This window comes from Myotis daubentonii, chromosome 13 (genome assembly GCF_963259705.1).
Source record: "Myotis daubentonii chromosome 13, mMyoDau2.1, whole genome shotgun sequence".
Lineage (NCBI taxonomy): Eukaryota > Metazoa > Chordata > Mammalia > Chiroptera > Vespertilionidae > Myotis > Myotis daubentonii.
In genome coordinates this window covers 1,634,697-1,706,785 of record NC_081852.1, presented here as the reverse complement: position 1 = coordinate 1,706,785, position 72,089 = coordinate 1,634,697, and positions in this window count along the sequence as shown.

Sequence of the window (72,089 nt, the reverse complement as noted above, 5' to 3'; positions counted from 1 at the left end):
GTTAAAATGGTGACGGTTCTAGTAAATACTTCTCAGCAAACTGCCTAATTTTGGTAAAACTGTTAAAATACACAATGAGAGTTCCCAGAAATGATTAAGAACGTGTAATAAACACCTCAAGTACACGTAAATAGATTCTTACTACATTTACTGTCGAATTCAATCACGGAGGTTTCCAGGGGAAAGCTGTGGAATGACGAAAATACTCTTAATGTTTACAAGTCCGGGTACTTCCGGTGGCGTTTTCATGGTTCTGTGCTTTCAATTATTAAGAGTTCATGTTTACAGAGCTCAGAATTGGTGTCTAAAGCCTTGGAATGACGAGAATAGTGTTTATGTTTACAATTAAGGAGGATTGGGTTCGGTGTTTTTTTTTTTTTTTTTAGTCAGTTAAAATGTTGACGGTTCTAGTAAATACTTCTAAGCAAACTGCCTAATTTTGGTAAAACTGTTAAAATACACAATGAGAGTTCCCAGAAATGATTAAGAACGTGTAATAAACACCTCAAGTACACGTAAATAGATTCTTACTACATATACTGTCGAATTCAATTACAGAGGTTTCCCGTGTAAAGCTGTGAAATGACGAAAATACTCTTAATGTTTACAAGTCCGGGTACTTCCGGTGGCGTTTTCACGGTTCTGTGCTTTCAATTATTAAGAGTTCATGTTTACAGAGCTCAGAATTGGTGTCTAAAGCCTTGGAATGGCGAGAATAGTGTTTATGTTTACAATTTAGGAGGTTTGGCTTTGGCGTGTTTTGTGTGAATCAGTTGAAATGGTGACGGTTCCGGTAAATATTTCTATGCAAAATGTCTAATTTTGCTAAAACTGTTAAAATACACAATGACAGTGCCCAGAAATGATTAAGAACGTGTAATAAACACCTCAAGTACACGAAAACAGATTTTAACTACATTTACTGTCGAATTCAATCACGGAGGTTTCCAGTGGAAAGCTGTGAAATGACGAAAATACTGGTAATGTTTACAAATACGGGTACTTCGGGTGGCGTTTTCACGGGACTGTGCTTTCAATTATTAAGAGTTCATGTTTACAGAGCTCAGAATTGGTGTGTAAAGCCTTGGAATGACGAGAATAGTGTTTATGTTTACAATTAAGGAGGATTGGGTTCGGCGTTTTTGTGTGTGAATCAGTTAAAATGGTGACGGTTCTTGTAAATACTTCTCAGCAAACTGCCTAATTTTGGTAAAACTGTTAAAATACACAATGAGAGTTCCCAGAAATGATTAAGAACGTGTAATAAACACCTCAAGTACACGTAAATAGATTCTTACTACATTTACTGTCGAATTCAATCACAGAGGTTTCCCGTGGAAAGCTGTGGAATGACGAAAATACTGGTAATGTTTACAAGTCCGGGTACTTCCGGTGGCGTTTTCATGGTTCTGTGCTTTCAATTATTAAGAGTTCATGTTTACAGAGCTCAGAATTGGTGTCTAAAGCCTTGGAATGACGAGAATAGTGTTTATGTTTACAATTAAGGAGGATTGGGTTCGGCGTTTTTTTTTTTTTTTTAGTCAGTTAAAATGGTGACGGTTCTAGTAAATACTTCTAAGCAAACTTCCTAATTTTGGTAAAACTGTTAAAATACAAAATGAGAGTTCCCAGAAATGATTAAGAACGTGTAATAAACACCTCAAGTACACGTAAATAGATTCTTACTACATATACTGTCGAATTCAATTACAGAGGTTTCCCGTGTAAAGCTGTGAAATGACGAAAATACTGGTAATGTTTACAAATACGGGTACTTCGGGTGGCGTTTTCACGGGACTTGCTTTCAATTATTAAGAGTTCATGTTTACAGAGCTCAGAATTGGTGTGTAAATCCTTGGAATGGCGAGAATAGTGTTTATGTTTACAATTTAGGAGGTTTGGCTTTGGCGTGTTTTGTGTGAATCAGTTGAAATGGTGACGGTTCTGGTAAATATTTCTATGCAAAATGTCTAATTTTGCTAAAACTGTTAAAATACACAATGACAGTGCCCAGAAATGATTAAGAACGTGTAATAAACACCTCAAGTACACGAAAACAGATTTTAACTACATTTACTGTCGAATTCAATCACGGAGGTTTACAGTGGAAAGCTGTGAAATGACGAAAATAATGGTAATGTTTACAAATACGGGTACTCTGGGTGGCGTTTTCACGGGACTGTGCTTTCAATTATTAAGAGTTCATCTTTACAGAGCTCAGAATTGGTGTGTAAAGCCTTGGAATGACGAGAATAGTGTTTATGTTTACAATTAAGGAGGATTGGGTTCGGTGTTTTTTTTTTTTTTTTTAGTCAGTTAAAATGTTGACGGTTCTAGTAAATACTTCTAAGCAAACTGCCTAATTTTGGTAAAACTGTTAAAATACACAATGAGAGTTCCCAGAAATGATTAAGAACGTGTAATAAACACCTCAAGTACACGTAAATAGATTCTTACTACATATACTGTCGAATTCAATTACAGAGGTTTCCCGTGTAAAGCTGTGAAATGACGAAAATACTCTTAATGTTTACAAGTCCGGGTACTTCCGGTGGCGTTTTCACGGTTCTGTGCTTTCAATTATTAAGAGTTCATGTTTACAGAGCTCAGAATTGGTGTCTAAAGCCTTGGAATGACGAGAATAGTGTTTATGTTTACAATTTAGGAGGTTTGGCTTTGGCGTGTTTTGTGTGAATCAGTTGAAATGGTGACGGTTCCGGTAAATATTTCTATGCAAAATGTCTAATTTTGCTAAAACTGTTAAAATACACAATGACAGTGCCCAGAAATGATTAAGAACGTGTAATAAACACCTCAAGTACACGAAAACAGATTTTAACTACATTTACTGTCGAATTCAATCACGGAGGTTTCCAGTGGAAAGCTGTGAAATGACGAAAATACTGGTAATGTTTACAAATACGGGTACTTCGGGTGGCGTTTTCACGGGACTGTGCTTTCAATTATTAAGAGTTCATGTTTACAGAGCTCAGAATTGGTGTGTAAAGCCTTGGAATGACGAGAATAGTGTTTATGTTTACAATTAAGGAGGATTGGGTTCGGCGTTTTTTGTTTTTTTTTTAGTCAGTTAAAATGGTGAAGGTTCTAGTAAATACTTCTAAGCAAACTGCCTAATTTTGGTAAAACTGTTAAAATACACAATGAGAGTTCCCAGAAATGATTAAGAACGTGGAAGAAACACCTCAAGTACACGTAAATAGATTCTTATTACATTTACTGTCGAATTCAATTACAGAGGTTTCCCGTGTAAAGCTGTGAAATGACGAAAATACTGGTAGTGTTTACAAATACGGGTACTTCGGGTGGCGTTTTCACGGGACTGTGCTTTCAATTATTAAGAGTTCATGTTTACAGAGCTCAGAATTGGTGTGTAAAGCCTTGGAATGGCGAGAATAGTGTTTATGTTTACAATTTAGGAGGTTTGGCTTTGGCGTGTTTTGTGTGAATCAGTTGAAATGGTGACGGTTCTGGTAAATATTTCTATGCAAAATGTCTAATTTTGCTAAAACTGTTAAAATACACAATGACAGTGCCCAGAAATGATTAAGAACGTGTAATAAACACCTCAAGTACACGAAAACAGATTTTAACTACATTTACTGTCGAATTCAATCACGGAGGTTTCCAGTGGAAAGCTGTGAAATGACGAAAATAATGGTAATGTTTACAAATACGGGTACTCTGGGTGGCGTTTTCACGGGACTGTGCTTTCAATTATTAAGAGTTCATGTTTACAGAGCTCAGAATTGGTGTGTAAAGCCTTGGAATGACGAGAATAGTGTTTATGTTTACAATTAAGGAGGATTGGGTTCGGCGTTTTTCTGTGTGAATCAGTTAAAATGGTGACGGTTCTAGTAAATACTTCTCAGCAAACTGCCTAATTTTGGTAAAACTGTTAAAATACACAATGAGAGTTCCCAGAAATGATTAAGAACGTGTAATAAACACCTCAAGTACACGTAAATAGATTCTTACTACATTTACTGTCGAATTCAATCACGGAGGTTTCCAGGGGAAAGCTGTGAAATGACGAAAATACTGGTAATGTTTACAAATACGGGTACTTCGGGTGGCGTTTTCACGGGACTGTGCTTTCAATTATTAAGAGTTCATGTTTACAGAGCTCAGAATTGGTGTCTAAAGCCTTGGGAATGACGAGAATAGTGTTTATGTTTACAATTAAGGAGGATTGGGTTCGGCGTTTTTTGTTTTTTTTTTAGTCAGTTAAAATGGTGACGGTTCTAGTAAATACTTCTAAGCAAACTGCCTAATTTTGGTAAAACTGTTAAAATACACAATGAGAGTTCCCAGAAATGAATAAGAACGTGGAAGAAACACCTCAAGTACACGTAAATAGATTCTTACTACATTTACTGTCGAATTCAATTACAGAAGTTTCCCGTGTAAAGCTGTGGAATGACGAAAAATACTCTTAATGTTTACAAGTCCGGGTACTTCCGGTGGCGTTTTCATGGTTCTGTGCTTTCAATTATTAAGAGTTCATGTTTACAGAGCTCAGAATTGGTGTCTAAAGCCTTGGAATGACGAGAATAGTGTTTATGTTTACAATTAAGGAGGATTGGGTTCGGCGTTTTTTTTTTTTTTTTTAGTCAGTTAAAATGGTGACGGTTCTAGTAAATACTTCTAAGCAAACTTCCTAATTTTGGTAAAACTGTTAAAATACACAATGAGAGTTCCCAGAAATGATTAAGAACGTGTAATAAACACCTCAAGTACACGTAAATAGATTCTTACTACATATACTGTCGAATTAAATTACAGAGGTTTCCCGTGTAAAGCTGTGAAATGACGAAAATACTGGGAATGTTTACAAATACGGGTACTTCGGGTGGCGTTTTCACGGGACTTGCTTTCAATTATTAAGAGTTCATGTTTACAGAGCTCAGAATTGGTGTGTAAATCCTTGGAATGGCGAGAATAGTGTTTATGTTTACAATTTAGGAGGTTTGGCTTTGGCGTGTTTTGTGTGAATCAGTTGAAATGGTGACGGTTCTGGTAAATATTTCTATGCAAAATGTCTAATTTTGCTAAAACTGTTAAAATACACAATGACAGTGCCCAGAAATGATTAAGAACGTGTAATAAACACCTCAAGTACACGAAAACAGATTTTAACTACATTTACTGTCGAATTCAATCACGGAGGTTTCCAGTGGAAAGCTGTGAAATGACGAAAATAATGGTAATGTTTACAAATACGGGTACTCTGGGTGGCGTTTTCACGGGACTGTGCTTTCAATTATTAAGAGTTCATGTTTACAGAGCTCAGAATTGGTGTGTAAAGCCTTGGAATGACGAGAATAGTGTTTATGTTTACAATTAAGGAGGATTGGGTTCGGCGTTTTTCTGTGTGAATCAGTTAAAATGGTGACGGTTCTAGTAAATACTTCTCAGCAAACTGCCTAATTTTGGTAAAACTGTTAAAATACACAATGAGAGTTCCCAGAAATGATTAAGAACGTGTAATAAACACCTCAAGTACACGTAAATAGATTCTTACTACATTTACTGTCGAATTCAATCACGGAGGTTTCCAGGGGAAAGCTGTGGAATGACGAAAATACTCTTAATGTTTACAAGTCCGGGTACTTCCGGTGGCGTTTTCATGGTTCTGTGCTTTCAATTATTAAGAGTTCATGTTTACAGAGCTCAGAATTGGTGTCTAAAGCCTTGGAATGACGAGAATAGTGTTTATGTTTACAATTAAGGAGGATTGGGTTCGGTGTTTTTTTTTTTTTTTTTAGTCAGTTAAAATGTTGACGGTTCTAGTAAATACTTCTAAGCAAACTGCCTAATTTTGGTAAAACTGTTAAAATACACAATGAGAGTTCCCAGAAATGATTAAGAACGTGTAATAAACACCTCAAGTACACGTAAATAGATTCTTACTACATATACTGTCGAATTCAATTACAGAGGTTTCCCGTGTAAAGCTGTGAAATGACGAAAATACTCTTAATGTTTACAAGTCCGGGTACTTCCGGTGGCGTTTTCACGGTTCTGTGCTTTCAATTATTAAGAGTTCATGTTTACAGAGCTCAGAATTGGTGTCTAAAGCCTTGGAATGGCGAGAATAGTGTTTATGTTTACAATTTAGGAGGTTTGGCTTTGGCGTGTTTTGTGTGAATCAGTTGAAATGGTGACGGTTCCGGTAAATATTTCTATGCAAAATGTCTAATTTTGCTAAAACTGTTAAAATACACAATGACAGTGCCCAGAAATGATTAAGAACGTGTAATAAACACCTCAAGTACACGAAAACAGATTTTAACTACATTTACTGTCGAATTCAATCACGGAGGTTTCCAGTGGAAAGCTGTGAAATGACGAAAATACTGGTAATGTTTACAAATACGGGTACTTCGGGTGGCGTTTTCACGGGACTGTGCTTTCAATTATTAAGAGTTCATGTTTACAGAGCTCAGAATTGGTGTGTAAAGCCTTGGAATGACGAGAATAGTGTTTATGTTTACAATTAAGGAGGATTGGGTTCGGCGTTTTTGTGTGTGAATCAGTTAAAATGGTGACGGTTCTTGTAAATACTTCTCAGCAAACTGCCTAATTTTGGTAAAACTGTTAAAATACACAATGAGAGTTCCCAGAAATGATTAAGAACGTGTAATAAACACCTCAAGTACACGTAAATAGATTCTTACTACATTTACTGTCGAATTCAATCACAGAGGTTTCCCGTGGAAAGCTGTGGAATGACGAAAATACTGGTAATGTTTACAAGTCCGGGTACTTCCGGTGGCGTTTTCATGGTTCTGTGCTTTCAATTATTAAGAGTTCATGTTTACAGAGCTCAGAATTGGTGTCTAAAGCCTTGGAATGACGAGAATAGTGTTTATGTTTACAATTAAGGAGGATTGGGTTCGGCGTTTTTTTTTTTTTTTTAGTCAGTTAAAATGGTGACGGTTCTAGTAAATACTTCTAAGCAAACTTCCTAATTTTGGTAAAACTGTTAAAATACAAAATGAGAGTTCCCAGAAATGATTAAGAACGTGTAATAAACACCTCAAGTACACGTAAATAGATTCTTACTACATATACTGTCGAATTCAATTACAGAGGTTTCCCGTGTAAAGCTGTGAAATGACGAAAATACTGGTAATGTTTACAAATACGGGTACTTCGGGTGGCGTTTTCACGGGACTTGCTTTCAATTATTAAGAGTTCATGTTTACAGAGCTCAGAATTGGTGTGTAAATCCTTGGAATGGCGAGAATAGTGTTTATGTTTACAATTTAGGAGGTTTGGCTTTGGCGTGTTTTGTGTGAATCAGTTGAAATGGTGACGGTTCTGGTAAATATTTCTATGCAAAATGTCTAATTTTGCTAAAACTGTTAAAATACACAATGACAGTGCCCAGAAATGATTAAGAACGTGTAATAAACACCTCAAGTACACGAAAACAGATTTTAACTACATTTACTGTCGAATTCAATCACGGAGGTTTACAGTGGAAAGCTGTGAAATGACGAAAATAATGGTAATGTTTACAAATACGGGTACTCTGGGTGGCGTTTTCACGGGACTGTGCTTTCAATTATTAAGAGTTCATGTTTACAGAGCTCAGAATTGGTGTGTAAAGCCTTGGAATGACGAGAATAGTGTTTATGTTTACAATTAAGGAGGATTGGGTTCGGTGTTTTTTTTTTTTTTTTTAGTCAGTTAAAATGTTGACGGTTCTAGTAAATACTTCTAAGCAAACTGCCTAATTTTGGTAAAACTGTTAAAATACACAATGAGAGTTCCCAGAAATGATTAAGAACGTGTAATAAACACCTCAAGTACACGTAAATAGATTCTTACTACATATACTGTCGAATTCAATTACAGAGGTTTCCCGTGTAAAGCTGTGAAATGACGAAAATACTCTTAATGTTTACAAGTCCGGGTACTTCCGGTGGCGTTTTCACGGTTCTGTGCTTTCAATTATTAAGAGTTCATGTTTACAGAGCTCAGAATTGGTGTCTAAAGCCTTGGAATGACGAGAATAGTGTTTATGTTTACAATTTAGGAGGTTTGGCTTTGGCGTGTTTTGTGTGAATCAGTTGAAATGGTGACGGTTCCGGTAAATATTTCTATGCAAAATGTCTAATTTTGCTAAAACTGTTAAAATACACAATGACAGTGCCCAGAAATGATTAAGAACGTGTAATAAACACCTCAAGTACACGAAAACAGATTTTAACTACATTTACTGTCGAATTCAATCACGGAGGTTTCCAGTGGAAAGCTGTGAAATGACGAAAATACTGGTAATGTTTACAAATACGGGTACTTCGGGTGGCGTTTTCACGGGACTGTGCTTTCAATTATTAAGAGTTCATGTTTACAGAGCTCAGAATTGGTGTGTAAAGCCTTGGAATGACGAGAATAGTGTTTATGTTTACAATTAAGGAGGATTGGGTTCGGCGTTTTTTGTTTTTTTTTTAGTCAGTTAAAATGGTGAAGGTTCTAGTAAATACTTCTAAGCAAACTGCCTAATTTTGGTAAAACTGTTAAAATACACAATGAGAGTTCCCAGAAATGATTAAGAACGTGGAAGAAACACCTCAAGTACACGTAAATAGATTCTTATTACATTTACTGTCGAATTCAATTACAGAGGTTTCCCGTGTAAAGCTGTGAAATGACGAAAATACTGGTAATGTTCACAAATACGGGTACTTCGGGTCGCGTTTTCACGGGACTGTGCTTTCAATTATTAAGAGTTCATGTTTACAGAGCTCAGAATTGGTGTGTAAAGCCTTGGAATGGCGAGAATAGTGTTTATGTTTACAATTTAGGAGGTTTGGCTTTGGCGTGTTTTGTGTGAATCAGTTGAAATGGTGACGGTTCTGGTAAATATTTCTATGCAAAATGTCTAATTTTGCTAAAACTGTTAAAATACACAATGACAGTGCCCAGAAATGATTAAGAACGTGTAATAAACACCTCAAGTACACGAAAACAGATTTTAACTACATTTACTGTCGAATTCAATCACGGAGGTTTCCAGTGTAAAGCTGTGAAATGACGAAAATAATGGTAATGTTTACAAATACGGGTACTCTGGGTGGCGTTTTCACGGGACTGTGCTTTCAATTATTAAGAGTTCATGTTTACAGAGCTCAGAATTGGTGTGTAAAGCCTTGGAATGACGAGAATAGTGTTTATGTTTACAATTAAGGAGGATTGGGTTCGGCGTTTTTGTGTGTGAATCAGTTAAAATGGTGACGGTTCTAGTAAATACTTCTCAGCAAACTGCCTAATTTTGGTAAAACTGTTAAAATACACAATGAGAGTTCCCAGAAATGATTAAGAACGTGTAATAAACACCTCAAGTACACGTAAATAGATTCTTACTACATTTACTGTCGAATTCAATCACGGAGGTTTCCAGGGGAAAGCTGTGAAATGACGAAAATACTGGTAATGTTTACAAATACGGGTACTTCGGGTGGCGTTTTCACGGGACTGTGCTTTCAATTATTAAGAGTTCATGTTTACAGAGCTCAGAATTGGTGTCTAAAGCCTTGGGAATGACGAGAATAGTGTTTATGTTTACAATTAAGGAGGATTGGGTTCGGCGTTTTTTGTTTTTTTTTTAGTCAGTTAAAATGGTGACGGTTCTAGTAAATACTTCTAAGCAAACTGCCTAATTTTGGTAAAACTGTTAAAATACACAATGAGAGTTCCCAGAAATGAATAAGAACGTGGAAGAAACACCTCAAGTACACGTAAATAGATTCTTACTACATTTACTGTCGAATTCAATTACAGAAGTTTCCCGTGTAAAGCTGTGGAATGACGAAAAATACTCTTAATGTTTACAAGTCCGGGTACTTCCGGTGGCGTTTTCATGGTTCTGTGCTTTCAATTATTAAGAGTTCATGTTTACAGAGCTCAGAATTGGTGTCTAAAGCCTTGGAATGACGAGAATAGTGTTTATGTTTACAATTAAGGAGGATTGGGTTCGGCGTTTTTTTTTTTTTTTTAGTCAGTTAAAATGGTGACGGTTCTAGTAAATACTTCTAAGCAAACTTCCTAATTTTGGTAAAACTGTTAAAATACACAATGAGAGTTCCCAGAAATGATTAAGAACGTGTAATAAACACCTCAAGTACACGTAAATAGATTCTTACTACATATACTGTCGAATTCAATTACAGAGGTTTCCCGTGTAAAGCTGTGAAATGACGAAAATACTGGGAATGTTTACAAATACGGGTACTTCGGGTGGCGTTTTCACGGGACTTGCTTTCAATTATTAAGAGTTCATGTTTACAGAGCTCAGAATTGGTGTGTAAATCCTTGGAATGGCGAGAATAGTGTTTATGTTTACAATTTAGGAGGTTTGGCTTTGGCGTGTTTTGTGTGAATCAGTTGAAATGGTGACGGTTCTGGTAAATATTTCTATGCAAAATGTCTAATTTTGCTAAAACTGTTAAAATACACAATGACAGTGCCCAGAAATGATTAAGAACGTGTAATAAACACCTCAAGTACACGAAAACAGATTTTAACTACATTTACTGTCGAATTCAATCACGGAGGTTTCCAGTGTAAAGCTGTGAAATGACGAAAATAATGGTAATGTTTACAAATACGGGTACTCTGGGTGGCGTTTTCACGGGACTGTGCTTTCAATTATTAAGAGTTCATGTTTACAGAGCTCAGAATTGGTGTGTAAAGCCTTGGAATGACGAGAATAGTGTTTATGTTTACAATTAAGGAGGATTGGGTTCGGCGTTTTTCTGTGTGAATCAGTTAAAATGGTGACGGTTCTAGTAAATACTTCTCAGCAAACTGCCTAATTTTGGTAAAACTGTTAAAATACACAATGAGAGTTCCCAGAAATGATTAAGAACGTGTAATAAACACCTCAAGTACACGTAAATAGATTCTTACTACATTTACTGTCGAATTCAATCACGGAGGTTTCCAGGGGAAAGCTGTGGAATGACGAAAATACTCTTAATGTTTACAAGTCCGGGTACTTCCGGTGGCGTTTTCATGGTTCTGTGCTTTCAATTATTAAGAGTTCATGTTTACAGAGCTCAGAATTGGTGTCTAAAGCCTTGGAATGACGAGAATAGTGTTTATGTTTACAATTAAGGAGGATTGGGTTCGGTGTTTTTTTTTTTTTTTTTAGTCAGTTAAAATGTTGACGGTTCTAGTAAATACTTCTAAGCAAACTGCCTAATTTTGGTAAAACTGTTAAAATACACAATGAGAGTTCCCAGAAATGATTAAGAACGTGTAATAAACACCTCAAGTACACGTAAATAGATTCTTACTACATTTACTGTCGAATTCAATCACAGAGGTTTCCCGTGTAAAGCTGTGAAATGACGAAAATACTCTTAATGTTTACAAGTCCGGGTACTTCCGGTGGCGTTTTCACGGTTCTGTGCTTTCAATTATTAAGAGTTCATGTTTACAGAGCTCAGAATTGGTGTCTAAAGCCTTGGAATGGCGAGAATAGTGTTTATGTTTACAATTTAGGAGGTTTGGCTTTGGCGTGTTTTGTGTGAATCAGTTGAAATGGTGACGGTTCCGGTAAATATTTCTATGCAAAATGTCTAATTTTGCTAAAACTGTTAAAATACACAATGACAGTGCCCAGAAATGATTAAGAACGTGTAATAAACACCTCAAGTACACGAAAACAGATTTTAACTACATTTACTGTCGAATTCAATCACGGAGGTTTCCAGTGGAAAGCTGTGAAATGACGAAAATACTGGTAATGTTTACAAATACGGGTACTTCGGGTGGCGTTTTCACGGGACTGTGCTTTCAATTATTAAGAGTTCATGTTTACAGAGCTCAGAATTGGTGTGTAAAGCCTTGGAATGACGAGAATAGTGTTTATGTTTACAATTAAGGAGGATTGGGTTCGGCGTTTTTTGTTTTTTTTTTAGTCAGTTAAAATGGTGAAGGTTCTAGTAAATACTTCTAAGCAAACTGCCTAATTTTGGTAAAACTGTTAAAATACACAATGAGAGTTCCCAGAAATGATTAAGAACGTGGAAGAAACACCTCAAGTATACGTAAATAGATTCTTATTACATTTACTGTCGAATTCAATTACAGAGGTTTCCCGTGTAAAGCTGTGAAATGACGAAAATACTGGTAATGTTTACAAATACGGGTACTTCGGGTGGCGTTTTCACGGGACTGTGCTTTCAATTATTAAGAGTTCATGTTTACAGAGCTCAGAATTGGTGTGTAAAGCCTTGGAATGGCGAGAATAGTGTTTATGTTTACAATTTAGGAGGTTTGGCTTTGGCGTGTTTTGTGTGAATCAGTTGAAATGGTGACGGTTCTGGTAAATATTTCTATGCAAAATGTCTAATTTTGCTAAAACTGTTAAAATACACAATGACAGTGCCCAGAAATGATTAAGAACGTGTAATAAACACCTCAAGTACACGAAAACAGATTTTAACTACATTTACTGTCGAATTCAATCACGGAGGTTTCCAGTGGAAAGCTGTGAAATGACGAAAATAATGGTAATGTTTACAAATACGGGTACTCTGGGTGGCGTTTTCACGGGACTGTGCTTTCAATTATTAAGAGTTCATGTTTACAGAGCTCAGAATTGGTGTGTAAAGCCTTGGAATGACGAGAATAGTGTTTATGTTTACAATTAAGGAGGATTGGGTTCGGCGTTTTTCTGTGTGAATCAGTTAAAATGGTGACGGTTCTAGTAAATACTTCTCAGCAAACTGCCTAATTTTGGTAAAACTGTTAAAATACACAATGAGAGTTCCCAGAAATGATTAAGAACGTGTAATAAACACCTCAAGTACACGTAAATAGATTCTTACTACATTTACTGTCGAATTCAATCACGGAGGTTTCCAGGGGAAAGCTGTGAAATGACGAAAATACTGGTAATGTTTACAAATACGGGTACTTCGGGTGGCGTTTTCACGGGACTGTGCTTTCAATTATTAAGAGTTCATGTTTACAGAGCTCAGAATTGGTGTCTAAAGCCTTGGGAATGACGAGAATAGTGTTTATGTTTACAATTAAGGAGGATTGGGTTCGGCGTTTTTTGTTTTTTTTTTAGTCAGTTAAAATGGTGACGGTTCTAGTAAATACTTCTAAGCAAACTGCCTAATTTTGGTAAAACTGTTAAAATACACAATGAGAGTTCCCAGAAATGAATAAGAACGTGGAAGAAACACCTCAAGTACACGTAAATAGATTCTTACTACATTTACTGTCGAATTCAATTACAGAAGTTTCCCGTGTAAAGCTGTGGAATGACGAAAAATACTCTTAATGTTTACAAGTCCGGGTACTTCCGGTGGCGTTTTCATGGTTCTGTGCTTTCAATTATTAAGAGTTCATGTTTACAGAGCTCAGAATTGGTGTCTAAAGCCTTGGAATGACGAGAATAGTGTTTATGTTTACAATTAAGGAGGATTGGGTTCGGCGTTTTTTTTTTTTTTTTAGTCAGTTAAAATGGTGACGGTTCTAGTAAATACTTCTAAGCAAACTTCCTAATTTTGGTAAAACTGTTAAAATACACAATGAGAGTTCCCAGAAATGATTAAGAACGTGTAATAAACACCTCAAGTACACGTAAATAGATTCTTACTACATATACTGTCGAATTCAATTACAGAGGTTTCCCGTGTAAAGCTGTGAAATGACGAAAATACTGGTAATGTTTACAAATACGGGTACTTCGGGTGGCGTTTTCACGGGACTTGCTTTCAATTATTAAGAGTTCATGTTTACAGAGCTCAGAATTGGTGTGTAAATCCTTGGAATGGCGAGAATAGTGTTTATGTTTACAATTTAGGAGGTTTGGCTTTGGCGTGTTTTGTGTGAATCAGTTGAAATGGTGACGGTTCTGGTAAATATTTCTATGCAAAATGTCTAATTTTGCTAAAACTGTTAAAATACACAATGACAGTGCCCAGAAATGATTAAGAACGTGTAATAAACACCTCAAGTACACGAAAACAGATTTTAACTACATTTACTGTCGAATTCAATCACGGAGGTTTCCAGTGTAAAGCTGTGAAATGACGAAAATAATGGTAATGTTTACAAATACGGGTACTCTGGGTGGCGTTTTCACGGGACTGTGCTTTCAATTATTAAGAGTTCATGTTTACAGAGCTCAGAATTGGTGTGTAAAGCCTTGGAATGACGAGAATAGTGTTTATGTTTACAATTAAGGAGGATTGGGTTCGGCGTTTTTGTGTGTGAATCAGTTAAAATGGTGACGGTTCTAGTAAATACTTCTCAGCAAACTGCCTAATTTTGGTAAAACTGTTAAAATACACAATGAGAGTTCCCAGAAATGATAAAGAACGTGTAATAAACACCTCAAGTACACGTAAATAGATTCTTACTACATTTACTGTCGAATTCAATCACGGAGGTTTCCAGGGGAAAGCTGTGGAATGACGAAAATACTCTTAATGTTTACAAGTCCGGGTACTTCCGGTGGCGTTTTCATGGTTCTGTGCTTTCAATTATTAAGAGTTCATGTTTACAGAGCTCAGAATTGGTGTCTAAAGCCTTGGAATGACGAGAATAGTGTTTATGTTTACAATTAAGGAGGATTGGGTTCGGTGTTTTTTTTTTTTTTTTTAGTCAGTTAAAATGTTGACGGTTCTAGTAAATACTTCTAAGCAAACTGCCTAATTTTGGTAAAACTGTTAAAATACACAATGAGAGTTCCCAGAAATGATTAAGAACGTGTAATAAACACCTCAAGTACACGTAAATAGATTCTTACTACATATACTGTCGAATTCAATTACAGAGGTTTCCCGTGTAAAGCTGTGAAATGACGAAAATACTCTTAATGTTTACAAGTCCGGGTACTTCCGGTGGCGTTTTCACGGTTCTGTGCTTTCAATTATTAAGAGTTCATGTTTACAGAGCTCAGAATTGGTGTCTAAAGCCTTGGAATGGCGAGAATAGTGTTTATGTTTACAATTTAGGAGGTTTGGCTTTGGCGTGTTTTGTGTGAATCAGTTGAAATGGTGACGGTTCCGGTAAATATTTCTATGCAAAATGTCTAATTTTGCTAAAACTGTTAAAATACACAATGACAGTGCCCAGAAATGATTAAGAACGTGTAATAAACACCTCAAGTACACGAAAACAGATTTTAACTACATTTACTGTCGAATTCAATCACGGAGGTTTCCAGTGGAAAGCTGTGAAATGACGAAAATACTGGTAATGTTTACAAATACGGGTACTTCGGGTGGCGTTTTCACGGGACTGTGCTTTCAATTATTAAGAGTTCATGTTTACAGAGCTCAGAATTGGTGTGTAAAGCCTTGGAATGACGAGAATAGTGTTTATGTTTACAATTAAGGAGGATTGGGTTCCGCGTTTTTGTGTGTGAATCAGTTAAAATGGTGACGGTTCTAGTAAATACTTCTCAGCAAACTGCCTAATTTTGGTAAAACTGTTAAAATACACAATGAGAGTTCCCAGAAATGATTAAGAACGTGTAATAAACACCTCAAGTACACGTAAATAGATTCTTACTACATTTACTGTCGAATTCAATCACAGAGGTTTCCCGTGGAAAGCTGTGGAATGACGAAAATACTGGTAATGTTTACAAGTCCGGGTACTTCCGGTGGCGTTTTCATGGTTCTGTGCTTTCAATTATTAAGAGTTCATGTTTACAGAGCTCAGAATTGGTGTCTAAAGCCTTGGAATGACGAGAATAGTGTTTATGTTTACAATTAAGGAGGATTGGGTTCGGCGTTTTTTTTTTTTTTTTAGTCAGTTAAAATGGTGACGGTTCTAGTAAATACTTCTAAGCAAACTTCCTAATTTTGGTAAAACTGTTAAAATACAAAATGAGAGTTCCCAGAAATGATTAAGAACGTGTAATAAACACCTCAAGTACACGTAAATAGATTCTTACTACATATACTGTCGAATTCAATTACAGAGGTTTCCCGTGTAAAGCTGTGAAATGACGAAAATACTGGTAATGTTTACAAATACGGGTACTTCGGGTGGCGTTTTCACGGGACTTGCTTTCAATTATTAAGAGTTCATGTTTACAGAGCTCAGAATTGGAGTCTAAAGCCTTGGAATGACGAGAATAGTGTTTATGTTTACAATTAAGGAGGATTGTGTTCGGCGTTTTTATTTGTGAATCAGATAAAATGGTGACGGTTCTAGTAAATACTTCTCAGCAAACTGCCTAATTTTGGTAAAACTGTTAAAATACACAATGAGATTTCCCAGAAATGATTAAGAACGTGGAAGAAACACCTCAAGTACACGTAAATAGATTCTTACTACATTTACTGTCGAATTCAATCACAGAGGTTTCCCGTGTAAAGCTGTGAAATGACGAAAATACTGGTAATGTTTACAAGTCCGGGTACTTCCGGTGGCGTTTTTACGGTTCTGTGCTTTCAATTATTAAGAGTTCCTGTTTACAGAGCTCAGAATTGGTGTGTAAAGCCTTGGTATCACGAGAATAGTTTTTATGTTTACAATTTAGGAGGATTGGCTTTGGCGTTTTTTTTTGTGAATCACTTAAAATGGTGACGGTTTCAGTAAATACTTCTAAGCAAACTGTCTAATTTTGGTAAAACTGATAATACACAATGAGAGTTCCCAGAAATGATTAAAAATGTTGAAGAAACACTTCAAGTACACATAAACAGATTTTAACTACATTTACTGTCGAATTCAATCACGGAGGTTTCCAGTGGAAAGCTGTGAAATGACGAAAATACTGGTAATGTTTACAAGTCCGGGTACTTCGGGTGGCGTTTTCACGGGACTGTGCTTTCAATTATTAAGAGTTCATGTTTACAGAGCTCAGAATTGGTGTCTAAAGCCTTGGAATGACGAGAATAGTGTTTATGTTTACAATTAAGGAGGATTGGGTTCGGCGTTTGTTTTTTTTTTTTTTAGTCAGTTAAAATGGTGAGGGTTCTAGTAAATACTTCTAAGCAAACTGCCTAATTTTGGTAAAACTGTTAAAATACACAATGAGAGTTCCCAGAAATGATTAAGAACGTGTAATAAACACCTCAAGTACACGTAAATAGATTCTTACTACATATACTGTCGAATTCAATTACAGAGGTTTCCCGTGTAAAGCTGTGAAATGACGAAAATACTGGTAAGGTTTATAAATCCGGGTACTTCGGGTGGCGTTTTCACGGGACTGTGCTTTCAATTATTAAGAGTTCATGTTTACAGAGCTCAGAATTGGTGTGTAAAGCCTTGGAATGACGAGAATAGTGTTTATGTTTACAATATAGGAGGATTGGGTTCGGCGTTTTTTTTGTGTGATTCAGTTAAAATGGTGACGGTTCTGGTAAATACTTGTAAGCAAACTGCCTCATTTTTGTAAAACTGTTAAAATACACAATGATAGTTTCCAGAAATGATTAAAAAATGGAAGAAACACTTCAAGTACACGTAAACAGATTCTTACTACATTTACTGTCGTATTCAATCACGGAGGTTTCCAGGGGAAAGCTGTGGAATCACTAAAATACTGGTAATGTTTACAAGTCCGGGAACTTCCGGTGGTGTTTTCACGGTTCTGTGCTTTCAATTATTAAGAGTTCATGTTTACAGAGCTCAGAATTGGTGTCTAAAGCCTTGGAATGGCGAGAATAGTGTTTATGTTCACAATTAAGGAGGATTGGGTTCGGTGTTTTTTTTTTTTTTTTTAGTCAGTTAAAATGGTGACGGTTCTAGTAAATACTTCTAAGCAAACTTCCTAATTTTGGTAAAACTGTTAAAATACAAAAAGAGAGTTCCCAGAAATGATTAAGAACGTGGAAGAAACACCTCAAGTACACGTAAATAGATTCTTACTACATATACTGTCGAATTCAATTACAGAGGTTTCCCGTGTAAAGCTGTGAAATGACGAAAATACTGGTAATGTTTATATATCCGGGTACTTCCGGTGGCGTTTTCATGGTTCTGTGCTTTCAATTATTAAGAGTTCATGTTTACAGAGCTCAGAATTGGTGTCTAAAGCCTTGGAATGGCGAGAATAGTGTTTATGTTTACAATTTAGGAGGTTTGGCTTTGGCGTGTTTTGTGTGAATCAGTTAAAATGGTGACGGTTCCGGTAAATACTTCTATGCAAAATGTCTAATTTTGCTAAAACTGTTAAAATACACAATGACAGTGCCCAGAAATGATTAAGAACGTGTAATAAACACCTCAAGTACACGTAAGTAGATTCTTACTACATATACTGTCGAATTCAATTACAGAGGTTTCCCGTGTAAAGCTGTGAAATGACGAAAATACTGGTAATGTTTATAAATCCGGGTACTTCGGGTGGCGTTTTCACGGGACTGTGCTTTCAATTATTAAGAGTTCATGTTTACAGAGCTCAGAGTAGGTGTCTAAAGACTTGGAATGACGAGAATAGTGTTTATGTTTACAATATAGGAGGATTGGGTTCGGCGTTTTTTTTGTGTGATTCAGTTAAAATGGTGACGGTTCTAGTAAATACTTCTAAGCAAACTGCCTCATTTTGCTAAAACTGTTAAAATACACAATGATAGTTTCCAGAAATGATTAAAAACATGGAAGAAACACTTCAAGTACACGTAAACAGATTCTTACTACATTTACTGTCGAATTCATTCACAGAGGTTTCCCGAGGAAAGCTATGGAATGACGAAAATACTGGTAATGTTTATAAGTCCGGGTACTTCCGGTGTCGTTTTCATGGTTCTGTGCTTTCAATTATTAAGAGTTCATGTTTACAGAGATCAGAATTGGTGTCTAAAGCCTTGGAATGACGAGAATAGTGTTTATGTTTACAATTAAGGAGGATTGGGTTCGGCGTTTTTTGTTTTTTTTTTAGTCAGTTAAAATGGTGAAGGTTCTAGTAAATACTTCTAAGCAAACTGCCTAATTTTGGTAAAACTGTTAAAATACACAATGAGAGTTCCCAGAAATGATTAAGAACGTGGAAGAAACACTTCAAGTACACGTAAATAGATTCTTACTACATTTACTGTCGAATTCAATCACAGAGGTTTCCGTGGAAAGCTGTGGAATGACGAAAATACTGGTAATGTTTACAAGTCCGGGTACTTCCGGTGGCGTTTTCATGGTTCTGTGCTTTCAATTATTAAGAGTTCATGTTTACAGAGCTCAGAATTGGTGTCTAAAGCCTTGGAATGACGAGAATAGTGTTTATGTTTACAATTAAGGAGGATTGGGTTCGGCGTTTGTTTTTTTTTTTTTTAGTCAGTTAAAATGGTGAGGGTTCTAGTAAATACTTCTAAGCAAACTGCCTAATTTTGGTAAAACTGTTAAAATACACAATGAGAGTTCCCAGAAATGATTAAGAACGTGTAATAAACACCTCAAGTACACGTAAATAGATTCTTACTACATATACTGTCGAATTCAATTACAGAGGTTTCCCGTGTAAAGCTGTGAAATGACGAAAATACTGGTAAGGTTTATAAATCCGGGTACTTCGGGTGGCGTTTTCACGGGACTGTGCTTTCAATTATTAAGAGTTCATGTTTACAGAGCTCAGAATTGGTGTGTAAAGCCTTGGAATGACGAGAATAGTGTTTATGTTTACAATTAAGGAGGATTGGGTTCGGCGTTTTTGTGTGTGATTCAGTTAATATGGTGACGGTTCTAGTAAATACTTCTAAGCAAACTGCCTAATTTTGGTAAAACTGTTAAAATACACAATGAGAGTTCCCAGAAATGATTAAGAACGTGTAATAAACACCTCAAGTACACGTAAATAGATTCTTACTACATATACTGTCGAATTCAATTACAGAGGTTTCCCGTGTAAAGCTGTGAAATGATGAAAATACTGGTAATGTTTATAAATCCGGGTACTTCGGGTGGCGTTTTCACGGGACTGTGCTTTCAATTATTAAGAGTTCATGTTTACAGAGCTCAGAATTGGTGTGTAAAGCCTTGGAATGACGAGAATAGTGTTTATGTTTACAATTAAGGCGGATTGGGTTCAGCGTTTTTGTGTGTGATTCAGTTAAAATGGTGACGGTTCTAGTGAATACTTCTGAGCAAACTGCCTAATTTTGGTAAAACTGTTAAAATACACAATGAGAGTTCCCAGAAATGATTAAGAACGTGGAAGAAACACTTCAAGTACACGTAAATAGATTCTTACTACATTTACTGTCGAATTCAATCACAGAGGTTTCCGTGGAAAGCTGTGGAATGACGAAAATACTGGTAATGTTTACAAGTCCGGGTACTTCCGGTGGCGTTTTCATGGTTCTGTGCTTTCAATTATTAAGAGTTCATGTTTACAGAGCTCAGAATTGGTGTCTAAAGCCTTGGAATGACGAGAATAGTGTTTATGTTTACAATTAAGGAGGATTGGGTTCGGCGTTTGTTTTTTTTTTTTTTTAGTCAGTTAAAATGGTGAGGGTTCTAGTAAATACTTCTAAGCAAACTGCCTAATTTTGGTAAAACTGTTAAAATACACAATGAGAGTTCCCAGAAATGATTAAGAACGTGTAATAAACACTTCAAGTACACGTAAATAGATTCTTACTACATATACTGTCGAATTCAATTACAAGGTTTCCCGTGTAAAGCTATGAAATGATGAAAATACTGGTAATGTTTATAAATCCGGGTACTTCGGGTGGCGTTTTCACGGGACTGTGCTTTCAATTATTAAGAGTTCATGTTTACAGAGCTCAGAATTGGTGTGTAAAGCCTTGGAATGACGAGAATAGTGTTTATGTTTACAATTAAGGAGGATTGGGTTCGGCGTTTTTGTGTGTGATTCAGTTAATATGTTGACGGTTCTAGTAAATACTTCTAAGCAAACTGCCTAATTTTGGTAAAACTGTTAAAATACACAATGAGAGTTCCCAGAAATGATTAAGGACATGTAATAAACACCTCAAGTACACGTAAATAGATTCTTACTACATATACTGTCGAATTCAATTACAGAGGTTTCCCGTGTAAAGCTGTGAAAAGACGAAAATACTGGTAATGTTTATAAATCCGGCTACTTCGGGTGGCGTTTTCACGGGACTGTGCTTTCAATTATTAAGAGTTCATGTTTACAGAGCTCAGAGTAGGTGTCTAAAGCCTTGGAATGACGAGAATAGTGTTTATGTTTACAATATAGGAGGATTGGGTTCGGCGTTTTTTTTGTGTGATTCAGTTAAAATGGTGACGGTTCTGGTAAATACTTCTAAGCAAACTGCCTCATTTTGCTAAAACTGTTAAAATAAACAATGAGAGTTTCCAGAAATGATTAAAAACATGGAAGAAACACTTCAGGTACACGTAAACAGATTCTTACTACATTTAATGTCGTATTCAATCACGGAGTTTTCCAGGGGAAAGCTGTGGAATGACGAAAATACTCTTAATGTTTACAAGTCCGGGTACTTCCGGTGGCGTTTTCACGGTTCTGTGCTTTCAATTATTAAGAGTTCATGTTTACAGAGCTCAGAATTGGTGTCTAAAGCCTTGGAATGGCGAGAATAGTGTTTATGTTTACAATTTAGGAGGTTTGGCTTTGGCGTGTTTTGTGTGAATCACTTAAAATGGTGACGGTTCCGGCAAATACTTCTATGCAAAATGTCTAATTTTGCTAAAAATGTTAAAATACACAATGAGAGTTCCCAGAAATGATTAAGAACGTGTAATAAACACCTCAAGTACACGTAAATAGATTATTACTACATATACTGTCGAATTCAATTACAGAGGTTTCCCGTGTAAAGCTGTGAAATGACGAAAATACTGGTAATGTTTATAAATCCGGGTACTTCGGGTGGCGTTTTCACGGGACTGTGCTTTCAATTATTAAGAGTTCATGTTTACAGAGCTCAGAGTAGGTGTCTAAAGCCTTGGAATGACGAGAATAGTGTTTATGTTTACAATATAGGAGGATTGGGTTCGGCGTTTTTTTTGTGTGATTCAGTTAAAATGGTGACGGTTCTGGTAAATACTTGTAAGCAAACTGCCTCATTTTGGTAAAACTGTTAAAATACACAATGATAGTTTCCAGAAATGATTAAAAACATGGAAGAAACACTTCAAGTACACGTAAACAGATTCTTACTACATTTACTGTCGTATTCAATCACGGAGGTTTCCAGGGGAAAGCTGTGGAATCACTAAAATACTGGTAATGTTTACAAGTCCGGGAACTTCCGGTGGTGTTTTCATGGTTCTGTGCTTTCAATTATTAAGAGTTCATGTTTACAGAGCTCAGAATTGGTGTCTAAAGCCTTGGAATGGCGAGAATAGTGTTTATGTTCACAATTAAGGAGGATTGGGTTCGGTGTTTTTTTTTTTTTTTTTAGTCAGTTAAAATGGTGACGGTTCTAGTAAATACTTCTAAGCAAACTTCCTAATTTTGGTAAAACTGTTAAAATACAAAAAGAGAGTTCCCAGAAATGATTAAGAACGTGGAAGAAACACCTCAAGTACACGTAAATAGATTCTTACTACATATACTGTCGAATTCAATTACAGAGGTTTCCCGTGTAAAGCTGTGAAATGACGAAAATACTGGTAATGTTTATATATCCGGGTACTTCCGGTGGCGTTTTCATGGTTCTGTGCTTTCAATTATTAAGAGTTCATGTTTACAGAGCTCAGAATTGGTGTCTAAAGCCTTGGAATGGCGAGAATAGTGTTTATGTTTACAATTTAGGAGGTTTGGCTTTGGCGTGTTTTGTGTGAATCAGTTAAAATGGTGACGGTTCCGGTAAATACTTCTATGCAAAATGTCTAATTTTGCTAAAACTGTTAAAATACACAATGACAGTGCCCAGAAATGATTAAGAACGTGTAATAAACACCTCAAGTACACGTAAGTAGATTCTTACTACATATACTGTCGAATTCAATTACAGAGGTTTCCCGTGTAAAGCTGTGAAATGACGAAAATACTGGTAATGTTTATAAATCCGGGTACTTCGGGTGGCGTTTTCACGGGACTGTGCTTTCAATTATTAAGAGTTCATGTTTACAGAGCTCAGAGTAGGTGTCTAAAGACTTGGAATGACGAGAATAGTGTTTATGTTTACAATATAGGAGGATTGGGTTCGGCGTTTTTTTTGTGTGATTCAGTTAAAATGGTGACGGTTCTAGTAAATACTTCTAAGCAAACTGCCTCATTTTGCTAAAACTGTTAAAATACACAATGATAGTTTCCAGAAATGATTAAAAACATGGAAGAAACACTTCAAGTACACGTAAACAGATTCTTACTACATTTACTGTCGAATTCATTCACAGAGGTTTCCCGTGGAAAGCTGTGGAATGACGAAAATACTGGTAATGTTTATAAGTCCGGGTACTTCCGGTGGCGTTTTCATGGTTCTGTGCTTTCAATTATTAAGAGTTCATGTTTACAGAGCTCAGAATTGGTGTCTAAAGCCTTGGGAATGACGAGAATAGTGTTTATGTTTACAATTAAGGAGGATTGGGTTCGGCGTTTTTTGTTTTTTTTTTAGTCAGTTAAAATGGTGAAGGTTCTAGTAAATACTTCTAAGCAAACTGCCTAATTTTGGTAAAACTGTTAAAATACACAATGAGAGTTCCCAGAAATGATTAAGAACGTGGAAGAAACACCTCAAGTACACGTAAATAGATTCTTACTACATTTACTGTCGAATTCAATTACAGAGGTTTCCCGTGTAAAGCTGTGAAATGACGAAAATACTGGTAATGTTTACAAATACGGGTACTTCGGGTGGCGTTTTCACGGGACTGTGCTTTCAATTATTAAGAGTTCATGTTTACAGAGCTCAGAATTGGTGTGTAAAACCTTGGAATGGCGAGAATAGTGTTTATGTTTACAATTTAGGAGGTTTGGCTTTGGCGTGTTTTGTTTGAATCAGTTGAAATGGTGACGGTTCCGGTAAATATTTCTATGCAAAATGTCTAATTTTGCTAAAACTGTTAAAATACACAATGACAGTGCCCAGAAATGATTAAGAACGTGTAATAAACACCACAAGTACAGGAAAACAGATTTAAACTACATTTACTGTCGAATTCAATCACGGAGGTTTCCTGTGGAAAGCTGTGAAATGACGAAAATACTGGTAATGTTTACAAATACGGGTACTTCGGGTGGCGTTTTCACGGGACTGTGCTTTCAATTATTAAGAGTTCATGTTTACAGAGCTCAGAATTGGTGTCTAAAGCCTTGGGAATGACGAGAATAGTGTTTATGTTTACAATTAAGGAGGATTGGGTTCGGCGTTTTTTGTTTTTTTTTTAGTCAGTTAAAATGGTGACGGTTCTAGTAAATACTTCTAAGCAAACTGCCTAATTTTGGTAAAACTGTTAAAATACACAATGAGAGTTCCCAGAAATGATTAAGAACGTGTAATAAACACCTCAAGTACACGTAAATAGATTCTTACTACATATACTGTCGAATTCAATTACAGAGGTTTCCCGTGTAAAGCTGTGAAATGATGAAAATACTGGTAATGTTTATAAATCCGGGTACTTCGGGTGGCGTTTTCACGGGACTGTGCTTTCAATTATTAAGAGTTCATGTTTACAGAGCTCAGAATTGGTGTGTAAAGCCTTGGAATGACGAGAATAGTGTTTATGTTTACAATTAAGGAGGATTGGGTTCGGCGTTTTTGTGTGTGATTCAGTTAATATGTTGACGGTTCTAGTAAATACTTCTAAGCAAACTGCCTAATTTTGGTAAAACTGTTAAAATACACAATGAGAGTTCCCAGAAATGATTAAGAACATGTAATAAACACCTCAAGTACACGTAAATAGATTCTTACTACATATACTGTCGAATTCAATTACAGAGGTTTCCCGTGTAAAGCTGTGAAAAGACGAAAATACTGGTAATGTTTATAAATCCGGGTACTTCGGGTGGCGTTTTCACGGGACTGTGCTTTCAATTATTAAGAGTTCATGTTTACAGAGCTCAGAGTAGGTGTCTAAAGCCTTGGAATGACGAGAATAGTGTTTATGTTTACAATATAGGAGGATTGGGTTCGGCGTTTTTTTTGTGTGATTCAGTTAAAATGGTGACGGTTCTGGTAAATACTTCTAAGCAAACTGCCTCATTTTGCTAAAACTGTTAAAATACACAATGAGAGTTTCCAGAAATGATTAAAAACATGGAAGAAACACTTCAGGTACACGTAAACAGATTCTTACTACATTTAATGTCGTATTCAATCACGGAGGTTTCCAGGGGAAAGCTGTGGAATGACGAAAATACTCTTAATGTTTACAAGTCCGGGTACTTCCGGTGGCGTTTTCACGGTTCTGTGCTTTCAATTATTAAGAGTTCATGTTTACAGAGCTCAGAATTGGTGTCTAAAGCCTTGGAATGGCGAGAATAGTGTTTATGTTTACAATTTAGGAGGTTTGGCTTTGGCGTGTTTTGTGTGAATCAGTTAAAATGGTGACGGTTCCGGTAAATACTTCTATGCAAAATGTCTAATTTTGCTAAAACTGTTAAAATACACAATGACAGTGCCCAGAAATGATTAAGAACGTGTAATAAACACCTCAAGTACACGTAAATAGATTCTTACTACATATACTGTCGAATTCAATTACAGAGGTTTCCCGTGTAAAGCTGTGAAATGACGAAAATACTGGTAATGTTTATAAATCCGGGTACTTCGGGTGGCGTTTTCACGGGACTGTGCTTTCAATTATTAAGAGTTCATGTTTACAGAGCTCAGAGTAGGTGTCTAAAGCCTTGGAATGACGAGAATAGTGTTTATGTTTACAATATAGGAGGATTGGGTTCGGCGTTTTTTTTGTGTGATTCAGTTAAAATGGTGACGGTTCTGGTAAATACTTCTAAGCAAACTGCCTCATTTTGCTAAAACTGTTAAAATACACAATGAGAGTTTCCAGAAATGATTAAAAACATGGAAGAAACACTTCAGGTACACGTAAACAGATTCTTACTACATTTAATGTCGTATTCAATCACGGAGGTTTCCAGGGGAAAGCTGTGGAATGACGAAAATACTCTTAATGTTTACAAGTCCGGGTACTTCCGGTGGCGTTTTCACGGTTCTGTGCTTTCAATTATTAAGAGTTCATGTTTACAGAGCTCAGAATTGGTGTCTAAAGCCTTGGAATGGCGAGAATAGTGTTTATGTTTACAATTTAGGAGGTTTGGCTTTGGCGTGTTTTGTGTGAATCACTTAAAATGGTGACGGTTCCGGCAAATACTTCTATGCAAAATGTCTAATTTTGCTAAAAATGTTAAAATACACAATGAGAGTTCCCAGAAATGATTAAGAACGTGTAATAAACACCTCAAGTACACGTAAATAGATTCTTACTACATATACTGTCGAATTCAATTACAGAGGTTTCCCGTGTAAAGCTGTGAAATGACGAAAATACTGGTAATGTTTATAAATCCGGGTACTTCGGGTGGCGTTTTCACGGGACTGTGCTTTCAATTATTAAGAGTTCATGTTTACAGAGCTCAGAGTAGGTGTCTAAAGCCTTGGAATGACGAGAATAGTGTTTATGTTTACAATATAGGAGGATTGGGTTCGGCGTTTTTTTTGTGTGATTCAGTTAAAATGGTGACGGTTCTGGTAAATACTTGTAAGCAAACTGCCTCATTTTGGTAAAACTGTTAAAATACACAATGATAGTTTCCAGAAATGACTAAAAACATGGAAGAAACACTTCAAGTACACGTAAACAGATTCTTACTACATTTAATGTCGTATTCAATCACGGAGGTTTCCAGGGGAAAGCTGTGGAATCACTAAAATACTGGTAATGTTTACAAGTCCGGGAACTTCCGGTGGTGTTTTCACGGTTCTGTGCTTTCAATTATTAAGAGTTCATGTTTACAGAGCTCAGAATTGGTGTCTAAAGCCTTGGAATGGCGAGAATAGTGTTTATGTTCACAATTAAGGAGGATTGGGTTCGGTGTTTTTTTTTTTTTTTTTTAGTCAGTTAAAATGGTGACGGTTCTAGTAAATACTTCTAAGCAAACTTCCTAATTTTGGTAAAACTGTTAAAATACAAAAAGAGAGTTCCCAGAAATGATTAAGAACGTGGAAGAAACACCTCAAGTACACGTAAATAGATTCTTACTACATATACTGTCGAATTCAATTACAGAGGTTTCCCGTGTAAAGCTGTGAAATGACAAAAATACTGGTAATGTTTATATATCCGGGTACTTCCGGTGGCGTTTTCATGGTTCTGTGCTTTCAATTATTAAGAGTTCATGTTTACAGAGCTCAGAATTGGTGTCTAAAGCCTTGGAATGGCGAGAATAGTGTTTATGTTTACAATTTAGGAGGTTTGGCTTTGGCGTGTTGTGTGTGAATCAGTTAAAATGGTGACGGTTCCGGTAAATACTTCTATTCAAAATGTCTAATTTTGCTAAAACTGTTAAAATACACAATGACAGTGCCCAGAAATGATTAAGAACGTGTAATAAACACCTCAAGTACACGTAAATAGATTCTTACTACATATACTGTCGAATTCAATTACAGAGGTTTCCCGTGTAAAGCTGTGAAATGACGAAAATACTGGTAATGTTTATAAATCCGGGTACTTCGGGTGGCGTTTTCACGGGACTGTGCTTTCAATTATTAAGAGTTCATGTTTACAGAGCTCAGAGTAGGTGTCTAAAGACTTGGAATGACGAGAATAGTGTTTATGTTTACAATATAGGAGGATTGGGTTCGGCGTTTTTTTTGTGTGATTCAGTTAAAATGGTGACGGTTCTAGTAAATACTTCTAAGCAAACTGCCTCATTTTGCTAAAACTGTTAAAATACACAATGATAGTTTCCAGAAATGATTAAAAACATGGAAGAAACACTTCAAGTACACGTAAACAGATTCTTACTACATTTACTGTCGAATTCATTCACAGAGGTTTCCCGTGGAAAGCTGTGGAATGACGAAAATACTGGTAATGTATATAAGTCCGTGTACTTCCGGTGGCGTTTTCATGGTTCTGTGCTTTCAATTATTAAGAGTTCATGTTTACAGAGATCAGAATTGGTGTCTAAAGCCTTGGAATGACGAGAATAGTGTTTATGTTTACAATTAAGGAGGATTGGGTTCGGCGTTTTTTGTTTTTTTTTTAGTCAGTTAAAATGGTGAAGGTTCTAGTAAATACTTCTAAGCAAACTGCCTAATTTTGGTAAAACTGTTAAAATACACAATGAGAGTTCCCAGAAATGATTAAGAACGTGGAAGAAACACCTCAAGTACACGTAAATAGATTCTTACTACATTTACTGTCGAATTCAATTACAGAGGTTTCCCGTGTAAAGCTGTGAAATGACGAAAATACTGGTAATGTTTACAAATACGGGTACTTCGGGTGGCGTTTTCACGGGACTGTGCTTTCAATTATTAAGAGTTCATGTTTACAGAGCTCAGAATTGGTGTGTAAAACCTTGGAATGGCGAGAATAGTGTTTATGTTTACAATTTAGGAGGTTTGGCTTTGGCGTGTTTTGTTTGAATCAGTTGAAATGGTGACGGTTCCGGTAAATATTTCTATGCAAAATGTCTAATTTTGCTAAAACTGTTAAAATACACAATGACAGTGCCAAGAAATGATTAAGAACGTGTAATAAACACCACAAGTACAGGAAAACAGATTTAAACTACATTTACTGTCGAATTCAATCACGGAGGTTTCCTGTGGAAAGCTGTGAAATGACGAAAATACTGGTAATGTTTACAAATACGGGTACTTCGGGTGGCGTTTTCACGGGACTGTGCTTTCAATTATTAAGAGTTCATGTTTACAGAGCTCAGAATTGGTGTCTAAAGCCTTGGGAATGACGAGAATAGTGTTTATGTTTACAATTAAGGAGGATTGGGTTCGGCGTTTTTTGTTTTTTTTTTAGTCAGTTAAAATGGTGACGGTTCTAGTAAATACTTCTAAGCAAACTGCCTAATTTTGGTAAAACTGTTAAAATACACAATGAGAGTTCCCAGAAATGAATAAGAACGTGGAAGAAACACCTCAAGTACACGTAAATAGATTCTTACTACATTTACTGTCGAATTCAATTACAGAAGTTTCCCGTGTAAAGCTGTGGAATGACGAAAATACTCTTAATGTTTACAAGTCCGGGTACTTCCGGTGGCGTTTTCACGGTTCTGTGCTTTCAATTATTAAGAGTTCATGTTTACAGAGCTCAGAATTGGTGTCTAAAGCCTTGGAATGGCGAGAATAGTGTTTATGTTTACAATTTAGGAGGTTTGGCTTTGGCGTGTTTTGTGTGAATCAGTTGAAATGGTGACGGTTCCGGTAAATATTTCTATGCAAAATGTCTAATTTTGCTAAAACTGTTAAAATACACAATGACAGTGCCCAGAAATGATTAAGAACGTGTAATAAACACCTCAAGTACACGAAAACAGATTTTAACTACATTTACTGTCGAATTCAATCACGGAGGTTTCCAGTGGAAAGCTGTGAAATGACGAAAATACTGGTAATGTTTACAAATACGGGTACTTCGGGTGGCGTTTTCACGGGACTGTGCTTTCAATTATTAAGAGTTCATGTTTACAGAGCTCAGAATTGGTGTGTAAAGCCTTGGAATGACGAGAATAGTGTTTATGTTTACAATTAAGGAGGATTGGGTTCGGCGTTTTTGTGTGTGAATCAGTTAAAATGGTGACGGTTCTAGTAAATACTTCTCAGCAAACTGCCTAATTTTGGTAAAACTGTTAAAATACACAATGAGAGTTCCCAGAAATGATTAAGAACGTGTAATAAACACCTCAAGTACACGTAAATAGATTCTTACTACATTTACTGTCGAATTCAATCACGGAGGTTTCCAGGGGAAAGCTGTGGAATGACGAAAATACTCTTAATGTTTACAAGTCCGGGTACTTCCGGTGGCGTTTTCATGGTTCTGTGCTTTCAATTATTAAGAGTTCATGTTTACAGAGCTCAGAATTGGTGTCTAAAGCCTTGGAATGGCGAGAATAGTGTTTATGTTTACAATTTAGGAGGTTTGGCTTTGGCGTGTTTTGTGTGAATCAGTTGAAATGGTGACGGTTCCGGTAAATATTTCTATGCAAAATGTCTAATTTTGCTAAAACTGTTAAAATACACAATGACAGTGCCCAGAAATGATTAAGAACGTGTAATAAACACCTCAAGTACACGAAAACAGATTTTAACTACATTTACTGTCGAATTCAATCACGGAGGTTTCCAGTGGAAAGCTGTGAAATGACGAAAATAATGGTAATGTTTACAAATACGGGTACTCTGGGTGGCGTTTTCACGGGACTGTGCTTTCAATTATTAAGAGTTCATGTTTACAGAGCTCAGAATTGGTGTGTAAAGCCTTGGAATGACGAGAATAGTGTTTATGTTTACAATTAAGGAGGATTGGGTTCGGCGTTTTTCTGTGTGAATCAGTTAAAATGGTGACGGTTCTAGTAAATACTTCTAAGCAAACTGCCTAATTTTGGTAAAACTGTTAAAATACACAATGAGAGTTCCCAGAAATGATTAAGAACGTGTAATAAACACCTCAAGTACACGTAAATAGATTCTTACTACATTTACTGTCGAATTCAATCACGGAGGTTTCCAGGGGAAAGCTGTGGAATGACAAAAATACTCTTAATGTTTACAAGTCCGGGTACTTCCGGTGGCATTTTCATGGTTCTGTGCTTTCAATTATTAAGAGTTCATGTTTACAGAGCTCAGAATTGGTGTCTAAAGCCTTGGAATGGCGAGAATAGTGTTTATGTTTACAATTTAGGAGGTTTGGCTTTGGCGTGTTTTGTGTGAATCAGTTGAAATGGTGACGGTTCCGGTAAATATTTCTATGCAAAATGTCTAATTTTGCTAAAACTGTTAAAATACACAATGACAGTGCCCAGAAATGATTAAGAACGTGTAATAAACACCTCAAGTACACGAAAACAGATTTTAACTACATTTACTGTCGAATTCAATCACGGAGGTTTCCAGTGGAAAGCTGTGAAATGACGAAAATACTGGTAATGTTTACAAATACGGGTACTTCGGGTGGCGTTTTCACGGGACTGTGCTTTCAATTATTAAGAGTTCATGTTTACAGAGCTCAGAGTAGGTGTCTAAAGACTTGGAATGACGAGAATAGTGTTTATGTTTACAATATAGGAGGATTGGGTTCGGCGTTTTTTTTGTGTGATTCAGTTAAAATGGTGACGGTTCTAGTAAATACTTCTAAGCAAACTGCCTCATTTTGCTAAAACTGTTAAAATACACAATGATAGTTTCCAGAAATGATTAAAAACATGGAAGAAACACTTCAAGTACACGTAAACAGATTCTTACTACATTTACTGTCGAATTCATTCACAGAGGTTTCCCGTGGAAAGCTGTGGAATGACGAAAATACTGGGAATGTTTATAAGTCCGTGTACTTCCGGTGGCGTTTTCATGGTTCTGTGCTTTCAATTATTAAGAGTTCATGTTTACAGAGATCAGAATTGGTGTCTAAAGCCTTGGAATGACGAGAATAGTGTTTATGTTTACAATTAAGGAGGATTGGGTTCGGCGTTTTTTGTTTTTTTTTTAGTCAGTTAAAATGGTGAAGGTTCTAGTAAATACTTCTAAGCAAACTGCCTAATTTTGGTAAAACTGTTAAAATACACAATGAGAGTTCCCAGAAATGATTAAGAACGTGGAAGAAACACCTCAAGTACACGTAAATAGATTCTTACTACATTTACTGTCGAATTCAATTACAGAGGTTTCCCGTGTAAAGCTGTGAAATGACGAAAATACTGGTAATGTTTACAAATACGGGTACTTCGGGTGGCGTTTTCACGGGACTGTGCTTTCAATTATTAAGAGTTCATGTTTACAGAGCTCAGAATTGGTGTGTAAAACCTTGGAATGGCGAGAATAGTGTTTATGTTTACAATTTAGGAGGTTTGGCTTTGGCGTGTTTTGTTTGAATCAGTTGAAATGGTGACGGTTCCGGTAAATATTTCTATGCAAAATGTCTAATTTTGCTAAAACTGTTAAAATACACAATGACAGTGCCAAGAAATGATTCAGAACGTGTAATAAACACCACAAGTACAGGAAAACAGATTTAAACTACATTTACTGTCGAATTCAATCACGGAGGTTTCCTGTGGAAAGCTGTGAAATGACGAAAATACTGGTAATGTTTACAAATACGGGTACTTCGGGTGGCGTTTTCACGGGACTGTGCTTTCAATTATTAAGAGTTCATGTTTACAGAGCTCAGAATTGGTGTCTAAAGCCTTGGGAATGACGAGAATAGTGTTTATGTTTACAATTAAGGAGGATTGGGTTCGGCGTTTTTTGTTTTTTTTTTAGTCAGTTAAAATGGTGACGGTTCTAGTAAATACTTCTAAGCAAACTGCCTAATTTTGGTAAAACTGTTAAAATACACAATGAGAGTTCCCAGAAATGAATAAGAACGTGGAAGAAACACCTCAAGTACACGTAAATAGATTCTTACTACATTTACTGTCGAATTCAATTACAGAAGTTTCCCGTGTAAAGCTGTGGAATGACGAAAATACTCTTAATGTTTACAAGTCCGGGTACTTCCGGTGGCGTTTTCACGGTTCTGTGCTTTCAATTATTAAGAGTTCATGTTTACAGAGCTCAGAATTGGTGTCTAAAGCCTTGGAATGGCGAGAATAGTGTTTATGTTTACAATTTAGGAGGTTTGGCTTTGGCGTGTTTTGTGTGAATCAGTTGAAATGGTGACGGTTCCGGTAAATATTTCTATGCAAAATGTCTAATTTTGCTAAAACTGTTAAAATACACAATGACAGTGCCCAGAAATGATTAAGAACGTGTAATAAACACCTCAAGTACACGAAAACAGATTTTAACTACATTTACTGTCGAATTCAATCACGGAGGTTTCCAGTGGAAAGCTGTGAAATGACGAAAATACTGGTAATGTTTACAAATACGGGTACTTCGGGTGGCGTTTTCACGGGACTGTGCTTTCAATTATTAAGAGTTCATGTTTACAGAGCTCAGAATTGGTGTGTAAAGCCTTGGAATGACGAGAATAGTGTTTATGTTTACAATTAAGGAGGATTGGGTTCGGCGTTTTTGTGTGTGAATCAGTTAAAATGGTGACGGTTCTAGTAAATACTTCTCAGCAAACTGCCTAATTTTGGTAAAACTGTTAAAATACACAATGAGAGTTCCCAGAAATGATTAAGAACGTGTAATAAACACCTCAAGTACACGTAAATAGATTCTTACTACATTTACTGTCGAATTCAATCACGGAGGTTTCCAGGGGAAAGCTGTGGAATGACGAAAATACTCTTAATGTTTACAAGTCCGGGTACTTCCGGTGGCGTTTTCATGGTTCTGTGCTTTCAATTATTAAGAGTTCATGTTTACAGAGCTCAGAATTGGTGTCTAAAGCCTTGGAATGGCGAGAATAGTGTTTATGTTTACAATTTAGGAGGTTTGGCTTTGGCGTGTTTTGTGTGAATCAGTTGAAATGGTGACGGTTCCGGTAAATATTTCTATGCAAAATGTCTAATTTTGCTAAAACTGTTAAAATACACAATGACAGTGCCCAGAAATGATTAAGAACGTGTAATAAACACCTCAAGTACACGAAAACAGATTTTAACTACATTTACTGTCGAATTCAATCACGGAGGTTTCCAGTGGAAAGCTGTGAAATGACGAAAATAATGGTAATGTTTACAAATACGGGTACTCTGGGTGGCGTTTTCACGGGACTGTGCTTTCAATTATTAAGAGTTCATGTTTACAGAGCTCAGAATTGGTGTGTAAAGCCTTGGAATGACGAGAATAGTGTTTATGTTTACAATTAAGGAGGATTGGGTTCGGCGTTTTTCTGTGTGAATCAGTTAAAATGGTGACGGTTCTAGTAAATACTTCTAAGCAAACTGCCTAATTTTGGTAAAACTGTTAAAATACACAATGAGAGTTCCCAGAAATGATTAAGAACGTGTAATAAACACCTCAAGTACACGTAAATAGATTCTTACTACATTTACTGTCGAATTCAATCACGGAGGTTTCCAGGGGAAACCTGTGGAATGACAAAAATACTCTTAATGTTTACAAGTCCGGGTACTTCCGGTGGCATTTTCATGGTTCTGTGCTTTCAATTATTAAGAGTTCATGTTTACAGAGCTCAGAATTGGTGTCTAAAGCCTTGGAATGGCGAGAATAGTGTTTATGTTTACAATTTAGGAGGTTTGGCTTTGGCGTGTTTTGTGTGAATCAGTTGAAATGGTGACGGTTCCGGTAAATATTTCTATGCAAAATGTCTAATTTTGCTAAAACTGTTAAAATACACAATGACAGTGCCCAGAAATGATTAAGAACGTGTAATAAACACCTCAAGTACACGAAAACAGATTTTAACTACATTTACTGTCGAATTCAATCACGGAGGTTTCCAGTGGAAAGCTGTGAAATGACGAAAATACTGGTAATGTTTACAAATACGGGTACTTCGGGTGGCGTTTTCACGGGACTGTGCTTTCAATTATTAAGAGTTCATGTTTACAGAGCTCAGAGTAGGTGTCTAAAGACTTGGAATGACGAGAATAGTGTTTATGTTTACAATATAGGAGGATTGGGTTCGGCGTTTTTTTTGTGTGATTCAGTTAAAATGGTGACGGTTCTAGTAAATACTTCTAAGCAAACTGCCTCATTTTGCTAAAACTGTTAAAATACACAATGATAGTTTCCAGAAATGATTAAAAACATGGAAGAAACACTTCAAGTACACGTAAACAGATTCTTACTACATTTACTGTCGAATTCATTCACAGAGGTTTCCCGTGGAAAGCTGTGGAATGACGAAAATACTGGTAATGTTTATAAGTCCGTGTACTTCCGGTGGCGTTTTCATGGTTCTGTGCTTTCAATTATTAAGAGTTCATGTTTACAGAGATCAGAATTGGTGTCTAAAGCCTTGGAATGACGAGAATAGTGTTTATGTTTACAATTAAGGAGGATTGGGTTCGGCGTTTTTTGTTTTTTTTTAGTCAGTTAAAATGGTGAAGGTTCTAGTAAATACTTCTAAGCAAACTGCCTAATTTTGGTAAAACTGTTAAAATACACAATGAGAGTTCCCAGAAATGATTAAGAACGTGGAAGAAACACCTCAAGTACACGTAAATAGATTCTTACTACATTTACTGTCGAATTCAATTACAGAGGTTTCCCGTGTAAAGCTGTGAAATGACGAAAATACTGGTAATGTTTACAAATACGGGTACTTCGGGTGGCGTTTTCACGGGACTGTGCTTTCAATTATTAAGAGTTCATGTTTACAGAGCTCAGAATTGGTGTGTAAAACCTTGGAATGGCGAGAATAGTGTTTATGTTTACAATTTAGGAGGTTTGGCTTTGGCGTGTTTTGTTTGAATCAGTTGAAATGGTGACGGTTCCGGTAAATATTTCTATGCAAAATGTCTAATTTTGCTAAAACTGTTAAAATACACAATGACAGTGCCAAGAAATGATTAAGAACGTGTAATAAACACCACAAGTACAGGAAAACAGATTTAAACTACATTTACTGTCGAATTCAATCACGGAGGTTTCCTGTGGAAAGCTGTGAAATGACGAAAATACTGGTAATGTTTACAAATACGGGTACTTCGGGTGGCGTTTTCACGGGACTGTGCTTTCAATTATTAAGAGTTCATGTTTACAGAGCTCAGAATTGGTGTCTAAAGCCTTGGGAATGACGAGAATAGTGTTTATGTTTACAATTAAGGAGGATTGGGTTCGGCGTTTTTTGTTTTTTTTTTAGTCAGTTAAAATGGTGACGGTTCTAGTAAATACTTCTAAGCAAACTGCCTAATTTTGGTAAAACTGTTAAAATACACAATGAGAGTTCCCAGAAATGAATAAGAACGTGGAAGAAACACCTCAAGTACACGTAAATAGATTCTTACTACATTTACTGTCGAATTCAATTACAGAAGTTTCCCGTGTAAAGCTGTGGAATGACGAAAATACTCTTAATGTTTACAAGTCCGGGTACTTCCGGTGGCGTTTTCACGGTTCTGTGCTTTCAATTATTAAGAGTTCATGTTTACAGAGCTCAGAATTGGTGTCTAAAGCCTTGGAATGGCGAGAATAGTGTTTATGTTTACAATTTAGGAGGTTTGGCTTTGGCGTGTTTTGTGTGAATCAGTTGAAATGGTGACGGTTCCGGTAAATATTTCTATGCAAAATGTCTAATTTTGCTAAAACTGTTAAAATACACAATGACAGTGCCCAGAAATGATTAAGAACGTGTAATAAACACCTCAAGTACACGAAAACAGATTTTAACTACATTTACTGTCGAATTCAATCACGGAGGTTTCCAGTGGAAAGCTGTGAAATGACGAAAATACTGGTAATGTTTACAAATACGGGTACTTCGGGTGGCGTTTTCACGGGACTGTGCTTTCAATTATTAAGAGTTCATGTTTACAGAGCTCAGAATTGGTGTGTAAAGCCTTGGAATGACGAGAATAGTGTTTATGTTTACAATTAAGGAGGATTGGGTTCGGCGTTTTTGTGTGTGAATCAGTTAAAATGGTGACGGTTCTAGTAAATACTTCTCAGCAAACTGCCTAATTTTGGTAAAACTGTTAAAATACACAATGAGAGTTCCCAGAAATGATTAAGAACGTGTAATAAACACCTCAAGTACACGTAAATAGATTCTTACTACATTTACTGTCGAATTCAATCATGGAGGTTTCCAGGGGAAAGCTGTGGAATGACGAAAATACTCTTAATGTTTACAAGTCCGGGTACTTCCGGTGGCGTTTTCATGGTTCTGTGCTTTCAATTATTAAGAGTTCATGTTTACAGAGCTCAGAATTGGTGTCTAAAGCCTTGGAATGGCGAGAATAGTGTTTATGTTTACAATTTAGGAGGTTTGGCTTTGGCGTGTTTTGTGTGAATCAGTTGAAATGGTGACGGTTCCGGTAAATATTTCTATGCAAAATGTCTAATTTTGCTAAAACTGTTAAAATACACAATGACAGTGCCCAGAAATGATTAAGAACGTGTAATAAACACCTCAAGTACACGAAAACAGATTTTAACTACATTTACTGTCGAATTCAATCACGGAGGTTTCCAGTGGAAAGCTGTGAAATGACGAAAATAATGGTAATGTTTACAAATACGGGTACTCTGGGTGGCGTTTTCACGGGACTGTGCTTTCAATTATTAAGAGTTCATGTTTACAGAGCTCAGAATTGGTGTGTAAAGCCTTGGAATGACGAGAATAGTGTTTATGTTTACAATTAAGGAGGATTGGGTTCGGCGTTTTTCTGTGTGAATCAGTTAAAATGGTGACGGTTCTAGTAAATACTTCTAAGCAAACTGCCTAATTTTGGTAAAACTGTTAAAATACACAATGAGAGTTCCCAGAAATGATTAAGAACGTGTAATAAACACCTCAAGTACACGTAAATAGATTCTTACTACATTTACTGTCGAATTCAATCACGGAGGTTTCCAGGGGAAAGCTGTGGAATGACAAAAATACTCTTAATGTTTACAAGTCCGGGTACTTCCGGTGGCATTTTCATGGTTCTGTGCTTTCAATTATTAAGAGTTCATGTTTACAGAGCTCAGAATTGGTGTCTAAAGCCTTGGAATGGCGAGAATAGTGTTTATGTTTACAATTTAGGAGGTTTGGCTTTGGCGTGTTTTGTGTGAATCAGTTGAAATGGTGACGGTTCCGGTAAATATTTCTATGCAAAATGTCTAATTTTGCTAAAACTGTTAAAATACACAATGACAGTGCCCAGAAATGATTAAGAACGTGTAATAAACACCTCAAGTACACGAAAACAGATTTTAACTACATTTACTGTCGAATTCAATCACGGAGGTTTCCAGTGGAAAGCTGTGAAATGACGAAAATACTGGTAATGTTTACAAATACGGGTACTTCGGGTGGCGTTTTCACGGGACTGTGCTTTCAATTATTAAGAGTTCATATTTACAGAGCTCAGAGTAGGTGTCTAAAGACTTGGAATGACGAGAATAGTGTTTATGTTTACAATATAGGAGGATTGGGTTCGGCGTTTTTTTTGTGTGATTCAGTTAAAATGGTGACGGTTCTAGTAAATACTTCTAAGCAAACTGCCTCATTTTGCTAAAACTGTTAAAATACACAATGATAGTTTCCAGAAATGATTAAAAACATGGAAGAAACACTTCAAGTACACGTAAACAGATTCTTACTACATTTACTGTCGAATTCATTCACAGAGGTTTCCCGTGGAAAGCTGTGGAATGACGAAAATACTGGTAATGTTTATAAGTCCGTGTACTTCCGGTGGCGTTTTCATGGTTCTGTGCTTTCAATTATTAAGAGTTCATGTTTACAGAGATCAGAATTGGTGTCTAAAGCCTTGGAATGACGAGAATAGTGTTTATGTTTACAATTAAGGAGGATTGGGTTCGGCGTTTTTTGTTTTTTTTTTAGTCAGTTAAAATGGTGAAGGTTCTAGTAAATACTTCTAAGCAAACTGCCTAATTTTGGTAAAACTGTTAAAATACACAATGAGAGTTCCCAGAAATGATTAAGAACGTGGAAGAAACACCTCAAGTACACGTAAATAGATTCTTACTACATTTACTGTCGAATTCAATTACAGAGGTTTCCCGTGTAAAGCTGTGAAATGACGAAAATACTGGTAATGTTTACAAATACGGGTACTTCGGGTGGCGTTTTCACGGGACTGTGCTTTCAATTATTAAGAGTTCATGTTTACAGAGCTCAGAATTGGTGTGTAAAACCTTGGAATGGCGAGAATAGTGTTTATGTTTACAATTTAGGAGGTTTGGCTTTGGCGTGTTTTGTTTGAATCAGTTTAAATGGTGACGGTTCCGGTAAATATTTCTATGCAAAATGTCTAATTTTGCTAAAACTGTTAAAATACACAATGACAGTGCCAAGAAATGATTAAGAACGTGTAATAAACACCACAAGTACAGGAAAACAGATTTAAACTACATTTACTGTCGAATTCAATCACGGAGGTTTCCTGTGGAAAGCTGTGAAATGACGAAAATACTGGTAATGTTTACAAATACGGGTACTTCGGGTGGCGTTTTCACGGGACTGTGCTTTCAATTATTAAGAGTTCATGTTTACAGAGCTCAGAATTGGTGTCTAAAGCCTTGGGAATGACGAGAATAGTGTTTATGTTTACAATTAAGGAGGATTGGGTTCGGCGTTTTTTGTTTTTTTTTTAGTCAGTTAAAATGGTGACGGTTCTAGTAAATACTTCTAAGCAAACTGCCTAATTTTGGTAAAACTGTTAAAATACACAATGAGAGTTCCCAGAAATGAATAAGAACGTGGAAGAAACACCTCAAGTACACGTAAATAGATTCTTACTACATTTACTGTCGAATTCAATTACAGAAGTTTCCCGTGTAAAGCTGTGGAATGACGAAAATACTCTTAATGTTTACAAGTCCGGGTAGTTCCGGTGGCGTTTTCACGGTTCTGTGCTTTCAATTATTAAGAGTTCATGTTTACAGAGCTCAGAATTGGTGTCTAAAGCCTTGGAATGGCGAGAATAGTGTTTATGTTTACAATTTAGGAGGTTTGGCTTTGGCGTGTTTTGTGTGAATCAGTTGAAATGGTGACGGTTCCGGTAAATATTTCTATGCAAAATGTCTAATTTTGCTAAAACTGTTAAAATACACAATGACAGTGCCCAGAAATGATTAAGAACGTGTAATAAACACCTCAAGTACACGAAAACAGATTTTAACTACATTTACTGTCGAATTCAATCACGGAGGTTTCCAGTGGAAAGCTGTGAAATGACGAAAATACTGGTAATGTTTACAAATACGGGTACTTCGGGTGGCGTTTTCACGGGACTGTGCTTTCAATTATTAAGAGTTCATGTTTACAGAGCTCAGAATTGGTGTGTAAAGCCTTGGAATGAGGAGAATAGTGTTTATGTTTACAATTAAGGAGGATTGGGTTCGGCGTTTTTGTGTGTGAATCAGTTAAAATGGTGACGGTTCTAGTAAATACTTCTCAGCAAACTGCCTAATTTTGGTAAAACTGTTAAAATACACAATGAGAGTTCCCAGAAATGATTAAGAACGTGTAATAAACACCTCAAGTACACGTAAATAGATTCTTACTACATTTACTGTCGAATTCAATCACGGAGGTTTCCAGGGGAAAGCTGTGGAATGACGAAAATACTCTTAATGTTTACAAGTCCGGGTACTTCCGGTGGCGTTTTCATGGTTCTGTGCTTTCAATTATTAAGAGTTCATGTTTACAGAGCTCAGAATTGGTGTCTAAAGCCTTGGAATGGCGAGAATAGTGTTTATGTTTACAATTTAGGAGGTTTGGCTTTGGCGTGTTTTGTGTGAATCAGTTGAAATGGTGACGGTTCCGGTAAATATTTCTATGCAAAATGTCTAATTTTGCTAAAACTGTTAAAATACACAATGAGAGTGCCCAGAAATGATTAAGAACGTGTAATAAACACCTCAAGTACACGAAAACAGATTTTAACTACATTTACTGTCGAATTCAATCACGGAGGTTTCCAGTGGAAAGCTGTGAAATGACGAAAATAATGGTAATGTTTACAAATACGGGTACTCTGGGTGGCGTTTTCACGGGACTGTGCTTTCAATTATTAAGAGTTCATGTTTACAGAGCTCAGAATTGGTGTGTAAAGCCTTGGAATGACGAGAATAGTGTTTATGTTTACAATTAAGGAGGATTGGGTTCGGCGTTTTTCTGTGTGAATCAGTTAAAATGGTGACGGTTCTAGTAAATACTTCTAAGCAAACTGCCTAATTTTGGTAAAACTGTTAAAATACACAATGAGAGTTCCCAGAAATGATTAAGAACGTGTAATAAACACCTCAAGTACACGTAAATAGATTCTTACTACATTTACTGTCGAATTCAATCACGGAGGTTTCCAGGGGAAAGCTGTGGAATGACAAAAATACTCTTAATGTTTACAAGTCCGGGTACTTCCGGTGGCATTTTCATGGTTCTGTGCTTTCAATTATTAAGAGTTCATGTTTACAGAGCTCAGAATTGGTGTCTAAAGCCTTGGAATGGCGAGAATAGTGTTTATGTTTACAATTTAGGAGGTTTGGCTTTGGCGTGTTTTGTGTGAATCAGTTGAAATGGTGACGGTTCCGGTAAATATTTCTATGCAAAATGTCTAATTTTGCTAAAACTGTTAAAATACACAATGACAGTGCCCAGAAATGATTAAGAACGTGTAATAAACACCTCAAGTACACGAAAACAGATTTTAACTACATTTACTGTCGAATTCAATCACGGAGGTTTCCAGTGGAAAGCTGTGAAATGACGAAAATACTGGTAATGTTTACAAATACGGGTACTTCGGGTGGCGTTTTCACGGGACTGTGCTTTCAATTATTAAGAGTTCATGTTTACAGAGCTCAGAATTGGTGTGTAAAGCCTTGGAATGACGAGAATAGTGTTTATGTTTACAATTAAGGAGGATTGCGTTCGGCGTTTTTGTGTGTGAATCAGTTAAAATGGTGACGGTTCTAGTAAATACTTCCCAGCAAACTGCCTAATTTTGGTAAAACTGTTAAAATACACAATGAGAGTTCCCAGAAATGATTAAGAACGTGTAATAAACACCTCAAGTACACGTAAATAGATTCTTACTACATTTACTGTCGAATTCAATCACAGAGGTTTCCCGTGGAAAGCTGTGGAATGACGAAAATACTGGTAATGTTTACAAGTCCGGGTACTTCCGGTGGCGTTTTCATGGTTCTGTGCTTTCAATTATTAAGAGTTCATGTTTACAGAGCTCAGAATTGGTGTCTAAAGCCTTGGAATGACGAGAATAGTGTTTATGTTTACAATTAAGGAGGATTGGGTTCGGTGTTTTTTTTTTTTTTTTTTTAGTCAGTTAAAATGGTGACGGTTCTAGTAAATACTTCTAAGCAAACTGCCTAATTTTGGTAAAACTGTTAAAATACACAATGAGAGTTCCCAGAAATGATTAAGAACGTGTAATAAACACCTCAAGTACACGTAAATAGATTCTTACTACATATACTGTCGAATTCATTTACAGAGGTTTCCCGTGTAAAGCTGTGAAATGACGAAAATACTCTTAATGTTTACAAGTCCGGGTACTTCCGGTGGCGTTTTCACGGTTCTGTGCTTTCAATTATTAAGAGTTCATGTTTACAGAGCTCAGAATTGGTGTCTAAAGCCTTGGAATGGCGAGAATAGTGTTTATGTTTACAATTTAGGAGGTTTGGCTTTGGCGTGTTTTGTGTGAATCAGTTGAAATGGTGACGGTTCCGGTAAATATTTCTATGCAAAATGTCTAATTTTGCTAAAACTGTTAAAATACACAATGACAGTGCCCAGAAATGATTAAGAACGTGTAATAAACACCTCAAGTACACGAAAACAGATTTTAACTACATTTACTGTCGAATTCAATCACGGAGGTTTCCAGTGGAAAGCTGTGAAATGACGAAAATACTGGTAATGTTTACAAATACGGGTACTTCGGGTGGCGTTTTCACGGGACTGTGCTTTCAATTATTAAGAGTTCATGTTTACAGAGCTCAGAATTGGTGTCTAAAGCCTTGGAATGACGAGAATAGTGTTTATGTTTACAATTAAGGAGGATTGGGTTCGGTGTTTTTTTTTTTTTTTTTTTAGTCAGTTAAAATGGTGACGGTTCTAGTAAATACTTCTAAGCAAACTGCCTAATTTTGGTAAAACTGTTAAAATACACAATGAGAGTTCCCAGAAATGATTAAGAACGTGTAATATACACCTCAAGTACACGTAAATAGATTCTTACTACATATACTGTCGAATTCAATTACAGAGGTTTCCCGTGTAAAGCTGTGAAATGACGAAAATACTCTTAATGTTTACAAGTCCGGGTACTTCCGGTGGCGTTTTCACGGTTCTGTGCTTTCAATTATTAAGAGTTCATGTTTACAGAGCTCAGAATTGGTGTCTAAAGCCTTGGAATGTCGAGAATAGTGTTTATGTTTACAATTTAGGAGGTTTGGCTTTGGCATGTTTTGTGTGAATCAGTTGAAATGGTGACGGTTCCGGTAAATATTTCTATGCAAAATGTCTAATTTTGCTAAAACTGTTAAAATACACAATGACAGTGCCCAGAAATGATTAAGAACGTGTAATAAACACCTCAAGTACACGAAAACAGATTTTAACTACATTTACTGTCGAATTCAATCACGGAGGTTTCCAGTGGAAAGCTGTGAAATGACGAAAATACTGGTAATGTTTACAAATACGGGTACTTCGGGTGGCGTTTTCACGGGACTGTGCTTTCAATTATTAAGAGTTCATGTTTACAGAGCTCAGAATTGGTGTGTAAAGCCTTGGAATGACGAGAATAGTGTTTATGTTTACAATTAAGGAGGATTGGGTTCGGCGTTTTTTTTTTTTTTTTAGTCAGTTAAAATGGTGACAGTTCTAGTAAATACTTCTAAGCAAACTTCCTAATTTTGGTAAAACTGTTAAAATACACAATGAGAGTTCCCAGAAATGATTAAGAACGTGTAATAAACACCTCAAGTACACGTAAATAGATTCTTACTACATATACTGTCGAATTCAATTACAGAGGTTTCCCGTGTAAAGCTGTGAAATGACGAAAATACTGGTAATGTTTACAAATACGGGTACTTCGGGTGGCGTTTTCACGGGACTTGCTTTCAATTATTAAGAGTTCATGTTTACACAGCTCAGAATTGGTGTGTAAATCCTTGGAATGGCGAGAATAGTGTTTATGTTTACAATTTAGGAGGTTTGGCTTTGGCGTGTTTTGTGTGAATCAGTTGAAATGGTGACGGTCCTGGTAAATACTTCTAAGCAAACTGCCTCATTTTGCTAAAACTGTTAAAATACACAATGAGAGTTTCCAGAAATGATTAAAAACATGGAAGAAACACTTCAGGTACACGTAAACAGATTCTTACTACATTTAATGTCGTATTCAATCACGGAGGTTTCCAGCGAAAGCTGTGGAATGACGAAAATACTCTTAATGTTTACAAGTCCGGGTACTTCCGGTGGCGTTTTCACGGTTCTGTGCTTTCAATTATTAAGAGTTCATGTTTACAGAGCTCAGAATTGGTGTCTAAAGCCTTGGAATGGCGAGAATAGTGTTTATGTTTACAATTTAGGAGGTTTGGCTTTGGCGTGTTTTGTGTGAATCACTTAAAATGGTGACGGTTCCGGCAAATACTTCTATGCAAAATGTCTAATTTTGCTAAAAATGTTAAAATACACAATGAGAGTTCCCAGAAATGATTAAGAACGTGTAATAAACACCTCAAGTACACGTAAATAGATTCTTACTACATATACTGTCGAATTCAATTACAGAGGTTTCCCGTGTAAAGCTGTGAAATGACGAAAATACTGGTAATGTTTATAAATCCGGGTACTTCGGGTGGCGTTTTCACGGGACTGTGCTTTCAATTATTAAGAGTTCATGTTTACAGAGCTCAGAGTAGGTGTCTAAAGCCTTGGAATGACGAGAATAGTGTTTATGTTTACAATATAGGAGGATTGGGTTCGGCGTTTTTTTTGTGTGATTCAGTTAAAATGGTGACGGTTCTGGTAAATACTTGTAAGCAAACTGCCTCATTTTGGTAAAACTGTTAAAATACACAATGATAGTTTCCAGAAATGATTAAAAACATGGAAGAAACACTTCAAGTACACGTAAACAGATTCTTACTACATTTAATGTCGTATTCAATCACGGAGGTTTCCAGGGGAAAGCTGTGGAATCACTAAAATACTGGTAATGTTTACAAGTCCGGGAACTTCCGGTGGTGTTTTCACGGTTCTGTGCTTTCAATTATTAAGAGTTCATGTTTACAGAGCTCAGAATTGGTGTCTAAAGCCTTGGAATGGCGAGAATAGTGTTTATGTTCACAATTAAGGAGGATTGGGTTCGGTGTTTTTTTTTTTTTTTTTTAGTCAGTTAAAATGGTGACGGTTCTAGTAAATACTTCTAAGCAAACTTCCTAATTTTGGTAAAACTGTTAAAATACAAAAAGAGAGTTCCCAGAAATGATTAAGAACGTGGAAGAAACACCTCAAGTACACGTAAATAGATTCTTACTACATATACTGTCGAATTCAATTACAGAGGTTTCCCGTGTAAAGCTGTGAAATGACAAAAATACTGGTAATGTTTATATATCCGGGTACTTCCGGTGGCGTTTTCATGGTTCTGTGCTTTCAATTATTAAGAGTTCATGTTTACAGAGCTCAGAATTGGTGTCTAAAGCCTTGGAATGGCGAGAATAGTGTTTATGTTTACAATTTAGGAGGTTTGGCTTTGGCGTGTTTTGTGTGAATCAGTTAAAATGGTGACGGTTCCGGTAAATACTTCTATGCAAAATGTCTAATTTTGCTAAAACTGTTAAAATACACAATGACAGTGCCCAGAAATGATTAAGAACGTGTAATAAACACCTCAAGTACACGTAAATAGATTCTTACTACATATACTGTCGAATTCAATTACAGAGGTTTCCCGTGTAAAGCTGTGAAATGACGAAAATACTGGTAATGTTTATAAATCCGGGTACTTCGGGTGGCGTTTTCACGGGACTGTGCTTTCAATTATTAAGAGTTCATGTTTACAGAGCTCAGAGTAGGTGTCTAAAGACTTGGAATGACGAGAATAGTGTTTATGTTTACAATATAGGAGGATTGGGTTCGGCGTTTTTTTTGTGTGATTCAGTTAAAAAGGTGACGGTTCTAGTAAATACTTCTAAGCAAACTGCCTCATTTTGCTAAAACTGTTAAAATACACAATGATAGTTTCCAGAAATGATTAAAAACATGGAAGAAACACTTCAAGTACACGTAAACAGATTCTTACTACATTTACTGTCGAATTCATTCACAGAGGTTTCCCGTGGAAAGCTGTGGAATGACGAAAATACTGGTAATGTTTATAATCCGTGTACTTCCGGTGGCGTTTTCATGGTTCTGTGCTTTCAATTATTAAGAGTTCATGTTTACAGAGATCAGAATTGGTGTCTAAAGCCTTGGAATGACGAGAATAGTGTTTATGTTTACAATTAAGGAGGATTGGGTTCGGCGTTTTTTGTTTTTTTTTTAGTCAGTTAAAATGGTGAAGGTTCTAGTAAATACTTCTAAGCAAACTGCCTAATTTTGGTAAAACTGTTAAAATACACAATGAGAGTTCCCAGAAATGATTAAGAACGTGGAAGAAACACCTCAAGTACACGTAAATAGATTCTTACTACATTTACTGTCGAATTCAATTACAGAGGTTTCCCGTGTAAAGCTGTGAAATGACGAAAATACTGGTAATGTTTACAAATACGGGTACTTCGGGTGGCGTTTTCACGGGACTGTGCTTTCAATTATTAAGAGTTCATGTTTACAGAGCTCAGAATTGGTGTGTAAAACCTTGGAATGGCGAGAATAGTGTTTATGTTTACAATTTAGGAGGTTTGGCTTTGGCGTGTTTTGTTTGAATCAGTTGAAATGGTGACGGTTCCGGTAAATATTTCTATGCAAAATGTCTAATTTTGCTAAAACTGTTAAAATACACAATGACAGTGCCAAGAAATGATTAAGAACGTGTAATAAACACCACAAGTACAGGAAAACAGATTTAAACTACATTTACTGTCGAATTCAATCACGGAGGTTTCCTGTGGAAAGCTGTGAAATGACGAAAATACTGGTAATGTTTACAAATACGGGTACTTCGGGTGGCGTTTTCACGGGACTGTGCTTTCAATTATTAAGAGTTCATGTTTACAGAGCTCAGAATTGGTGTCTAAAGCCTTGGGAATGACGAGAATAGTGTTTATGTTTACAATTAAGGAGGATTGGGTTCGGCGTTTTTTGTTTTTTTTTTAGTCAGTTAAAATGGTGACGGTTCTAGTAAATACTTCTAAGCAAACTGCCTAATTTTGGTAAAACTGTTAAAATACACAATGAGAGTTCCCAGAAATGAATAAGAACGTGGATGAAACACCTCAAGTACACGTAAATAGATTCTTACTACATTTACTGTCGAATTCAATTACAGAAGTTTCCCGTGTAAAGCTGTGGAATGACGAAAATACTCTTAATGTTTACAAGTCCGGGTACTTCCGGTGGCGTTTTCACGGTTCTGTGCTTTCAATTATTAAGAGTTCATGTTTACAGAGCTCAGAATTGGTGTCTAAAGCCTTGGAATGGGGAGAATAGTGTTTATGTTTACAATTTAGGAGGTTTGGCTTTGGCGTGTTTTGTGTGAATCAGTTGAAATGGTGACGGTTCCGGTAAATATTTCTATGCAAAATGTCTAATTTTGCTAAAACTGTTAAAATACACAATGACAGTGCCCAGAAATGATTAAGAACGTGTAATAAACACCTCAAGTACACGAAAACAGATTTTAACTACATTTACTGTCGAATTCAATCACGGAGGTTTCCAGTGGAAAGCTGTGAAATGACGAAAATACTGGTAATATTTACAAATACGGGTACTTCGGGTGGCGTTTTCACGGGACTGTGCTTTCAATTATTAAGAGTTCATGTTTACAGAGCTCAGAATTGGTGTGTAAAGCCTTGGAATGACGAGAATAGTGTTTATGTTTACAATTAAGGAGGATTGGGTTCGGCGTTTTTGTGTGTGAATCAGTTAAAATGGTGACGGTTCTAGTAAATACTTCTCAGCAAACTGCCTAATTTTGGTAAAACTGTTAAAATACACAATGAGAGTTCCCAGAAATGATTAAGAACGTGTAATAAACACCTCAAGTACACGTAAATAGATTCTTACTACATTTACTGTCGAATTCAATCACGGAGGTTTCCAGGGGAAAGCTGTGGAATGACGAAAATACTCTTAATGTTTACAAGTCCGGGTACTTCCGGTGGCGTTTTCATGGTTCTGTGCTTTCAATTATTAAGAGTTCATGTTTACAGAGCTCAGAATTCGTGTCTAAAGCCTTGGAATGGCGAGAATAGTGTTTATGTTTACAATTTAGGAGGTTTGGCTTTGGCGTGTTTTGTGTGAATCAGTTGAAATGGTGACGGTTCCGGTAAATATTTCTATGCAAAATGTCTAATTTTGCTAAAACTGTTAAAATACACAATGACAGTGCCCAGAAATGATTAAGAACGTGTAATAAACACCTCAAGTACACGAAAACAGATTTTAACTACATTTACTGTCGAATTCAATCACGGAGGTTTCCAGTGGAAAGCTGTGAAATGACGAAAATAATGGTAATGTTTACAAATACGGGTACTCTGGGTGGCGTTTTCACGGGACTGTGCTTTCAATTATTAAGAGTTCATGTTTACAGAGCTCAGAATTGGTGTGTAAAGCCTTGGAATGACGAGAATAGTGTTTATGTTTACAATTAAGGAGGATTGGGTTCGGCGTTTTTCTGTGTGAATCAGTTAAAATGGTGACGGTTCTAGTAAATACTTCTAAGCAAACTGCCTAATTTTGGTAAAACTGTTAAAATACACAATGAGAGTTCCCAGAAATGATTAAGAACGTGTAATAAACACCTCAAGTACACGTAAATAGATTCTTACTACATTTACTGTCGAATTCAATCACGGAGGTTTCCAGGGGAAAGCTGTGGAATGACAAAAATACTCTTAATGTTTACAAGTCCGGGTACTTCCGGTGGCATTTTCATGGTTCTGTGCTTTCAATTATTAAGAGTTCATGTTTACAGAGCTCAGAATTGGTGTCTAAAGCCTTGGAATGGCGAGAATAGTGTTTATGTTTACAATTTAGGAGGTTTGGCTTTGGCGTGTTTTGTGTGAATCAGTTGAAATGGTGACGGTTCCGGTAAATATTTCTATGCAAAATGTCTAATTTTGCTAAAACTGTTAAAATACACAATGACAGTGCCCAGAAATGATTAAGAACGTGTAATAAACACCTCAAGTACACGAAAACAGATTTTAACTACATTTACTGTCGAATTCAATCACGGAGGTTTCCAGTGGAAAGCTGTGAAATGACGAAAATACTGGTAATGTTTACAAATACGGGTACTTCGGGTGGCGTTTTCACGGGACTGTGCTTTCAATTATTAAGAGTTCATGTTTACAGAGCTCAGAATTGGTGTGTAAAGCCTTGGAATGACGAGAATAGTGTTTATGTTTACAATTAAGGAGGATTGGGTTCGGCGTTTTTGTGTGTGAATCAGTTAAAATGGTGACGGTTCTAGTAAATACTTCCCAGCAAACTGCCTAATTTTGGTAAAACTGTTAAAATACACAATGAGAGTTCCCAGAAATGATTAAGAACGTGTAATAAACACCTCAAGTACACGTAAATAGATTCTTACTACATTTACTGTCGAATTCAATCACAGAGGTTTCCCGTGGAAAGCTGTGGAATGACGAAAATACTGGTAATGTTTACAAGTCCGGGTACTTCCGGTGGCGTTTTCATGGTTCTGTGCTTTCAATTATTAAGAGTTCATGTTTACAGAGCTCAGAATTGGTGTCTAAAGCCTTGGAATGACGAGAATAGTGTTTATGTTTACAATTAAGGAGGATTGGGTTCGGTGTTTTTTTTTTTTTTTTTTAGTCAGTTAAAATGGTGACGGTTCTAGTAAATACTTCTAAGCAAACTGCCTAATTTTGGTAAAACTGTTAAAATACACAATGAGAGTTCCCAGAAATGATTAAGAACGTGTAATAAACACCTCAAGTACACGTAAATAGATTCTTACTACATATACTGTCGAATTCATTTACAGAGGTTTCCCGTGTAAAGCTGTGAAATGACGAAAATACTCTTAATGTTTACAAGTCCGGGTACTTCCGGTGGCGTTTTCACGGTTCTGTGCTTTCAATTATTAAGAGTTCATGTTTACAGAGCTCAGAATTGGTGTCTAAAGCCTTGGAATGGCGAGAATAGTGTTTATGTTTACAATTTAGGAGGTTTGGCTTTGGCGTGTTTTGTGTGAATCAGTTGAAATGGTGACGGTTCCGGTAAATATTTCTATGCAAAATGTCTAATTTTGCTAAAACTGTTAAAATACACAATGACAGTGCCCAGAAATGATTAAGAACGTGTAATAAACACCTCAAGTACACGAAAACAGATTTTAACTACATTTACTGTCGAATTCAATCACGGAGGTTTCCAGTGGAAAGCTGTGAAATGACGAAAATAATGGTAATGTTTACAAATACGGGTACTCTGGGTGGCGTTTTCACGGGACTGTGCTTTCAATTATTAAGAGTTCATGTTTACAGAGCTCAGAATTGGTGTGTAAAGCCTTGGAATGACGAGAATAGTGTTTATGTTTACAATTAAGGAGGATTGGGTTCGGCGTTTTTGTGTGTGAATCAGTTAAAATGGTGACGGTTCTAGTAAATACTTCTAAGCAAACTGCCTAATTTTGGTAAAACTGTTAAAATACACAATGAGAGTTCCCAGAAATGATTAAGAACGTGTAATAAACACCTCAAGTACACGTAAATAGATTCTTACTACATTTACTGTCGAATTCAATCACGGAGGTTTCCAGGGGAAAGCTGTGGAATGACGAAAATACTCTTAATGTTTACAAGTCCGGGTACTTCCGGTGGCATTTTCATGGTTCTGTGCTTTCAATTATTAAGAGTTCATGTTTACAGAGCTCAGAATTGGTGTCTAAAGCCTTGGAATGGCGAGAATAGTGTTTATGTTTACAATTTAGGAGGTTTGGCTTTGGCGTGTTTTGTGTGAATCAGTTGAAATGGTGACGGTTCCGGTAAATATTTCTATGCAAAATGTCTAATTTTGCTAAAACTGTTAAAATACACAATGACAGTGCCCAGAAATGATTAAGAACGTGTAATAAACACCTCAAGTACACGAAAACAGATTTTAACTACATTTACTGTCGAATTCAATCACGGAGGTTTCCAGTGGAAAGCTGTGAAATGACGAAAATACTGGTAATGTTTACAAATACGGGTACTTCGGGTGGCGTTTTCACGGGACTGTGCTTTCAATTATTAAGAGTTCATGTTTACAGAGCTCAGAATTGGTGTGTAAAGCCTTGGAATGACGAGAATAGTGTTTATGTTTACAATTAAGGAGGATTGGGTTCGGCGTTTTTGTGTGTGAATCAGTTAAAATGGTGACGGTTCTAGTAAATACTTCCCAGCAAACTGCCTAATTTTGGTAAAACTGTTAAAATACACAATGAGAGTTCCCAGAAATGATTAAGAACGTGTAATAAACACCTCAAGTACACGTAAATAGATTCTTACTACATTTACTGTCGAATTCAATCACAGAGGTTTCCCGTGGAAAGCTGTGGAATGACGAAAATACTGGTAATGTTTACAAGTCCGGGTACTTCCGGTGGCGTTTTCATGGTTCTGTGCTTTCAATTATTAAGAGTTCATGTTTACAGAGCTCAGAATTGGTGTCTAAAGCCTTGGAATGACGAGAATAGTGTTTATGTTTACAATTAAGGAGGATTGGGTTCGGTGTTTTTTTTTTTTTTTTTTAGTCAGTTAAAATGGTGACGGTTCTAGTAAATACTTCTAAGCAAACTGCCTAATTTTGGTAAAACTGTTAAAATACACAATGAGAGTTCCCAGAAATGATTAAGAACGTGTAATAAACACCTCAAGTACACGTAAATAGATTCTTACTACATATACTGTCGAATTCAATTACAGAGGTTTCCCGTGTAAAGCTGTGAAATGACGAAAATACTCTTAATGTTTACAAGTCCGGGTACTTCCGGTGGCGTTTTCACGGTTCTGTGCTTTCAATTATTAAGAGTTCATGTTTACAGAGCTCAGAATTGGTGTCTAAAGCCTTGGAATGTCGAGAATAGTGTTTATGTTTACAATTTAGGAGGTTTGGCTTTGGCATGTTTTGTGTGAATCAGTTGAAATGGTGACGGTTCCGGTAAATATTTCTATGCAAAATGTCTAATTTTGCTAAAACTGTTAAAATACACAATGACAGTGCCCAGAAATGATTAAGAACGTGTAATAAACACCTCAAGTACACGAAAACAGATTTTAACTACATTTACTGTCGAATTCAATCACGGAGGTTTCCAGTGGAAAGCTGTGAAATGACGAAAATACTGGTAATGTTTACAAATACGGGTACTTCCGGTGGCGTTTTCACGGGACTGTGCTTTCAATTATTAAGAGTTCATGTTTACAGAGCTCAGAATTGGTGTGTAAAGCCTTGGAATGACGAGAATAGTGTTTATGTTTACAATTAAGGAGGATTGGGTTCGGCGTTTTTTTTTTTTTTTTAGTCAGTTAAAATGGTGACGGTTCTAGTAAATACTTCTAAGCAAACTTTCTAATTTTGGTAAAACTGTTAAAATACACAATGAGAGTTCCCAGAAATGAATAAGAACGTGTAATAAACACCTCAAGTACACGTAAATAGATTCTTACTACATATACTGTCGAATTCAATCACGGAGGTTTCCAGTGGAAAGCTGTGAAATGACGAAAATAATGGTAATGTTTACAAATACGGGTACTCTGGGTGGCGTTTTCACGGGACTGTGCTTTCAATTATTAAGAGTTCATGTTTACAGAGCTCAGAATTGGTGTGTAAAGCCTTGGAATGACGAGAATAGTGTTTATGTTTACAATTAAGGAGGATTGGGTTCGGCGTTTTTCTGTGTGAATCAGTTAAAATGGTGACGGTTCTAGTAAATACTTCTCAGCAAACTGCCTAATTTTGGTAAAACTGTTAAAATACACAATGAGAGTTCCCAGAAATGATTAAGAACGTGTAATAAACACCTCAAGTACACGTAAATAGATTCTTACTACATTTACTGTCGAATTCAATCACGGAGGTTTCCAGGGGAAAGCTGTGGAATGACGAAAATACTCTTAATGTTTACAAGTCCGGGTACTTCCGGTGGCGTTTTCACGGTTCTGTGCTTTCAATTATTAAGAGTTCATGTTTACAGAGCTCAGAATTGGTGTCTAAAGCCTTGGAATGGCGAGAATAGTGTTTATGTTTACAATTTAGGAGGTTTGGCTTTGGCGTGTTTTGTGTGAATCAGTTGAAATGGTGACGGTTCCGGTAAATATTTCTATGCAAAATGTCTAATTTTGCTAAAACTGTTAAAATACACAATGACAGTGCCCAGAAATGATTAAGAACGTGTAATAAACACCTCAAGTACACGAAAACAGATTTTAACTACATTTACTGTCGAATTCAATCACGGAGGTTTCCAGTGGAAAGCTGTGAAATGACGAAAATACTGGTAATGTTTACAAATACGGGTACTTCGGGTGGCGTTTTCACGGGACTGTGCTTTCAATTATTAAGAGTTCATGTTTACAGAGCTCAGAATTGGTGTGTAAAGCCTTGGAATGACGAGAATAGTGTTTATGTTTACAATTAAGGAGGATTGGGTTCGGCGTTTTTGTGTGTGAATCAGTTAAAATGGTGACGGTTCTAGTAAATACTTCTCAGCAAAATGCCTAATTTTGGTAAAACTGTTAAAATACACAATGAGAGTTCCCAGAAATGATTAAGAACGTGTAATAAACACCTCAAGTACACGTAAATAGATTCTTACTACATTTACTGTCGAATTCAATCACAGAGGTTTCCCGTGGAAAGCTGTGGAATGACGAAAATACTGGTAATGTTTACAAGTCCGGGTACTTCCGGTGGCGTTTTCATGGTTCTGTGCTTTCAATTATTAAGAGTTCATGTTTACAGAGCTCAGAATTGGTGTCTAAAGCCTTGGAATGACGAGAATAGTGTTTATGTTTACAATTAAGGAGGATTGGGTTCGGCGTTTTTTTTTTTTTTTTAGTCAGTTAAAATGGTGACGGTTCTAGTAAATACTTCTAAGCAAACTTCCTAATTTTGGTAAAACTGTTAAAATACACAATGAGAGTTCCCAGAAATGATTAAGAACGTGTAATAAACACCTCAAGTACACGTAAATAGATTCTTACTACATATACTGTCGAATTCAATTACAGAGGTTTCCCGTGTAAAGCTGTGAAATGACGAAAATACTGGGAATGTTTACAAATACGGGTACTTCGGGTGGCGTTTTCACGGGACTTGCTTTCAATTATTAAGAGTTCATGTTTACAGAGCTCAGAATTGGTGTGTAAATCCTTGGAATGGCGAGAATAGTGTTTATGTTTACAATTTAGGAGGTTTGGCTTTGGCGTGTTTTGTGTGAATCAGTTGAAATGGTGACGGTTCTGGTAAATATTTCTATGCAAAATGTCTAATTTTGGTAAAACTGTTAAAATACACAATGAGAGTTCCCAGAAATGATTAAGAACGTGTAATAAACACCTCAAGTACACGAAAACAGATTTTAACTACATTTACTGTCGAATTCAATCACGGAGGTTTCCAGTGGAAAGCTGTGAAATGACGAAAATAATGGTAATGTTTACAAATACGGGTACTCTGGGTGGCGTTTTCACAGGACTGTGCTTTCAATTATTAAGAGTTCATGTTTACAGAGCTCAGAATTGGTGTGTAAAGCCTTGGAATGACGAGAATAGTGTTTATGTTTACAATTAAGGAGGATTGGGTTCGGCGTTTTTTTGTGTGAATCAGTTAAAATGGTGACGGTTCTAGTAAATACTTCTCAGCAAACTGCCTAATTTTGGTAAAACTGTTAAAATACACAATGAGAGTTCCCAGAAATGATTAAGAACGTGTAATAAACACCTCAAGTACACGTAAATAGATTCTTACTACATTTACTGTCGAATTCAATCACAGAGGTTTCCCGTGGAAAGCTGTGGAATGACGAAAATACTGGTAATGTTTACAAGTCCGGGTACTTCCGGTGGCGTTTTCATGGTTCTGTGCTTTCAATTATTAAGAGTTCATGTTTACAGAGCTCAGAATTGGTGTCTAAAGCCTTGGAATGACGAGAATAGTGTTTATGTTTACAATTAAGGAGGATTGGGTTCGGTGTTTTTTTTTTTTTTTTTTTAGTCAGTTAAAATGGTGACGGTTCTAGTAAATACTTCTAAGCAAACTGCCTAATTTTGGTAAAACTGTTAAAATACACAATGAGAGTTCCCAGAAATGATTAAGAACGTGTAATAAACACCTCAAGTACACGTAAATAGATTCTTACTACATATACTGTCGAATTCAATTACAGAGGTTTCCCGTGTAAAGCTGTGAAATGACGAAAATACTCTTAATGTTTACAAGTCCGGGTACTTCCGGTGGCGTTTTCACGGTTCTGTGCTTTCAATTATTAAGAGTTCATGTTTACAGAGCTCAGAATTGGTGTCTAAAGCCTTGGAATGTCGAGAATAGTGTTTATGTTTACAATTTAGGAGGTTTGGCTTTGGCATGTTTTGTGTGAATCAGTTGAAATGGTGACGGTTCCGGTAAATATTTCTATGCAAAATGTCTAATTTTGCTAAAACTGTTAAAATACACAATGACAGTGCCCAGAAATGATTAAGAACGTGTAATAAACACCTCAAGTACACGAAAACAGATTTTAACTACATTTACTGTCGAATTCAATCACGGAGGTTTCCAGTGGAAAGCTGTGAAATGACGAAAATACTGGTAATGTTTACAAATACGGGTACTTCCGGTGGCGTTTTCACGGGACTGTGCTTTCAATTATTAAGAGTTCATGTTTACAGAGCTCAGAATTGGTGTGTAAAGCCTTGGAATGACGAGAATAGTGTTTATGTTTACAATTAAGGAGGATTGGGTTCGGCGTTTTTTTTTTTTTTTTAGTCAGTTAAAATGGTGACGGTTCTAGTAAATACTTCTAAGCAAACTTCCTAATTTTGGTAAAACTGTTAAAATACACAATGAGAGTTCCCAGAAATGATTAAGAACGTGTAATAAACACCTCAAGTACACGTAAATAGATTCTTACTACATATACTGTCGAATTCAATTACAGAGGTTTCCCGTGTAAAGCTGTGAAATGACGAAAATACTGGTAATGTTTACAAATACGGGTACTTCGGGTGGCGTTTTCACGGGACTTGCTTTCAATTATTAAGAGTTCATGTTTACACAGCTCAGAATTGGTGTGTAAATCCTTGGAATGGCGAGAATAGTGTTTATGTTTACAATTTAGGAGGTTTGGCTTTGGCGTGTTTTGTGTGAATCAGTTGAAATGGTGACGGTTCTGGTAAATATTTCTATGCAAAATGTCTAATTTTGCTAAAACTGTTAAAATACACAATGACAGTGCCCAGAAATGATTAAGAACGTGTAATAAACACCTCAAGTACACGAAAACAGATTTTAACTACATTTACTGTCGAATTCAATCACGGAGGTTTCCAGTGGAAAGCTGTGAAATGACGAAAATAATGGTAATGTTTACAAATACGGGTACTCTGGGTGGCGTTTTCACGGGACTGTGCTTTCAATTATTAAGAGTTCATGTTTACAGAGCTCAGAATTGGTGTGTAAAGCCTTGTAATGACGAGAATAGTGTTTATGTTTACAATTAAGGAGGATTGGGTTCGGCGTTTTTCTGTGTGAATCAGTTAAAATGGTGACGGTTCTAGTAAATACTTCTCAGCAAACTGCCTAATTTTGGTAAAACTGTTAAAATACACAATGAGAGTTCCCAGAAATGATTAAGAACGTGTAATAAACACCTCAAGTACACGTAAATAGATTCTTACTACATTTACTGTCGAATTCAATCACGGAGGTTTCCAGGGGAAAGCTGTGGAATGACGAAAATACTCTTAATGTTTACAAGTCCGGGTACTTCCGGTGGCGTTTTCACGGTTCTGTGCTTTCAATTATTAAGAGTTCATGTTTACAGAGCTCAGAATTGGTGTCTAAAGCCTTGGAATGGCGAGAATAGTGTTTATGTTTACAATTTAGGAGGTTTGGCTTTGGCGTGTTTTGTGTGAATCAGTTGAAATGGTGACGGTTCCGGTAAATATTTCTATGCAAAATGTCTAATTTTGCTAAAACTGTTAAAATACACAATGACAGTGCCCAGAAATGATTAAGAACGTGTAATAAACACCTCAAGTACACGAAAACAGATTTTAACTACATTTACTGTCGAATTCAATCACGGAGGTTTCCAGTGGAAAGCTGTGAAATGACGAAAATACTGGTAATGTTTACAAATACGGGTACTTCGGGTGGCGTTTTCACGGGACTGTGCTTTCAATTATTAAGAGTTCATGTTTACAGAGCTCAGAATTGGTGTGTAAAGCCTTGGAATGACGAGAATAGTGTTTATGTTTACAATTAAGGAGGATTGGGTTCGGCGTTTTTGTGTGTGAATCAGTTAAAATGGTGACGGTTCTAGTAAATACTTCTCAGCAAAATGCCTAATTTTGGTAAAACTGTTAAAATACACAATGAGAGTTCCCAGAAATGATTAAGAACGTGTAATAAACACCTCAAGTACACGTAAATAGATTCTTACTACATTTACTGTCGAATTCAATCACAGAGGTTTCCCGTGGAAAGCTGTGGAATGACGAAAATACTGGTAATGTTTACAAGTCCGGGTACTTCCGGTGGCGTTTTCATGGTTCTGTGCTTTCAATTATTAAGAGTTCATGTTTACAGAGCTCAGAATTGGTGTCTAAAGCCTTGGAATGACGAGAATAGTGTTTATGTTTACAATTAAGGAGGATTGGGTTCGGCGTTTTTTTTTTTTTTTAGTCAGTTAAAATGGTGACGGTTCTAGTAAATACTTCTAAGCAAACTTCCTAATTTTGGTAAAACTGTTAAAATACACAATGAGAGTTCCCAGAAATGATTAAGAACGTGTAATAAACACCTCAAGTACACGTAAATAGATTCTTACTACATATACTGTCGAATTCAATTACAGAGGTTTCCCGTGTAAAGCTGTGAAATGACGAAAATACTGGGAATGTTTACAAATACGGGTACTTCGGGTGGCGTTTTCACGGGACTTGCTTTCAATTATTAAGAGTTCATGTTTACAGAGCTCAGAATTGGTGTGTAAATCCTTGGAATGGCGAGAATAGTGTTTATGTTTACAATTTAGGAGGTTTGGCTTTGGCGTGTTTTGTGTGAATCAGTTGAAATGGTGACGGTTCTGGTAAATATTTCTATGCAAAATGTCTAATTTTGGTAAAACTGTTAAAATACACAATGAGAGTTCCCAGAAATGATTAAGAACGTGTAATAAACACCTCAAGTACACGAAAACAGATTTTAACTACATTTACTGTCGAATTCAATCACGGAGGTTTCCAGTGGAAAGCTGTGAAATGACGAAAATAATGGTAATGTTTACAAATACGGGTACTCTGGGTGGCGTTTTCACGGGACTGTGCTTTCAATTATTAAGAGTTCATGTTTACAGAGCTCAGAATTGGTGTGTAAAGCCTTGGAATGACGAGAATAGTGTTTATGTTTACAATTAAGGAGGATTGGGTTCGGCGTTTTTTTGTGTGAATCAGTTAAAATGGTGACGGTTCTAGTAAATACTTCTCAGCAAACTGCCTAATTTTGGTAAAACTGTTAAAATACACAATGAGAGTTCCCAGAAATGATTAAGAACGTGTAATAAACACCTCAAGTACACGTAAATAGATTCTTACTACATTTACTGACGAATTCAATCACGGAGGTTTCCAGGGGAAAGCTGTGGAATGACGAAAATACTCTTAATGTTTACAAGTCCGGGTACTTCCGGTGGCGTTTTCATGGTTCTGTGCTTTCAATTATTAAGAGTTCATGTTTACAGAGCTCAGAATTGGTGTCTAAAGCCTTGGAATGGCGAGAATAGTGTTTATGTTTACAATTTAGGAGGTTTGGCTTTGGCGTGTTTTGTGTGAATCAGTTGAAATGGTGACGGTTCCGGTAAATATTTCTATGCAAAATGTCTAATTTTGCTAAAACTGTTAAAATACACAATGACAGTGCCCAGAAATGATTAAGAACGTGTAATAAACACCTCAAGTACACGAAAACAGATTTTAACTACATTTACTGTCGAATTCAATCACGGAGGTTTCCAGTGGAAAGCTGTGAAATGACGAAAATAATGGTAATGTTTACAAATACGGGTACTCTGGGTGGCGTTTTCACGGGACTGTGCTTTCAATTATTAAGAGTTCATGTTTACAGAGCTCAGAATTGGTGTGTAAAGCCTTGGAATGACGAGAATAGTGTTTATGTTTACAATTAAGGAGGATTGGGTTCGGCGTTTTTCTGTGTGAATCAGTTAAAATGGTGACGGTTCTAGTAAATACTTCTCAGCAAACTGCCTAATTTTGGTAAAACTGTTAAAATACACAATGAGAGTTCCCAGAAATGATTAAGAACGTGTAATAAACACCTCAAGTACACGTAAATAGATTCTTACTACATTTACTGTCGAATTCAATCACGGAGGTTTCCAGGGGAAAGCTGTGGAATGACGAAAATACTGGTAATGTTTACAAATACGGGTACTTCGGGTGGCGTTTTCACGGGACTGTGCTTTCAATTATTAAGAGTTCATGTTTACAGAGCTCAGAATTGGTGTCTAAAGCCTTGGAATGGCGAGAATAGTGTTTATGTTTACAATTTAGGAGGTTTGGCTTTGGCGTGTTTTGTGTGAATCAGTTGAAATGGTGACGGTTCCGGTAAATATTTCTATGCAAAATGTCTAATTTTGCTAAAACTGTTAAAATACACAATGACAGTGCCCAGAAATGATTAAGAACGTGTAATAAACACCTCAAGTACACGAAAACAGATTTTAACTACATTTACTGTCGAATTCAATCACGGAGGTTTCCAGTGGAAAGCTGTGAAATGACGAAAATACTGGTAATGTTTACAAATACGGGTACTTCGGGTGGCGTTTTCACGGGACTGTGCTTTCAATTATTAAGAGTTCATGTTTACAGAGCTCAGAATTGGTGTCTAAAGCCTTGGAATGGCGAGAATAGTGTTTATGTTTACAATTTAGGAGGTTTGGCTTTGGCGTGTTTTGTGTGAATCAGTTGAAATGGTGACGGTTCCGGTAAATATTTCTATGCAAAATGTCTAATTTTGCTAAAACTGTTAAAATACACAATGACAGTGCCCAGAAATGATTAAGAACGTGTAATAAACACCTCAAGTACACGAAAACAGATTTTAACTACATTTACTGTCGAATTCAATCACGGAGGTTTCCAGTGGAAAGCTGTGAAATGACGAAAATACTGGTAATGTTTACAAATACGGGTACTTCGGGTGGCGTTTTCACGGGACTGTGCTTTCAATTATTAAGAGTTCATGTTTACAGAGCTCAGAATTGGTGTGTAAAGCCTTGGAATGGCGAGAATAGTGTTTATGTTTACAATTAAGGAGGATTGGGTTCGGCGTTTTTGTGTGTGAATCAGTTAAAATGGTGACGGTTCTAGTAAATACTTCCCAGCAAACTGCCTAATTTTGGTAAAACTGTTAAAATACACAATGAGAGTTCCCAGAAATGATTAAGAACGTGTAATAAACACCTCAAGTACACGTAAATAGATTCTTACTACATTTACTGTCGAATTCAATCACAGAGGTTTCCCGTGGAAAGCTGTGGAATGACGAAAATACTGGTAATGTTTACAAGTCCGGGTACTTCCGGTGGCGTTTTCATGGTTCTGTGCTTTCAATTATTAAGAGTTCATGTTTACAGAGCTCAGAATTGGTGTCTAAAGCCTTGGAATGACGAGAATAGTGTTTATGTTTACAATTAAGGAGGATTGGGTTCGGTGTTTTTTTTTTTTTTTTTTTAGTCAGTTAAAATGGTGACGGTTCTAGTAAATACTTCTAAGCAAACTGCCTAATTTTGGTAAAACTGTTAAAATACACAATGAGAGTTCCCAGAAATGATTAAGAACGTGTAATAAACACCTCAAGTACACGTAAATAGATTCTTACTACATATACTGTCGAATTCAATTACAGAGGTTTCCCGTGTAAAGCTGTGAAATGACGAAAATACTCTTAATGTTTACAAGTCCGGGTACTTCCGGTGGCGTTTTCACGGTTCTGTGCTTTCAATTATTAAGAGTTCATGTTTACAGAGCTCAGAATTGGTGTCTAAAGCCTTGGAATGGCGAGAATAGTGTTTATGTTTACAATTTAGGAGGTTTGGCTTTGGCGTGTTTTGTGTGAATCAGTTGAAATGGTGACGGTTCCGGTAAATATTTCTATGCAAAATGTCTAATTTTGCTAAAACTGTTAAAATACACAATGACAGTGCCCAGAAATGATTAAGAACGTGTAATAAACACCTCAAGTACACGAAAACAGATTTTAACTACATTTACTGTCGAATTCAATCACGGAGGTTTCCAGTGGAAAGCTGTGAAATGACGAAAATAATGGTAATGTTTACAAATACGGGTACTCTGGGTGGCGTTTTCACGGGACTGTGCTTTCAATTATTAAGAGTTCATGTTTACAGAGCTCAGAATTGGTGTGTAAAGCCTTGGAATGACGAGAATAGTGTTTATGTTTACAATTAAGGAGGATTGGGTTCGGCGTTTTTCTGTGTGAATCAGTTAAAATGGTGACGGTTCTAGTAAATACTTCTCAGCAAACTGCCTAATTTTGGTAAAACTGTTAAAATACACAATGAGAGTTCCCAGAAATGATTAAGAACGTGTAATAAACACCTCAAGTACACGTAAATAGATTCTTACTACATTTACTGTCGAATTCAATCACGGAGGTTTCCAGGGGAAAGCTGTGGAATGACGAAAATACTCTTAATGTTTACAAGTCCGGGTACTTCCGGTGGCGTTTTCATGGTTCTGTGCTTTCAATTATTAAGAGTTCATGTTTACAGAGCTCAGAATTGGTGTCTAAAGCCTTGGAATGGCGAGAATAGTGTTTATGTTTACAATTTAGGAGGTTTGGCTTTGGCGTGTTTTGTGTGAATCAGTTGAAATGGTGACGGTTCCGGTAAATATTTCTATGCAAAATGTCTAATTTTGCTAAAACTGTTAAAATACACAATGACAGTGCCCAGAAATGATTAAGAACGTGTAATAAACACCTCAAGTACACGAAAACAGATTTTAACTACATTTACTGTCGAATTCAATCACGGAGGTTTCCAGTGGAAAGCTGTGAAATGACGAAAATACTGGTAATGTTTACAAATACGGGTACTTCGGGTGGCGTTTTCACGGGACTGTGCTTTCAATTATTAAGAGTTCATGTTTACAGAGCTCAGAATTGGTGTGTAAAGCCTTGGAATGACGAGAATAGTGTTTATGTTTACAATTAAGGAGGATTGGGTTCGGCGTTTTTGTGTGTGAATCAGTTAAAATGGTGACGGTTCTAGTAAATACTTCTCAGCAAACTGCCTAATTTTGGTAAAACTGTTAAAATACACAATGAGAGTTCCCAGAAATGATTAAGAACGTGTAATAAACACCTCAAGTACACGTAAATAGATTCTTACTACATTTACTGTCGAATTCAATCACAGAGGTTTCCCGTGGAAAGCTGTGGAATGACGAAAATACTGGTAATGTTTACAAGTCCGGGTACTTCCGGTGGCGTTTTCATGGTTCTGTGCTTTCAATTATTAAGAGTTCATGTTTACAGAGCTCAGAATTGGTGTCTAAAGCCTTGGAATGACGAGAATAGTGTTTATGTTTACAATTAAGGAGGATTGGGTTCGGTGTTTTTTTTTTTTTTTTTTTTAGTCAGTTAAAATGGTGACGGTTCTAGTAAATACTTCTAAGCAAACTGCCTAATTTTGGTAAAACTGTTAAAATACACAATGAGAGTTCCCAGAAATGATTAAGAACGTGTAATAAACACCTCAAGTACACGTAAATAGATTCTTACTACATATACTGTCGAATTCAATTACAGAGGTTTCCCGTGTAAAGCTGTGAAATGACGAAAATACTCTTAATGTTTACAAGTCCGGGTACTTCCGGTGGCGTTTTCACGGTTCTGTGCTTTCAATTATTAAGAGTTCATGTTTACAGAGCTCAGAATTGGTGTCTAAAGCCTTGGAATGGCGAGAATAGTGTTTATGTTTACAATTTAGGAGGTTTGGCTTTGGCGTGTTTTGTGTGAATCAGTTGAAATGGTGACGGTTCCGGTAAATATTTCTATGCAAAATGTCTAATTTTGCTAAAACTGTTAAAATACACAATGACAGTGCCCAGAAATGATTAAGAACGTGTAATAAACACCTCAAGTACACGAAAACAGATTTTAACTACATTTACTGTCGAATTCAATCACGGAGGTTTCCAGTGGAAAGCTGTGAAATGACGAAAATAATGGTAATGTTTACAAATACGGGTACTCTGGGTGGCGTTTTCACGGGACTGTGCTTTCAATTATTAAGAGTTCATGTTTACAGAGCTCAGAATTGGTGTGTAAAGCCTTGGAATGACGAGAATAGTGTTTATGTTTACAATTAAGGAGGATTGGGTTCGGCGTTTTTCTGTGTGAATCAGTTAAAATGGTGACGGTTCTAGTAAATACTTCTCAGCAAACTGCCTAATTTTGGTAAAACTGTTAAAATACACAATGAGAGTTCCCAGAAATGATTAAGAACGTGTAATAAACACCTCAAGTACACGTAAATAGATTCTTACTACATTTACTGTCGAATTCAATCACGGAGGTTTCCAGGGGAAAGCTGTGGAATGACGAAAATACTCTTAATGTTTACAAGTCCGGGTACTTCCGGTGGCATTTTCATGGTTCTGTGCTTTCAATTATTAAGAGTTCATGTTTACAGAGCTCAGAATTGGTGTCTAAAGCCTTGGAATGGCGAGAATAGTGTTTATGTTTACAATTTAGGAGGTTTGGCTTTGGCGTGTTTTGTGTGAATCAGTTGAAATGGTGACGGTTCCGGTAAATATTTCTATGCAAAATGTCTAATTTTGCTAAAACTGTTAAAATACACAATGACAGTGCCCAGAAATGATTAAGAATGTGTAATAAACACCTCAAGTACACGAAAACAGATTTTAACTACATTTACTGTCGAATTCAATCACGGAGGTTTCCAGTGGAAAGCTGTGAAATGACGAAAATACTGGTAATGTTTACAAATACGGGCACTTCGGGTGGCGTTTTCACGGGACTGTGCTTTCAATTATTAAGAGTTCATGTTTACAGAGCTCAGAATTGGTGTGTAAAGCCTTGGAATGACGAGAATAGTGTTTATGTTTACAATTAAGGAGGATTGGGTTCGGCGTTTTTGTGTGTGAATCAGTTAAAATGGTGACGGTTCTAGTAAATACTTCCCAGCAAACTGCCTAATTTTGGTAAAACTGTTAAAATACACAATGAGAGTTCCCAGAAATGATTAAGAACGTGTAATAAACACCTCAAGTACACGTAAATAGATTCTTACTACATTTACTGTCGAATTCAATCACAGAGGTTTCCCGTGGAAAGCTGTGGAATGACGAAAATACTGGTAATGTTTACAAGTCCGGGTACTTCCGGTGGCGTTTTCATGGTTCTGTGCTTTCAATTATTAAGAGGTCATGTTTACAGAGCTCAGAATTGGTGTCTAAAGCCTTGGAATGACGAGAATAGTGTTTATGTTTACAATTAAGGAGGATTGGGTTCGGTGTTTTTTTTTTTTTTTTTTTAGTCAGTTAAAATGGTGACGGTTCTAGTAAATACTTCTAAGCAAACTGCCTAATTTTGGTAAAACTGTTAAAATACACAATGAGAGTTCCCAGAAATGATTAAGAACGTGTAATAAACACCTCAAGTACACGTAAATAGATTCTTACTACATATACTGTCGAATTCAATTACAGAGGTTTCCCGTGTAAAGCTGTGAAATGACGAAAATACTCTTAATGTTTACAAGTCCGGGTACTTCCGGTGGCGTTTTCACGGTTCTGTGCTTTCAATTATTAAGAGTTCATGTTTACAGAGCTCAGAATTGGTGTCTAAAGCCTTGGAATGTCGAGAATAGTGTTTATGTTTACAATTTAGGAGGTTTGGCTTTGGCATGTTTTGTGTGAATCAGTTGAAATGGTGACGGTTCCGGTAAATATTTCTATGCAAAATGTCTAATTTTGCTAAAACTGTTAAAATACACAATGACAGTGCCCAGAAATGATTAAGAACGTGTAATAAACACCTCAAGTACACGAAAACAGATTTTAACTACATTTACTGTCGAATTCAATCACGGAGGTTTCCAGTGGAAAGCTGTGAAATGACGAAAATAATGGTAATGTTTACAAATACGGGTACTCTGGGTGGCGTTTTCACGGGACTGTGCTTTCAATTATTAAGAGTTCATGTTTACAGAGCTCAGAATTGGTGTGTAAAGCCTTGGAATGACGAGAATAGTGTTTATGTTTACAATTAAGGAGGATTGGGTTCGGCGTTTTTCTGTGTGAATCAGTTAAAATGGTGACGGTTCTAGTAAATACTTCTCAGCAAACTGCCTAATTTTGGTAAAACTGTTAAAATACACAATGAGAGTTCCCAGAAATGATTAAGAACGTGTAATAAACACCTCAAGTACACGTAAATAGATTCTTACTACATTTACTGTCGAATTCAATCACGGAGGTTTCCAGGGGAAAGCTGTGGAATGACGAAAATACTCTTAATGTTTACAAGTCCGGGTACTTCCGGTGGCGTTTTCACGGTTCTGTGCTTTCAATTATTAAGAGTTCATGTTTACAGAGCTCAGAATTGGTGTCTAAAGCCTTGGAATGGCGAGAATAGTGTTTATGTTTACAATTTAGGAGGTTTGGCTTTGGCGTGTTTTGTGTGAATCAGTTGAAATGGTGACGGTTCCGGTAAATATTTCTATGCAAAATGTCTAATTTTGCTAAAACTGTTAAAATACACAATGACAGTGCCCAGAAATGATTAAGAACGTGTAATAAACACCTCAAGTACACGAAAACAGATTTTAACTACATTTACTGTCGAATTCAATCACGGAGGTTTCCAGTGGAAAGCTGTGAAATGACGAAAATACTGGTAATGTTTACAAATACGGGTACTTCGGGTGGCGTTTTCACGGGACTGTGCTTTCAATTATTAAGAGTTCATGTTTACAGAGCTCAGAATTGGTGTGTAAAGCCTTGGAATGACGAGAATAGTGTTTATGTTAACAATTAAGGAGGATTGGGTTCGGCGTTTTTGTGTGTGAATCAGTTAAAATGGTGACGGTTCTAGTAAATACTTCCCAGCAAACTGCCTAATTTTGGTAAAACTGTTAAAATACACAATGAGAGTTCCCAGAAATGATTAAGAACGTGTAATAAACACCTCAAGTACACGTAAATAGATTCTTACTACATTTACTGTCGAATTCAATCACAGAGGTTTCCCGTGGAAAGCTGTGGAATGACGAAAATACTGGTAATGTTTACAAGTCCGGGTACTTCCGGTGGCGTTTTCATGGTTCTGTGCTTTCAATTATTAAGAGTTCATGTTTACAGAGCTCAGAATTGGTGTCTAAAGCCTTGGAATGACGAGAATAGTGTTTATGTTTACAATTAAGGAGGATTGGGTTCGGCGTTTTCTTTTTTTTTTTAGTCACTTAAAATGGTGACGGTTCTAGTAAATACTTCTAAGCAAACTTCCTAATTTTGGTAAAACTGTTAAAATACACAATGAGAGTTCCCAGAAATGATTAAGAACGTGTAATAAACACCTCAAGTACACGTAAATAGATTCTTACTACATATACTGTCGAATTCAATTACAGAGGTTTCCCGTGTAAAGCTGTGAAATGACGAAAATACTGGTAATGTTTATAAATCCGGGTACTTCGGGTGGCGTTTTCACGGGACTGTGCTTTCAATTATTAAGAGTTCATGTTTACAGAGCTCAGAGTAGGTGTCTAAAGCCTTGGAATGACGAGAATAGTGTTTATGTTTACAATATAGGAGGATTGGGTTCGGCGTTTTTTTTGTGTGATTCAGTTAAAATGGTGACGGTTCTAGTAAATACTTCTAAGCAAACTGCCTCATTTTGCTAAAACTGTTAAAATACACAATGATAGTTTCCAGAAATGATTAAAAACATGGAAGAAACACTTCAAGTACACGTAAACAGATTCTTACTACATTTACTGTCGAATTCAATCACAGAGGTTTCACGTGGAAAGCTGTGTAATGACGAAAATACTGGTAATGTTTACAAGTCCGGGTACTTCCGATGGCGTTTTCATGGTTCTGTGCTTTCAATTATTAAGAGTTCATGTTTACAGAGCTCAGAATTGGTGTCTAAAGCCTTGGAATGACGAGAATAGTGTTTATGTTTACAATTAAGGAGGATTGGGTTCGGTGTTTTTTTTTTTTTTTTTTTAGTCAGTTAAAATGGTGACGGTTCTAGTAAATACTTCTCAGCAAACTGCCTAATTTTGGTAAAACTGTTAAAATACACAATGAGAGTTCCCAGAAATGATTAAGAACGTGTAATAAACACCTCAAGTACACGTAAATAGATTCTTACTACATTTACTGTCGAATTCAATCACGGAGGTTTCCAGGGGAAAGCTGTGGAATGACGAAAATACTCTTAATGTTTACAAGTCCGGGTACTTCCGGTGGCGTTTTCACGGTTCTGTGCTTTCAATTATTAAGAGTTCATGTTTACAGAGCTCAGAATTGGTGTCTAAAGCCTTGGAATGGCGAGAATAGTGTTTATGTTTACAATTTAGGAGGTTTGGCTTTGGCGTGTTTTGTGTGAATCAGTTGAAATGGTGACGGTTCCGGTAAATATTTCTATGCAAAATGTCTAATTTTGCTAAAACTGTTAAAATACACAATGACAGTGCCCAGAAATGATTAAGAACGTGTAATAAACACCTCAAGTACACGAAAACAGATTTTAACTACATTTACTGTCGAATTCAATCACGGAGGTTTCCAGTGGAAAGCTGTGAAATGACGAAAATACTGGTAATGTTTACAAATACGGGTACTTCGGGTGGCGTTTTCACGGGACTGTGCTTTCAATTATTAAGAGTTCATGTTTACAGAGCTCAGAATTGGTGTGTAAAGCCTTGGAATGACGAGAATAGTGTTTATGTTTACAATTAAGGAGGATTGGGTTCGGCGTTTTTGTGTGTGAATCAGTTAAAATGGTGACGGTTCTAGTAAATACTTCCCAGCAAACTGCCTAATTTTGGTAAAACTGTTAAAATACACAATGAGAGTTCCCAGAAATGATTAAGAACGTGTAATAAACACCTCAAGTACACGTAAATAGATTCTTACTACATTTACTGTCGAATTCAATCACAGAGGTTTCCCGTGGAAAGCTGTGGAATGACGAAAATACTGGTAATGTTTACAAGTCCGGGTACTTCCGGTGGCGTTTTCATGGTTCTGTGCTTTCAATTATTAAGAGTTCATGTTTACAGAGCTCAGAATTGGTGTCTAAAGCCTTGGAATGACGAGAATAGTGTTTATGTTTACAATATAGGAGGATTGGGTTCGGCGTTTTTTTTGTGTGATTCAGTTAAAATGGTGACGGTTCTAGTAAATACTTCTAAGCAAACTGCCTCATTTTGCTAAAACTGTTAAAATACACAATGATAGTTTCCAGAAATGATTAAAAACATGGAAGAAACACTTCAAGTACACGTAAACAGATTCTTACTACATTTACTGTCGAATTCAATCACAGAGGTTTCCCGTGGAAAGCTGTGTAATGACGAAAATACTGGTAATGTTTACAAGTCCGGGTACTTCCGATGGCGTTTTCATGGTTCTGTGCTTTCAATTATTAAGAGTTCATGTTTACAGAGCTCAGAATTGGTGTCTAAAGCCTTGGAATGACGAGAATAGTGTTTATGTTTACAATTAAGGAGGATTGGGTTCGGTGTTTTTTTTTTTTTTTTTTTTAGTCAGTTAAAATGGTGACGGTTCTAGTAAATACTTCTAAGCAAACTGCCTAATTTTGGTAAAACTGTTAAAATACACAATGAGAGTTCCCAGAAATGATTAAGAACGTGTAATAAACACCTCAAGTACACGTAAATAGATTCTTACTACATATACTGTCGAATTCAATTACAGAGGTTTCCCGTGTAAAGCTGTGAAATGACGAAAATACTCTTAATGTTTACAAGTCCGGGTACTTCCGGTGGCGTTTTCACGGTTCTGTGCTTTCAATTATTAAGAGTTCATGTTTACAGAGCTCAGAATTGGTGTCTAAAGCCTTGGAATGGCGAGAATAGTGTTTATGTTTACAATTTAGGAGGTTTGGCTTTGGCGTGTTTTGTGTGAATCAGTTGAAATGGTGACGGTTCCGGTAAATATTTCTATGCAAAATGTCTAATTTTGCTAAAACTGTTAAAATACACAATGACAGTGCCCAGAAATGATTAAGAACGTGTAATAAACACCTCAAGTACACGAAAACAGATTTTAACTACATTTACTGTCGAATTCAATCACGGAGGTTTCCAGTGGAAAGCTGTGAAATGACGAAAATACTGGTAATGTTTACAAATACGGGTACTTCGGGTGGCGTTTTCACGGGACTGTGCTTTCAATTATTAAGAGTTCATGTTTACAGAGCTCAGAATTGGTGTGTAAAGCCTTGGAATGACGAGAATAGTGTTTATGTTTACAATTAAGGAGGATTGGGTTCGGCGTTTTTGTGTGTGAATCAGTTAAAATGGTGACGGTTCTAGTAAATACTTCTCAGCAAACTGCCTAATTTTGGTAAAACTGTTAAAATACACAATGAGAGTTCCCAGAAATGATTAAGAACGTGTAATAAACACCTCAAGTACACGTAAATAGATTCTTACTACATTTACTGTCGAATTCAATCACAGAGGTTTCCCGTGGAAAGCTGTGGAATGACGAAAATACTGGTAATGTTTACAAGTCCGGGTACTTCCGGTGGCGTTTTCATGGTTCTGTGCTTTCAATTATTAAGAGTTCATGTTTACAGAGCTCAGAATTGGTGTCTAAAGCCTTGGAATGACGAGAATAGTGTTTATGTTTACAATTAAGGAGGATTGGGTTCGGCGTTTTTTTTTTTTTTTAGTCAGTTAAAATGGTGACGGTTCTAGTAAATACTTCTAAGCAAACTTCCTAATTTTGGTAAAACTGTTAAAATACACAATGAGAGTTCCCAGAAATGATTAAGAACGTGTAATAAACACCTCAAGTACACGTAAATAGATTCTTACTACATATACTGTCGAATTCAATTACAGAGGTTTCCCGTGTAAAGCTGTGAAATGACGAAAATACTGGGAATGTTTACAAATACGGGTACTTCGGGTGGCGTTTTCACGGGACTTGCTTTCAATTATTAAGAGTTCATGTTTACAGAGCTCAGAATTGGTGTGTAAATCCTTGGAATGGCGAGAATAGTGTTTATGTTTACAATTTAGGAGGTTTGGCTTTGGCGTGTTTTGTGTGAATCAGTTGAAATGGTGACGGTTCTGGTAAATATTTCTATGCAAAATGTCTAATTTTGCTAAAACTGTTAAAATACACAATGACAGTGCCCAGAAATGATTAAGAACGTGTAATAAACACCTCAAGTACACGAAAACAGATTTTAACTACATTTACTGTCGAATTCAATCACGGAGGTTTCCAGTGGAAAGCTGTGAAATGACGAAAATAATGGTAATGTTTACAAATACGGGTACTCTGGGTGGCGTTTTCACGGGACTGTGCTTTCAATTATTAAGAGTTCATGTTTACAGAGCTCAGAATTGGTGTGTAAAGCCTTGGAATGACGAGAATAGTGTTTATGTTTACAATTAAGGAGGATTGGGTTCGGCGTTTTTTTGTGTGAATCAGTTAAAATGGTGACGGTTCTAGTAAATACTTCTCAGCAAACTGCCTAATTTTGGTAAAACTGTTAAAATACACAATGAGAGTTCCCAGAAATGATTAAGAACGTGTAATAAACACCTCAAGTACACAAAAACAGATTTTAACTACATTTACTGTCGAATTCAATCACGGAGGTTTCCAGTGGAAAGCTGTGAAATGACGAAAATACTGGTAATGTTTACAAATACGGGTACTTCGGGTGGCGTTTTCACGGGACTGTGCTTTCAATTATTAAGAGTTCATGTTTACAGAGCTCAGAATTGGTGTGTAAAGCCTTGGAATGACGAGAATAGTGTTTATGTTTACAATTAAGGAGGATTGGGTTCGGCGTTTTTGTGTGTGAATCAGTTAAAATGGTGACGGTTCTAGTAAATACTTCCCAGCAAACTGCCTAATTTTGGTAAAACTGTTAAAATACACAATGAGAGTTCCCAGAAATGATTAAGAACGTGTAATAAACACCTCAAGTACACGTAAATAGATTCTTACTACATTTACTGTCGAATTCAATCACAGAGGTTTCCCGTGGAAAGCTGTGGAATGACGAAAATACTGGTAATGTTTACAAGTCCGGGTACTTCCGGTGGCGTTTTCATGGTTCTGTGCTTTCAATTATTAAGAGTTCATGTTTACAGAGCTCAGAATTGGTGTCTAAAGCCTTGGAATGACGAGAATAGTGTTTATGTTTACAATTAAGGAGGATTGGGTTCGGTGTTTTTTTTTTTTTTTTTTTAGTCAGTTAAAATGGTGACGGTTCTAGTAAATACTTCTAAGCAAACTGCCTAATTTTGGTAAAACTGTTAAAATACACAATGAGAGTTCCCAGAAATGATTAAGAACGTGTAATAAACACCTCAAGTACACGTAAATAGATTCTTACTACATATACTGTCGAATTCAATTACAGAGGTTTCCCGTGTAAAGCTGTGAAATGACGAAAATACTCTTAATGTTTACAAGTCCGGGTACTTCCGGTGGCGTTTTCACGGTTCTGTGCTTTCAATTATTAAGAGTTCATGTTTACAGAGCTCAGAATTGGTGTCTAAAGCCTTGGAATGGCGAGAATAGTGTTTATGTTTACAATTTAGGAGGTTTGGCTTTGGCGTGTTTTGTGTGAATCAGTTGAAATGGTGACGGTTCCGGTAAATATTTCTATGCAAAATGTCT